We start from the raw sequence: 71,325 nt of genomic DNA on the forward strand, positions 1-71,325 counted from the left end.
TTGGGTAGTTAACTTATACATCAGATTGATCATTTGAAGGTTTGTATTTTTGTTTTTGTTTTTTAGCTTAGTATTGTGGTTTACAATAGCCTTTATCTTAAGGCTAGTTTAGCTTTACTACTATGAAGTGACTCTCTGGGTCTCCACTGAACATCCTTTATGTTCAGTGAGGACTCTCCACCTTGGCTGGTTAGAACTAAAAGTTTCCCCATCCTATGTGAGTTTGTGGAGCTATTCAGCTTATAGTTCTTGGTCAGTCTTTCCCTCACCTCATGGAATTTCATTTTATGTATGTGAAACTTAGAATTCGGCAAAAAATCTAAGGCGATTCCTCTGCAGATCTCTAGCTTTCTCTGTGCAGCTCCTTCTTTCCTGGTACTCTGTCCCTAAAGTTTGCTGCAGCCTTTTTGATCTCCAATCTCTCTTTCTCCTCAACCCTACAAGGTTGCCAGGCTGTGTGTGGGATCCCCCCACTGTATAGTGGACTGGAATTTGTCTTCAGGCAGAAAGCAGGGGGCAATCATAAGGCTCAATTCATTTGTTTCTTTTTTCTCTGGGATTACAGCATTGTCCAATGTCCAAAATTAGTTGCCTCCTATATTTTGTTCAGTTTTCTTGTTGCTATGGCAGAAGGGCAAACACCATCCCGGTTACTGTGTGATGGATGAAAGTAAAAGTCTTATCCAGCTCAATTTTGATTTCACTTCCAACAGTTTCTTCTCAATGTAGGATTCTGATCTAAAAGGCAGGCCCCCAGCTGGGTCAGTTTTAAGAGCTCTTTCTATCCTTACCAGAATCTTCCTGCATTCCCTGTCTATTGGATTGGGGAAAACCCTTCCCAGTGTCACCTGCTATTCTCAACTTACTGAGCCATGCTTTCTAGTGAATACATCTTAGCCATTTGAAGGTTCTGCTTTTCTCAGGCATCTCTGCTGCTTCTTGCACAGATGCTGGCCAGGGCAGCTTTTATTGTTGCTGGTAGTTTTTGGTTTGTCTCCATTTGCTTGTATTTTGGTGCTTTTAGATAAACCTTGTCACTTAGTTTATTTGGGAATGTACATGGATTTTCTGTTTTTTCCACGTAGTTGCTCTGTGTTTTGGTGTGAAGGTTTTGCAATATTCAAAAACTAAGCAGCCAACAACCAAACCTCCACCTTCCCAGAATCTGGTAGAAGTTTTAAGAGCCAGCGTGTAATTTACTATGCTTTCTTTTCCCTGTCTCTGCAATAGTAGAAGCATGTATCAAAATGTAGCCTCTCTTAGCCTGCATCCTTGAGTTATTACAATGAGTAGAGCTCATTTGGTGACCCACAATGGACATGTAGTGTGAGTAAGAAATAAATTTTGTTGTTTTAAGCCATTACGGCTTTGGGATTTTTCCATTAGTTGGTCTCTCTTGAGAGTTAGAAAGTGTTACCTTTCTACTCAAGGCAATTCATTTTATTGACCGCAAGGTAGCCACCATTAAGTTAAGAGAGGGGGTGGGGAGAAGTATGGAGTCAAGGAAGAAAAGAAATAAGGCAAAGAAATAAAGCAATTTGAGAACCATGTCTAGGAAATAACAAATACTTTATTAATTTCTGGGGGAATTGTATTACCAAATTAACCATGCACCTCTCTACCACTCTATTATACAATATAAATGGTACCCCCTGAAGTTGGGTAGTGTGATACTGCTGTACCTAAATCAGCCACTATAGCACATGTCTAACCAGGACCACTCAGAAGCTGAAAGAGGCTGGGACCACTTGTATTTTCTGAAATGAAGAAGTCCCTACATAAAATTACAAAATTTGTAGTTACTTTAAGAGTTCACCTTGCTAAATTAATGCATTTAACCCCATAATGGAATGCATTATGATTGTATCCATACCAAGTCTTATAATGCCATAGTTTTCCATCTTCTTCCATTAGCTTGATACTGAATGGTGTCATGCTTAATTGTTTCTTTTCAATTCCTTGTTTTCTGACCCTGATCGTCAAGGAGGGAGAAGACCAGGGGAAAGAGTGGCCCTAACACACAAAATGTCTTGCAGAACTCACTACCATACGTTCTATAGTGGACATTTAGTTTTTCGGGGTTTTGTTTTCCTATGCCTTTCAGCTTCCAGTCACCTATGTCTGATATCAAATGTGGTATTTAGCACTCTTGTAGTTCAAAAGAACAGAAAAACCAAATCAAACTTGTTTTTCAGATATCTACCATTACTTTCCTCAACTAGCCTAGTATTTGTTTGATGGGCTTATGAACAAAATGGTGGTAACAATACAGGCTAATCCCATGAGCTCAACAACATGGATTTCAGCTTTCTAAAAGAATCAGGAGAAGGATATTCCAGCAGTGGGAATGGAGAATGTGGGGGCACTAAGGCAGAACTAACCTTAATGTGTCTGAGGAATAGAAAGCAGCCCAGTGTGTCTGGCTGATAGTGGTGAGATGGGAGAGGTAAGGGGGCTAATCACGTAGAGCTTTGTTAGCCAGTGTAATGAGAAGCCTCGGGAGGGTTTCAAGTAAGGGAGTAATGTGACATGAGTTCCATTTTCAAAAGATTCACTTCAGTTGCTCTATGGAAGATGTTTTCTAGCTAGATAAGAATGAAAGCAGGTGACCAGTTAAGATCCCTTCCTGTTCACTGCTATTGCAGCAGCCCATATGTAAGATGTTAGGTGGTGGTACTGTATATGGAAAAAAGTGGCTGGGTGGTGGATATGTTTTTGAGGCCAACTTGCTGATGGAGTGAATATGGGAGGAATCAAGAAAGACTCATAAAGTTTTGAGTCGAGCAACTGAGTTGTTGTTTATGCCATTCATTCAGACAGGGACAACTGTGGAAGAGTAAGTTTATGGGAAAATGAGAAATTCTGCTTTGGTTAGGTCAAGTTCGAGATGCCTGATAGGCTGTCAAACAGAGTTGTCAAATAGGCAGTTGGATATGCAATTTTGGAGTTCCCAGAGAAAGCAGGGTGGAAGACACAGATATTTGAGCAACTTGGACTACTCTGATCCCTTATTGTGATACCCGACCTGGTGTGGCGTAGAAAAGAGGAACCAGCTAATCTAACTTTTGGCACATGGATTATAGTTGATACCTTCCAGTTCATACTGAAATGGAGACAAAGATTTATCCTTCCTAGCAAAGACATTTATGCTGGATATGAACTTGCCTTCTCTACCATTGTGGGTCTATCATCGTGGCCTGCTGTGGGATTACCTTATACACAGCCAGGGTATCCCATACAACACTTCTTGCTTGGCACACAGTAGCATTAAATCCTGTGTTAAAGGGCCTAGATTATGGGTCAGCTACAGGGATTGTGGCAAGGAGAGGCCATCATTGTTCACACAGGATTTTCCAGAACTGGAAAGGACCCTTTCTTAGAGACCCAGAAATCTTTCTGGGGAAAGTAACTCCAAAGTGTTGTCCCTGAGGTGTTCCTGGTGCTTTGGAGACTGGGGGTAGTTGACCCTCATTTCTATGTCAATCAGGGCAATACACATTCTATTCAATAGACGTTTACATAACATTTGTGTTTGAATAGGTTTCTGCCATTAAAAAGATGCAAAACTCTGAGGGAAGTCTAACCTCTTAGCTTTCCCTATGGGAAAACAGGCTCAGAGAGGTAAAGTGACAGGGACTTCTGGGTGCCACTTCCCTCTCAGTTGCTTTTCCCCTGCTCCTGGCCTGTTCCAAGCAAGGTTGTGGCAAGTCAAGAGAAGCCAGAGGACAATTAATGTATCTGAGGATCTTGGAGCCTCATCCCTAAGCCATGACAGGCTTTTTTTCTTTAGCTGGGAGCCCCATCACGACCCTCCCAAGCTCTGGTTGTGTGACAGGGAGGGTGGAATCTGAGATACAGAACCATCCTCCCCCCCACCCCCACCACCAAGGAGGAACTTGGGAGTGAGAACAGCAGAGCCATTTGCTAGACAAGATTTTCAACTGTGGGGAACTGGAGGCAATTGAGAACAGTTTTGAAAGTGCAGAATGAAAGGCAGGGTGCTGAGAACCATTTCGGGTAAGAGTGGAGAAGCACGTTGCCAGAGACCGTTTCCCACCTGCTGATGCTCTGCAGGGCGGGGCTCTGCGCCCTCCCTTACTTGGATGGATTTAAAAAATCACTCTCCAGGATCTCCAGCTGTGCTTTTTGTGTGTGTGGCAAGGGGTTGCATACGTGGGGGACCACTTGTCAATTTAAAGAAGTCAGGCTTTTTCTGACAGTTAATTCGCGCATCAATAGAGATACGATTCTCCCACGCTTCACTGTAACCCTTATTGCACAGGTGGGGAATCGGAGGCTCGGAGGGGAATCCAGGCCATAGTTCCCGGGCTGTCCATTAACTCCGGGATCGTAGGGTAGCAAGCAGCGAGAGCGTGGGCTCGAGCAAGCGAAGGAATTCCCAGTGTGCTGACCACAGGGTCCAGGTAAAGTGGTCAGGGGCCCAATCCCGCCACCTCCGTTCGCACGCCTCGCCTCGCGTTCCAGCCAGGTGGTGCACGCGCGTCCTCCCACGGGGGGGCGGGGCCTCTGTGTTGTTGTTTCTCTGGAGCCCCGCCCCTGAGGGGGGCGCGGACCACGCGGCCGAAGGGCCCGCCTCCCCTCCCCCTCCCCGCCCAGCTCGCCCGCCTCTTTGTATCCAACATCCGGGTTTCCCCGCTGGCTCGGCTCCGTGGCCGCGGCTCAGGAGCCATTTTGGACTCGGTTCAGGTCCCCTCCCCCCACCCCTCCCCCGTTCATGGCCCCTCCGGACTCGGCCCCTGCGCCCGGGGCCCGGGCCCAGCCCCGCCGCGTTATGCCTGAGTCGGGCGCGCCCCGGCCCGTGCCCCGCCGACGCCCCCCGGCCCCCGCGTCGCCCCAGAGCCCGGGCCGCAGCCTGCGCCGCCTGCAGCGGCCCTGAGCCCGGCCCCGCCGACCGGCCCTTGGAGCCCGAACACTGCCCGGGGACGAAGGTGCAGGAAGCGCGCAGGGAACAAGACCGAAGGAAGGAGCGGGAAGGAGAGCACAGCCGCCGCCGGGCCCTGCGCGCCCCGGGAGCGCCGTGCGGCCCTGCCCGCGGGCTCCGGGTGTCCGCGGGGCGGCGCCGCGGAACATGACGGCGCCCTGGGCGGCCCTCGCCCTCCTCTGGGGATCGCTGTGCGCCGGTAAGGACGGGGCGCGGCGTAGGGGGCGCGGGGAGGGCGCGCGGGGCCGACCGCGGGCGCCGCGCGGTGTTTACCAACAAAGGGCGGGCCCGCGGCCTCGTCGCCGTGCCACCTGCACCCAGCTCGCACCTCCCGGGGCGGGCATTGGGCGCCCGGCTTGCCGATCTTGAGGGGACGATCTTGTCTGTGCAGTCGTCTGAGGGGTTCTGGTTCGTTGGGCGACCCCGACATGAAGGCCGGGAGCCGGAGACTCAGGGTCGGGGTTCAGGCTACGCGGGCGCGTGGAACCCAGGGAGAGAGTGAAGAAAACCTGAGCGTGTGTAAAGGCGGCCAAGCGGTGGGCAGATCTAATTGGGGGTGGTAGGGATTGTAGGTGCAGCAGTGGCCCGGGTCTGTGCGTCCCTCAGAGGCACTAACTAGAGCAAAGCGAAGGGGGCGGCTTCACATAGCCCAGAGGAGTCCCTGGCACCCCATCCCACCAGTTTGCGTCGCGTCCCCTGCACGGCGGGCTGTTGGTGCTGGCTCCCACCTGCTCCCGCTTTCCCTGCGGTGGGCCCCAGGATGCGGACTGCTGTCGCCTCGCGGGACTGCTTTGTTTTGGGCACCTGGGAGGGGAGGTGGGGTAAAAAGCATAACCAACAGGTCCGCGTTCGCTTGGGCCTTCGGGAGGCAAGTGGCAGGGGTGGGTGACCCTCACTTAGCTCGCCGGCGGCCGCGGTTGTGTGGTTGGGGGTGTTTGGTTGGCGCGCGTGTTCTTGAGGTTATGTGGGTGCGGGTGGATACACGCGGAGTTCCCCCGGGAGAGTGGTTTTCCCTCAAGGCCGAAGCACCGATTTCCCTCTCCGAGTAGTGACAGGGTGCGCGCAGTCCAGGTGGGCGCGCTCGGACGGGCTGCGGGCAGTCTTGGGAAACGTGGGGAGCCGGGCATTGAGGCTCCTGCGAGAAGGTCGGGGCGGCTGTTACCCGGCAGCCCGGCCGCCAGGTCCTGCGCGTCTTTGTTCCCAACCCCCATTACACATGCAGCGCGGGTCCCCCGCCGCCCGCAGTGGCAGCAGCCCAGAGTCTGGGAAACCCGGGAGGGGCGGGGTTGGGTGTGCAGGGGCGGGGCTCGGGTCCCCAGGCTACTGCGGGGGTGGGGATCCAGGATCTCCATCCCATCCCATCCCCACGTTCATTCTGCCCTCTCCTTTGTAAAGTAGTGAGGCTTAGTTTATTCCTAAAGCGAGTGAGTTTTCGAGTGGGGGTGGGAGCGCGTAGCCTGAGTGCGGGGACCAGAAGGCAAAGACCACTTCACTGATATCTCAGGACCCCGTAGGAGGTGGCGTCGCCGCTCTCCTGGAGCCGATTCCTGTGTGGTGGAGGCGAAGTGGTGGTCCTGTTGAACTTTTTGTTCCTTTCTGCCCCGTCTCTTTGAGATGCTTTTTCCCCAATAAGGAGGGCTCTGCAGTGAAAGGGAAGGCATGGGCTTGCTAAAGGGAGGGCGGCCAGCAAGCTGCTTAACAGGCACGCAACAGCCCGCCTGGCTGCCTCCGGGCCCCCTGGGTACCTGATCCTCCGATGTGCTTGGGCCCTTCCAGTTTTTCTTACCTCCTTCATTAGACAGGGCCGGGAGGCACTGGGCCCCTGGAAGGACTATTTCTTTGCTCTTTCCTCTGCTCCCCCCTCCTAGCTTGGGCAGTGCTGAGCAGTGTGTCCTGCTAGGGGGCAGCCAGCGTCAGACTTCAAGGATCTGGGTTCCTGCCCTGGGAGGAAGGTAGAGTAACTAGGTATTTATTGTGGTTACACCAGTCAGTCGTCTGGTGGCCACTACCCTGCCCTGTGTGGAACTATGGGAAAAGAGCTGCCCCAGGTCCAGGTTGGGGCAGAGGTGGCCCTTCTCTTCCCTTGGCAGCAAGGATGCCCTTCTTTCAAGCTTCTGGCTTCCTGTTTAGAATTACCTCCACCCCCTGCAGCACACAGTCCTCTGACAGAAAGAAGATCTAGAATAGTGCTGTCCAACAGAAATACTATGTGAACCATATATATCTTAAACTTGTCTTTCTTTCTTTCTTTCTTTTTTTTTTTTTTTTTTTTTTAAGAGATGGGGTTTCACTATGTTGCCCAGGCTGGTCTCAAACTCCTGGGCTCAAGCGATCCTCCTGCGTCAGCCTCCTGGGTAGCTATGAGTAGCTGGGACTACAGGCATGCACCACTGTGCCCACGTATATAACTTAAAATTTTCCAGTAGTGATGTTAATACAAAGAAAAAGAAACAGCTGTGTCTTAGCTCTGGCTGCCGTAACAAAATTCCGTAAACTGGGTGTCTTAAACAGAAATTTATTTTCTCACAGTTCTGGAGGCTGTAAGTCTGAGACTAGGGTGCTGGCATGGTTGAGTTCTGGTGAGGGCCCTCTTCCTGGCTTGCAGACCTCCTCCTTTTCACTACCTCCTCCTGGACAGGGAGGGAGAGAGGGAGAGGCGGAGAGACTTATCTTTTCTTCTTTTAAGACCACTAATCTCATCCTTATGATCTAATGGCCCCATGATCTACTCTAACCCTAACTACCTCTCAAAGGTCTCCAGATACCTTTACATTGGAAGTTCGGGCTTGAACGTATAAATTGCGGCGGGGGGGTGGTGGGGGGGTGGGACACAAACATTCTATAATGAGGCAGGATGATTATTTAATCTGATATATACAAAATAATCATTTTAGCATGTAATCAATATTAAAGGAATGAGACATTTTACATTCCTTTTTTGTACTGTCTTCAAAATCCAGTGTGTATGTTACTTACACTTATAGAACATCTCAGCTCCAACTTTCTACATTTCAAATGCTCTATAGTCACAGTTGGCTAGTGACTACCATATTGGACAATGCAGACCTAGAAGGAAGGGCCGAATTTATGCTGTAATAATGGCATGGTGCTTGTCACAAGATCAGTAGTCAATTAGTTCTTTAAGTCTTCTGTGGTCTGTGCCTGGCCCACTGTCATTGAGAAATAAGCTATCTGGCTTTTGCATTGCGTGGACATCACAGACACTCTGTGTATCTCGTAAGAGCTCCTGACACCTGTCTCTGTACTTGGAGTTCAGATCAGAGGGCCTGCGGGGGCAGGGTGGAGCTATGTTCTGAGTGGAGTGTCAGGAGCCACTGACTGGGGAGGGGGAGCAGACTCCTGTCTGTCCTGCCAGGAAGTGCAGACCCTGACTACCCTCACAGGCTGACCATTCTTTGACCCAAAGCATTCAGCTCCCACGCAGGGGGCTCAGTGCATAGGCACTCAGAAGTTGGCTTCCTGGAAGAGACCAGGGCTGAAATCTGAACACTGGACAGGACCACAAAAGGCAGTAGTAAGGAAGAGAACATGTCCAGTGGCCAGAACAGGGTAAGTGAGGCAGCAAGGTGGAAACAAGCACAGCGAACCCCTCCCCACCAGGACAAGGTGCCCCTCAGGACTGGTACAGTAGATATGTGCAGGGCAGCAAGGACTTCAAGGAGTCTAATTAGGGGGCGACAGGTTTCTATTATCGGTACAAAACAGTGTGTGCATACAATATATGTGCACACATTGCATGTACATTCCATTTCCTCAGAAGGGCATATGTATGAATGAGTGAGTGAAGTGACCTTCATCCCTCAGGCCCAATGTAGTGGTAGTTGCCAAGGACATGGGCTACAGAGCCATGGGCTGTAGGTGCCCCTCTCTAGGGAAGGAGATCCTTTGCTACCTGTCCTTATACCTGCTGGGCACTCCAGGCTCTGCATTGACTGAACTGCCCTTTGGGAGGCGTGGGCACCCTCCCCAACTCTTAGAGGCCCTTCCAGGACAGATGATGTGAGAAACTTGCCCATCCTTCCAGGCCCCACAGCTGGGCGAAAGCGTAAGCTCCTAGCCCCACAGCCTTCCACTGCTTGGGTGGACCTCTGTGTGTACTACTCTGCAGGTTTTTCTGGGTATCAGGCCTCCCCAGAAGGTCCTGACCTCCTCTGATGCTTCATCTAAGGAGCTCCCTGTACAGGGAGCCCAGTGAAGAGCCTGCATCCTACATAGTGGTCCTTCGTGTCGTAGGCACCTCAGAATCTGATGACAGCTGTGGACCCTTCCCTCAGGAAAATAAATAAGTATATGTGCGCATGTACATTGTGTGCACACACCATTTTGCAGTGATACTAGAAACTTGTTGCCCACTTATTGGACTCCTTGAAGTCCTTGCTGCCCTGCACATATCCACTGTACCAGTCCTGAGGGGCACCTTGTCCTTGTGGGGAGGGGTCCACTGGGCTTGTTCCCACCTTGCTGCCTCCTTACCCTGTTCTGGCCACTGGACATGTCCTCTCCTTTACTGCTGCCTTTTGTGATCCTGCCCAATGTTCAGATTTCAGCCCTGGTCTCTTCCAGGAAACCACCCCCTGAGTGCCTATGCATTGAGCCCCCTGCTTGGGAGCTCAGGGTAGTACAAATGGGAACCAAGGAGCATCACGTCAGGAGTTTAGATCCACTTGGAGATACTGACTTGTCATCATGCACTGGGATCTAGAGGGGTGGAGGGAGGGTCTGGATAATACTTTTGAGAGCAACTCTGGATAGATAGCCCTGAGGCAGGGTCTTGGCTGCATGGGTCTCATTCTGAAACAGGGTTTCTCAACCTTGACACTATTGACATTTTGGATCTGATGATAGTTTGTTGTGTGTTGGGGTAGAATGGGAGAGGGAGATGTGCTGTGCATTGTAGGATGTTTAGCAGCATCCCTGTCCTCTACCCACTAATTCCAGTAGCACTCTCTAATCATGGCAACCAAAAATGTTTCTAGACCTTGCTGAATGTCCCTGGCAGAGGTAGGAGCAAAATTGTCTCAGGTTGAGAACCACTGATCTAGAATGTTCTGATGATTTTAAAGAGGCAGACAGTCATGGGAAGTGGGGGTGATGGCTTCTGAGTGCACATCCATCCCACTTGGAGTCAAAGTCTGAGGTTGGATTCTCTTCAAAGCCTAGGGCATTCCTGCTTTACTAAACCTGCTCAGTGTGTGAGAGTTTGGTTCAAAGTTAGTAGTTCTGGTATGTTGCTTGCCAGGGAGGAGAATCCTGGCGTCCTTGAGTTTTCCCAGAAGTGGTTCAGGTTTCAGGGAGGCGGTGGCTATGGGTGGCTGGGCAGCCTGCCTGTCCGAACCCGCCCACCCGCCTCTGACTGTTGCCTTAAGGCTGGCACTCCAGCCTCTCCCTCCTGCACGCGCAGAATGTCAGGAAGTGCCTGTTGTTGGGGACTCTCCGCCTGCCCAGCACCCCCTCTCCGCTCACCTGGAAGCCTCGCAAGCTGAGGCTGCCCCTGCCTGCCAAGAGAAGCACTGGGGTTGTAGCAAGACGCAGGCATGCCCTTTCCCCCGAGCGGGACTGCCCTGTGGCACTCCGAGGAGCCGCAGCGGCTGTGGGCCTGGAACCCCCAGGCCAGGGACACCAGGGCAGGTGGGCAGCCTCTCCCCAAAGGTATGGGTGCAAGTCTCTATGCTGTCTCAGGGCGTGGTGGTCAGATTGGAATCTGAGGGCAGGGCCAGGCTTCCTCCTGTGGACCTGGGGAGGTGTGGTGGGCAGCACTGCCTGAGACAAGTCAGCTCTGGAGGCCCTGATGGAATAGTTGCTGTCTACGGAGACCTGTCTGTTGGGCTTGGGAGGCTGGCAGCCCCGTGTTGCTACCCCTGTGTTTATTTTCTATTCCTCCCCTGGCCTACTCAGATATATCTCTTTGCCAGCTAGGGCTTTCTGGGAGACTCTTCTCTGATCTTGAACTCAGTGAGACAGCTTGCTGCACTGGGAACTAATTACAAACTGGGTTCTTAGGATAGGAGGAAGCACATTTTTTTTCAAGAGCTGGGATCTCGCTATGTTGCCCAGGCTGGTCTTGAACTCCTGGCCTCAAGTGATCCTTGTGGCTGAGACTACAGGCACAAGTCACCACACCCAGCTGGAGGAAGCATTCTTAAAAGCTTCAGTTTCCAAGTGCTCCACATCACTGGTGTGTGAAGTGCTTGCTGGGGTTGAGACTTCCTAGTTCCATCTCTTGGGGTCTTTCCAAAGGATACTTTATTGCCTTCTCAGATTCTATCACCAATTCTTTGTTCCAAAGCAGACACCTATTCCCTGGTTTCGGGCTTCCTTTTTGGTCTCTCATTCTCCAAGAGACTCACAGGTCCATCCCAGCCCCAGAGGTGCCTGTTCTTGCTGTCCTGGTGGTGCTGCTCCTGGATGCCTAGGTTGTTGGGTAGAGGAAATGCTGCTGTCTTCTTCTGAGTCTTTGTTTATTAAGTTTGTCAGTGATGTCTCTGTCTGAGACAAGGTAAGTACTGGAAATCAGTGGATAAAGCATGCTGGGATTGTTCAGGGGTCAGCTGTGCCTCCTTCTGGCCCAGGATCATTAATGGCTTCCTGCCTTTGGACAGCTCCGTGCTGGTTATTCCAGGCTTGCTGTACATATACATGTGCCTTTTTCAGATCCTTTCTGGGACTGGCAGCTCCAGCTGGGTGTTTTCATTCAGAGACAGGTGATCGTTGGAAGTGGGTGTTGGAAAGGAAGCCTGCCTCACTGGACAGATGTGTGGCCCTCCTGCCAGGGGAAATGTTCTCTGGAGGGGCCTGGCCTGCTGGACAATGGGGCTTCTCCTCCCTGGCCAGTTTGTGGGCTAGAGCTGAGGTGTTTTGTGAGGCAAGCTTATGCTCTTTGCAAACGTTCCTCTGCCGACTATTTCAGTTCCACTCTGACAACCAAGGAGGCTAAAATTAGTTCTGGAGAAGGAAAAGGAAGGCTGGTTGGAAACCCAAGCCCTTGGCTGGAGGATGGAGGTTGCTTCCCCAGTTTATGGCTGAGCATTTCCGAGGATGTGACCAGACCAGCTGTTGTCTGTCCATCTGAGGAGAGGGAGGGGTCCCTGTTTCCTCCAGATCTGAACCAATTAGAACAGGAGGCTGAATTGGAAACTGACTCTCTCCAGTGTTGATGCCAAGATGTTTTTTCCTTCTGGCTTCTGCAGTGTGGTGCATGGTGTTTTCAGGTATGAGGACAGTGCCTTTTGATGAATGTCCAGTGTCATTGACAACCTTCCTCCTCTTTCACCCCCAACTTGATTATTATGTGTCCCTTGATTCAGAAAGCATGCATGAGTTCTCAGAGTCCTAGGTTGGCAGCCATGGTTTAAGATTCTCTTATTTTATGTACTTTTTGGGAATCGCTTTCTCACCAAAGTTTGACATTGGGTTGGAGGGAAGCTCTGTGGTCCAGGGTTCATGAGAGGTCCAGCTTCTCTGTGCATGAAGGACATGGGGAATCAAGGCTCATCTGCTCTGGGGCTTAGAAACTAGAGGTCCTGAAGAGTTAGAGAGGTGAACTCAGGCTTCTCTTCCCACCTGGCTGGACCTTCCTGTGAACCTTCTGCCTGGGGGAGGGTGTTGCAGGGCCATGTGGGAGTAGTGCCAAGCCAGGGCAATGCAGTTCTGTCTCCCCCATCCTGAAAAGCTACCCCCAAACCTCCCTTCACCCAGGGGTCTCCCTGGGGTGTAGTTGGGGGAGTTTAGGTCATTTTGGCCCTAACTTCTTTTCCCATTTAAAATTTTATTTTTAGTTATACAAATGATAACACATTTATTAAATAATTGCAGAAATTTAGATGCTGCAGATAAAACCAGGGTCTCCTTTACTACCTCTGCCCCCTGAGTTCTCCTCCAAAGGGGAGCCTTTTAAAATTGGTGTGTTTTCTCAAACTCCTGGGCTCAGGTTGATCCTCCTGCCTCAGCCTCCTGAGTAGCTGGGACGACAGGCGCACACCACCATGCTGGGCTCATTTTTTTCTATTTTTAGTAGAGACAGGGTCTCCCTTTTGCTCAGGCTGGTCTTGAACTCCTGACCTCAAGCAAACCTCCTGCCTCAGCCTCCCAGAGTGCTAGGATTACAGGCATGAGCCACCATGCCCAGCCCATGGTGTGTATTCTTCCAGACATTTTTACCTGTGCATCTATGGGAGTACTTAAAGAAATAGACTTTTTTCCACCTAAAATGGTATTTTGGCATTTAATTGAAGCATAAAATAAATACCGAGTAACATATAAGTAATTATCCTAAGTGTAAGCTCAGAATTTTCACAAACTGAATACACCTGTGTAATCAGCATCCAGATCAAGAAGCAGAAATTTACCAGCCCCTCACCCCACCAAGCCCTGTCTTACTCCCTTTCCGTCACTACCCCCACACTCTAAGGTTAACAACTGTCCTGATTTACAACAGCATAAATTAGTTTTGCTGGTTTTTGTACTTCATATTGAATGGAATCATGAATGGAATCTTATGGAATGAACTGTTTTGTGTCCATCCTTTGCTCACCATGTTTGTGACTTTCACTTATGTCATTGTATGTCTTAGCTTTTTAAACTGAAAGATCTGTTTTGGCAAACTTTCTAATGCATATCGATCTCCTTTGATCTTTTAAATAGCTGTGTCAAATTCCAAAGTTTAAATATAGACTACATTTTATCTAGTTTCCTTTTATTGATGGATTTTGTGGTTGTATAGCATTTATGCAGATTGTTTCTCAAGGATAAATGACAAGAGTAATTTCTGGGTTGTAAGACATGTATATTTTTACTTTTAATGGATACTGAAAGATGACTCTGCTATCTTTAAATTTTATTTTAATTAATTTAAGTTTTATTTTACTTTACCCAGGTGATGGCAGTAGCTGGGTGAGATGGCAGGTATCTCTCTGCAGCAATCTGTGAACAACCTTCTTATCCTCCCATCCCCAACCCCTGCTGAACTGCAAGATTACTGAGGTTGGAAGTAGCCCCACTTCATGAAGGGTGTCTGGAGAGGGGGAGGGCTCACTTCCACTGGTGCAGTGTGTGAGAACTAGAGAGGCTGCTTTCTGTATCTGAGTCTCCTGGTTACTGTGCTGACAAGGGAGGTAGCACTGGACGAGCCAGCATGCACTGGTCTGGGTTTGAGATGGGCATGCATGTGTGCGTCTGTGTGTGCTCACTTACCATGCTCCATGCTGCCTCCACCCTCCAGAGAGACTAAGACATTTGCTGAAGAGCTCTGGGTAATAGAGCACTATCAGTAAGCCCAGTGCATGTGACAAAACTCTGATTTCACATGTGGTGATAATGGTAATAGGGGGTATGGAGAGAAACTGCTGTAGAATTATTTTAGAGTCTGATGAGAGGCTTCTCATGACAGAAGGTGCTCTGGTGAGTGTCTGTTCCTGAGTGAGTGAGTATATGCCTCGTTCACTTGTACAGACCTCTGCCGTGGTTGGTAGAAGACTTAGGGAACACAGTTTGGGGAGACTTGTTCTCCAAAGCCCTTGCTTCCCAGTCTCTTTCTCCAGCTTGTTGCCTACTCATTCATTACTATCGTACTGGGATTCCTTGTGTAAGCCCGCCTGTTTGGCCCTGCTCATGGATTTAGATTACATTGGATTTGTGGAAGTGTTTCTAGAACAAATGATGTCCCAATCAGCTTTCCCACATTGTATAGGTGATGTGCACTGTTTGTGTTTTAGTTTGCTTAGGCTGCCATAACAGAATGCCATAAACTGAGTGGCTTAAACAACAGAAATTTATTTTCTCACAGTTCTGAAGGCTGGAAGTCTAGGATTAAGGTGCTGGCAGGGTTGTTTTCTGGTGAGACCTCTCCTTGCCTTGCTGATGGCAGCCTTCTTGCTGTGTCCTCTTTGACCTTTTCACTGTGCATGTATAATTCTGGGGTCTCTTCCTCTTCCTGTAAGGATACCAGTTTCCTACTGGATTAGGGGCCTGCCCTTATAACTTCATTTAACCTTAATTACCTCTTTAAAGGCCCTGTCTCTAAATATAGTCACATTGGAGTTCAGGGTTTTAACCTATGAATGAGAGGGGGTGGCTCAATTCAGTCTATAACAGTCTGAAATAGTGATGTTGGTAGAAGGTGAATTCTGATTTTTCTTTTGAGTTACATTTTGAAATGGAAGTTCCTTTTTTCAGGGCTTTGCCCTGGTGTCTCTGATCTTGCTTAGCACTCTCCATGGGCAATCTTATCTACATTGGTGGGCTCAGTTTCTGTGTATGTGTAGATGTGCCATTGCCTTTGGGCAAATTATGGTCCTGAAAATATGTCTAGAAGCTGGATAAAAAGTAGGTATAGAGACTTCCTCTTTTGATAATCAGGACCAAACCTATTTCTGAAGGCAGTTGGAAACACTGGACAAAATGAAGAAAACATCTCTGGCTGAAGACATTGTACAGCTAAGATAGTGAAGACCTACTAGGCCCAGTATCTGCATGAAAACAAAAGCTGAGAGCAATGACTTTGGCATTTGGGTCTGTTTTCAGTCATTCCTTAGGGGCAACTGAGAGGTTCTGCATTGCATTTGATAGCTTCTGGGGCTAGGAAGATAGGAATTAGAGTTCTGAGCAAAGGGTGGGTACAGTGAACCACTTTTGGGTTGGGAGTGAGGAGGACCCAATTGTAGACAACTCCTAAAGTTGGATTAAAATATTCTGGGATTAATAGTATCTTTAGCTGCCTGCCAGAAGCACTAAATTTGTTCTGGAGGATTTATATCATTCTAGGCCTCAAATTATTTCTATAAACAATTTTGCAAATATAGTGACTAGCTGATAATAACTAGCAGAAACATCACAGTTGAAGCAGATCTTGATGAGTTCCAGTTGTGATCATACACATATTTTAAAATAGCAGTGCTCACTGTGGTCAAGGAGATGAAAGAGTGGGAATTTCAGCAGAGAGCTGAAAACTATAGATAACCAAAAAAATTCGTTCAAAAATTGTTTTGTATTAAAAACAAATTATAAGAACTCAATGGTTTTATCGGAAGATTAGGTGAAACTAAAGAGAGAATTAGTGAATTGGATGATGGGTCAGCAAAAAATATACAGATTGTACTGTGGAGAGACAAAAAGGTGGATAATACAGAAGAGAGAGGAAGACACACCTAGAAGATGAAGTGAGAAGCTCTAAAACCCATGAAGTCACAGCCACAGAAGTAAATGAGAGAGATTGAGGCAGAAGAGATAATAGCTGAGAACTTTCAAAAACTAATGAAAGACATCAAGCCACAGATTCAAGACATCCAGTGAGTCTCAAATAAAATAATAAATAAAAAAAATCCACACCTATTCCCATCACAGTCAAAATTCTGGAAACCAAAGACAGAATCTTGAAAGCTGCTAGAGTAAAAAGGCAGTACCATCAAAAGAGCAGTAGTTACATTGACAGCTAACTTCTTAACAAACGGTAAAAGCCAGAAGACAGTGGAATGGGTGATAGCTTTAAGTTCTGAAAGAAATAATTGTCAACTCAAAATTCTTTTCTTAAATTATTTATTTATTATTTTTTGAGACAGAATCTCACTGTGTTGCCCGGGCTGGTCATGAACTCCTGGGCGATCCTCTCACCTCAGCCTCCCAAGTAGGTCGGATTGCAGGTATGTGCCACCGCTCCCAGTTCCTAACCTAACATTCAATATCAAGTGAAACTATCTTTCAAGAATGAAGATGTCATTATGTTAAGGGAAATAAGCCAGACACAGAAAGATATGCTCTCACTCATATGTGGGACCTAAAAAGATCTCATAGAAGCAGGGAGTAAGAATAGTGGTCACCAGAGTCCGGTGGCTAGGGAGGAAGATCAGATGGGGAGAGGTTGGTCAGAGGGTAGAAAGTTACAGTTAGATAGGAAGAATAAATTCTGGTGTTCTGTTGCACAGTAGGATACTGTAGTTAACAATAACGTATATTTCAAAATAGCCAGAAGAGAGGACTTTGCTCTCACAACAAAGAAAGGATAAATATTTGAGGTGATGGATTTGCTAATTACCCTGATTTGATTATTACACAGTGTACACATGTATCAATATTACGTTATATCCCATAAACATGTATAATCGTGTCAGTTAAAAATAAAACAAAACTTAAAAAGGCTTAAAGTAAAGAATGTATTCTTCAGGCAGAAGGAAAATAATCCAGATAGAAGGTTAGAGATGTAGAGAGAAATGAAGAGCAGTGAAAATAATTCAGGCTTCTTTTTGGTATGAGAAGAATATTGAGTTTGAAATACAAAAACAAAATGCATGGCAACAATGCTGTATTGTATGTGGGAGTGGAGTGCAAATGAAGCTAAATTGTTCTAAAGGTTCTTATATTGTCCAGGAAGAGAGTGCAACTGTCAGTCTGTGTTACATTTTGATAAGAAGGCATGCTGTAATCTTTAGGGTAACCACTAAATGATAGAAAGATTATAACTTTCAAGTCAAAAGGGACAAATGGAATAATAGAGAATTCTCCAGTTGAAAAGAAGGCAATAAATGAGAGATAAGGGAACATAGAACAGGTGAGATAAATAGAACTAACATCCCTAGTGAACATATGATATAAAAATCTTTAATAAAATATTCATACCTAGAATTCAGTAATATGTATATCTAATACAGCTATTAATACGTCATGACCGAGTGTTTTTATCCCAGGAATGCATAGCTGATAATAACAATTGAAAATCTAATTCACCATGTTAACAGAGTAAAGGAGAACAAACTATATAATCATCTCAGTTGATGCAGAAAAAGCCTTTAATGTTTAATCTTTAGTTAATCCTCAGAATAAAGCAATTTGGAAATGCAAATGACCAAGAAGAGCCAAGGCAATCTTTAAGGAAAAGAAAAAAAAAGGTTCTCCTACTGGATTTCAGGACTCATTGGAAAGCTGTGGTAGTTAAAATAATAAGCTTCTGGTACAAAGATAACTGAACAGAACAAAATAGAAAGTCCAGAAATATATCTGTGCCTATATAGGTACTTAATTTAAGATAAAGGAGAAACCAACTCAGAAGTTGGGAGATTTATAGTCTTTCCAATAAAAATCAAAACATTACAGTTTTCTTTGAAGTGGTACTTTATAGATACAAGAATTTGTTTCAAAATTGGGAAATAGAACTGATGGGGCTTCACTGAGGGGACGTGACCCATTTTGGTGTCTTGGTATTGAAACATTTCATATTATAGCCACTCAAGCTTACGTTGGCTTGGCACATTACTTCCATCTATTTACTTTCAACCTGTCTTTGTAAATTTTTAATTTTAGATATGGTGTTTTTAGTTTTAGAATTTCTATTTGGACCTTTTTTTATAGATTCTATTTCTTTGGTGAGATAACCTCTTAATGTTTTCGTTAGAATGTACTTCCACAGGAATACTTCTGATAGTTACTCTTTGCTAATTCTAATGTTCAGTTTTCTTAGGGTTGCTCTCCAGTGGTTGTATGTTCTCTTGAATATGGGACACATTTTCCTTTTTTTCGTATTGTCTTGGCTTATATTTGAATAGCGTAAATAATAGCTATGGAAACTCTGGGTTCTCTTATCTTCTCAAAAGCATGGATTTTGTTGGGGGGGGTTGTCATTTATATGTTTTAGCAGGTAATTGTATTGGCTGAATTCATAAACTCTTCCATGTGTGGTGGGCAGCTACTGAAATATTTATTTAGTTCTTTGAGGCTTATTTGGTTGCTTGGAGTCTATTCTGTGCCTCTGTAGTTCAGGGGTCACCCAGAGGCTTGAACAGAGTTATGTGTGGACCGTGGCTACCATCCTGGACTGACTGTAATCTTATGTTTCCTTTGCTCATCATCCTGAAGATACTGATCATCATTTATCTCCTGTGTTGGATCTTTGAGTTTTTGTATCCTGTGTTTTCCTCTTTGTTTCCTCCCTCATTTTGATAGAGCATACCCTCTAGTACATTTAGAGAAAGGGTGAATAGGAAGTACATATTTGTGATGTTGCTTTTTTGCTTTTCTGCCTTGCATTTCATTGATAGTTAAGTATATGTGGACTTGTAAATAGGAAATTTTTTTCCTCTCCAATTGTAAAGCACTATCCCATTGTATTCTAACTTCCAAGTATTGGCTGCTGGAATTTCAAAGGCATTCTGATTCCTAATCCCTTACTGGTAATGTGTCTCTCTGACTAGATATTTGTAGTGGGATCCTTTCTTGTCCCCAGGTTGTGAAATTTTACAGTGATGAGCTTTTGTGGTGGGATCCTGTTTTTATCCACAGTGCTGGTCATTGATTTCTTTCCTTCCATTTTCTCTTTCTTTTCTTTTCTTCTTCTTCTTCTTTTTTTTTTTTTTAGACAGAGTCTCACTCTGTCACCCTGGGTAGAGTGGGTAGAGTGCCTTGGTGTCAGCCTAGTTCACAGCAACGTCAAACTCCTGGACTCAAGTCATCCTCTTGCCTCAGCCTCCGGAGTAGCTGGGACTACAGGCTCATGCCATGATGCCCAGCTAATTTTTCTATTTTTAGTAGAGAGACAGGGTCTTGCTCTTGCTCAGGCTGATCTTGAACTCCTAAGCTCAAGCAATCCTCCCGCCTCGGCTTCCCAGAGTGCTAGGATTACAGGAGTGAGCCACCGCACCCAGCCTCCATTTTCTTTTTCTTGAGCTCTTTATTAATTTAGGTGTTGTACTTTCTGAACTGGACCTCCAAATTCTTTGTCTTTTCTCTTTTCTCTCCTATTTTTCACGTCTTTGTATATTTGCTTTATTTTTATGTGAGATTTCTTTATCTTCTAACCCTTCTGTTGATTTTCATTTCTGCCATCATATATATATTTTTTCATTCATTAATTCTTGAGACCTCTTTTGTTCTCTGGCCTTTTAACAATGTCGTCTTATTCCTTTCTCATGGGTGCATTGTTTTTTATGTCTCTGAGAGTAATAATACAATTTTTGAAAATTTTTTTCTCCCTTCATAGTGTCTATTTTTCCAAATCGTTTTTTTTTTTTTTTGTACCTGTTTTTATCACTTTCTTTCAGTAAGTGGCTTTTCTATAGCTGTTTATATGTAAGGATGGACCTAAAGACTGCTTGAAAGCTCTGAGCCCATGGGTGGAGCTGGTTAACTTTAGGGTGATCTGATTGGGCTGTTTTTGGAATTAGTCAGATTCCCCTGAGAACCATTTTTTGTTTTCTGTCTGGAGGGTGTAGACCTGGATGTCAGCATCCTGGAAGTCACAAGGAAATGAGACCTGGGGGTTTCTGTATTTGGTGCATTGTTCTGTATTCCTTCTGTTTCAGTGTGATACCTGTGCTCTCAAATTTGCCTGTTTCTCTCTGTCAAGAGGCTCTCTGTTTTATCTTCTTTAGAAAATAAAACTTGTAGTCTCTCTTGAGTTGGGGAAGGGCATCCTCCAGCCATAGTAAGTGGTGATGGGATCTGAAGGTCCTTGACTACGCCTTGCCAACCAACCCTTCTGTCTTTGGACTCATCTTTACCCCATTCTACCAGAGACATCTGGTAACACAAACTGCTGAGTTTTGAGTGGTTCTGTGTTGGAAATTATATTGTTTCTCTGCTTTTTCCAGAGTCAACTTAGGAATCTCTCTGGTCCATCAACCCTTGTGTATCTGCTTTCCAGCTTTGAAATTTCATTTCTGTAGATCTTTCCTGTTCTTTTTGTTCTTACAGGTTTATGACTTCAGAAACTTTTCTTTAGTGTGGTTTTAGTGGGTTTACAGGAGGGAGCAAAAGGAAATGTTTGTGTATAATCCTTGGTCTTTACTTGGAAGTTCTCTCTCAGTGTTCTTCAGGAATGATGGGGCCTGGAGGAAGGCATATTGTTCCAGAGAATGGCCCTGGGGCATACCTTGTTCTGTAGGAGGATGGTGCCAGGGATTTGTTTACAAAGTCCAAAGTGGAAGTGACTTTAGGTGACTTGGCTCAGTCCCTTGTTCCTAGGTGGGGCTTCCGAAGGCAGGTGGAGTTCCCCCTGTCACCTTGAAAAATGCTTCTGGACTTCCATTTCTGGCATTTATGGTGAGCAGCTGAAAATCCTCATATAAAACACATAGAAATGCTGGGAAAAGAATAATAAACATTCTTTTAAGATGTATATACATAGGTGCATGTAGAAGAAGTAAAGGAAAAGCAAGAAGAGGTTGGAAACTAGAGCTGTATGACTTCACTAGCTAAAACTGCTGATTCCCTGGGGACTTTGCCTAACTCCATTATTTAGAGACATGGATTTAGTAGCAGTGTGAGGGATAGGAGGCAAGATATAGAATTGAGATGAGGCCCTCACATGGTAAGACTTCCATGGGTGGGTTATACCTTCAGTGAAAACTTGGAGTAGAAGAAACATCCTTTTGCTGACAAATAGACTACGTAATGCAATTATCCGGGACTAAGTTGGTGGGAGGTAGGGGTGAGAGTAGTTTCCCCTGAGAATTTAAAACCATAGGCCTGTACTCATATGAGCTTGGAGTTGAAGTTTATACCATCCTGTTCTCTGGGAAACTCTAATTTGAGGAGGTATTAAAGTGATTACAAATTGGTAGTATCCTGGGGAGTTTGGCAGAAGCAAAAACTGTAAATTATCTTTAAAAGATTGTCCCCTCAAACTTGACCTCACAATATTCCCACAGAAAATGCTCCACTGAACATAAACTCAATATCCAAATTTCTAAAACCCATGAGGAAACAGCCTACCATGAGTAAAATCATTAGAAATAATGTCAGAAACAGACTTTTAAGAAGTTAAATTATGGAATTATAAGAGGGATTTGGAAGTAAGAAAAGAAGAGAAGTATAAAATTGACCAGGAAGGTTTTGTAAAAAATAGAACTACTGGAAATGAAAAAATAGAATAATTAAATTTATAAATTAAGTAGAAGAGCTAAACAGCACATTTGACACAGCTAAAGAGAGAATTAGTGAATTGAAAGTTAGACCTTGAGGCATTATCTGTAATGGTGCTTGGACACAGAATTGTGGTTCTGTCTCTTAACCAAAATGGAAGGTTAAGAGACTAGACAGAATGAGAAGATCTAATATGCTTGTAATAGGAATTTCAGAATCATAGAATAGGGAGATACAATATTTAAATTGATAATAGCCAAGAATTTGTCAGCATTGAGAAAAGACACAAATCAGTAGACGCTAAAAGCATAGTGAACCCCAAGTAGTATAGATTTAAATATATACCTAGACACATACCTGGTAGTAAAACTGCAAAGAGAAGATCTAAGAAAGCAGCCAGAGGGAAAGGACAGAGTATTGGCAAAGTTAAATTAATAGCAGACTCTTCAAAAACAATAGTGGAAGCCAGAAAATAGTGGAATAATATTTTCAAAATGTTGACAGAAAATAGTCTAAAATTTTATGTTCATCTAAATTGTCATTCAGGAAGAAAGGCAAAATAACATTTTCAGAAAAGCAAACAAAGGCTCCTCTACCAACAGATCTTCACTGAAGGAGGATGTATTTCAGTAAGGACGGTGGTCCTTACTGAAATGAAATGTATAACTTCTAGACCAGAAGTAGCTAAAATATGAAATTTAAAAAGATAATCCACATGGAGGTAGCAGTAGAGAGAAAACAAATTTAAACATACTCGGTTAAATCCCATTATATTTATGATTACTGAGTATGTTTTTTAACTCTAGTTCAAAGACAGTGTTAGCTTGAATTGGGGGGAAAATGAGATGGAAAAATAATTTTTTTTTGAAGTTGGAAAAGATAAATAGGGAAAATAGTAACTACAAGAAATGTCATATAGCTATGTCAGCACCAGATAAAATAAACTTTTTGGTAAAGAGCATTATAAATGAAGAGGGTTACTATATAGTAAGAAAAGTTTTGTTACCAAGAATATAGGAGCATTTCTGCAACTCAAAGGCAAAGTAACCCAGTAGAAAAATGGGAAGGAATATGACAGACGGTTCTCAGAAGGAGAGGTTAATAATCACGGAGAGATGGTCAGTTACACGAGTAATCATGGAAATGCAGGTCAAAACCATGTGACATTTCAAACTCTCCAGGTGAGCAGAAGTCAGGGTGGGTGAGGGTGTGGCTCAGTGGGGGCTGTAGTCTGTTGGAATGGAAACATAAATTGGTACATCCACTTTGGAGAACAGTTTGACAGTATTTAGTGAGTTGAAGATGCTCACACCCTCTCACCCAGCATTTCCAGGCTGTGGGTGTATACCCTGGAGAAATGCTCACACATGAGCACAAGAAAATTTGTAAAAAAGGATTCGTAATGCCATTGCTTAGATCAACAAACATAAATAACCTCAAAGAGTCCAGCAGGAGAGTGGATACTTAAGTTATGGTAAGGTTGTATAGTGGACTGAAAATGGTTACACAGCACTGAAAATAAGTGCTATGGGAGAGTCAGCAGTATATAAAGAAAACATTCATTCTGGAGACAGGCTGCTTGGGTTTGAAACCTGGTTTTGACACTTAATAAATGACTTGGGTAAGTTACTTAACCTCTTTGTGCCTCAGCTTTTGTAAAATGAGGGCCTGTACAGGGTTGTCATGAGGATTAAATAAGTTATTATTTGTAAAGTGCTTTGTATCATGCCTGGGATGTAGTGTGAACTGTGTAAGCGTTAAATGTGTATCAGTCTGGATGGCTTACAGATACTTAAATGAGGAAGAAAAAGCAAACGTATCAGAGATTTTCTTTGGCTTCTAGAAATGAATACTCGAGTCATTCTCTTATGTAAAAGAAATTCAGCCTGGGGATGGTGGCTCATGCCTATAATCCTATACTCTGGGAGGCCGAGGTGGGAGGATCGCTTGAGCTCAGGAGTTGGAGACCAGCCTGAACAAGAGCAAGACCCTTTCTGTACTAAAAATAGAAAACTTAGCCAGGTGTGGCGGCGCAGGCCTGTCGTCCCAGCTACTCGGGAGGCTGAGGCAGGAGGATCACTTGAGCCCAGGAGTTTGAGGCTGCAGTGAGCTGTGATGATGCCACTGCACTCTAGCCAGGTGACAGAGCGAGACTGTGTCTCAAAAAAAAAAAAAAATAAAGAAAGAAAGAAAGAGGCCGGGCGCGGTGGCTCACGCCTGTAATCCTAGCACTCTGGGAGGCCGAGGCGGGTGGATTGCTCAAGGTCAGGAGTTCGAGACCAGCCTGAGCGAGACCCCGTCTCTACTAAAAATGGAAAGACATTATATGGACAACTAAAAATCTATATAGAAAAAATTAGCCGGGCATAGTGGCACATGCCTGTAGTCCCAGCTACTCGGGAGGCTGAGGCAGTAGGATCGCTTAAGCCGAGGAGTCTGAGGTTGCTGTGAGCTAAGCTGACGCCACGGCACTCACTCTAGCCTGGGCAACAAAGTGAGACTCTGTCTCAACAAAAAAAAAAAAAAAAAAAAAAAAAAAAAAAAAAGAAAGAAAGAAATTCATAGACAAAAACGTGTGTACATTATGGATTCCCTTCTCCCCCATTGTATGTGCCACTCTGCAGTATTTGTGCACAAGTGTATGTGTGTCAATGTCTGTGTCTTTATGTCTTATGCTCCAGCCTTCCCCCTTTATCTCCCTTCCCCTCTTCAGGTTGCCTCAGTTCCCACACCCTGGCTGTCCTTAATCTGGTTCTGGGGGTCTGGTGGAGATCTGCTGTGTGGAGCTGGGTGGGTATGGAATCGTGAACTTGGATATACCACTGGATGCTAACCTTCAGGTCTCTTGGCCCTCCCTGGCTCTTCTGGAGGGACTTAATAGGGCAGCAGGTACTGAGCAAACTCAGGGCCGGCTTTAGAGGGGTGCTGTCTGTGGGGAGAGGCTTCATTTCTTCTTTGGGCAGACCTGGAGGCTGAACACTGGAGGGAGAACACTGACCCACCAAGGTCGTCCTTACTTGGCTTCCTCTTGGGCATGAAGGCTTTTGAGAGGGAGGGTGTGCTTTGGTGTGCTGGCAGTAGCAGACCCGAGGTAGATGCAGTGGCGAGTGGCACCCTTTCTCACCATCTACATTGCCCATGTAGGTGGGACAGGGCACCTGTGCCCTGTAGGGGGTGACTGCCAAGGGGCCTCCATGAACCAAGAATGCTGTGGCCCTGCTGGGGTCCATAGTTCCTCTGGGAGATGTTGGCTAGACTGGGGACACTGCAAGCGCAGAGCTCAGGGAACCCCAGGGGAATGAAGTCAGGGCCACTCCAACTCCAAACTGTCCCCTCTTCCCCATCTCGCATCACTCTTCCCTCTCCCTGCACTTTGAGCCCCTCACAGGCAGGACCCTGATGGGATTGCCCCCTTTTCTCCCCAGGGCATAGTAGGATATATCCAAGGCCCACTGGACTGAGGTGCTTCAGAAGAGAAAAGAGCCTCCCAGTGCTCGACTTTCCAGTGCTTGTCCTTGAGCATTGAAATTGGTCTGTGTAGGTCCTGCTACCTGGATTGTTGGTTCAGAGTGGAGTCTGCACATAGAGTGTATGTGTGTATGGGGGGAGGTATATATCTGGGAGTGGTATTTTCTCTGCCCTGCCTGGACATAAGGTTTGAGGAGCACTGGGGACTTCATTCTGACAGGGTGTGCCCCTTAGAGCATAGGGACTGCCTCCTGGGTACACTTCCACTTGTATACCTGGTTCCTTTGGAGGCCAGCGGTTGGGTTGGCTGTGGCTCAGGTATGCAGCAAGCCCCTTGTTCTGGTGTCTGGTGGGCATACTCTCCTCAAGAGTTCTGAGGCAGCAAGCGCCTCCATCCTGGAAGCTCGGCTTCCTCTCCTGCCAGGTTGGGTGAGTGGGTTGTGGGTCAGGGGGAGCCTCCTGTGCATGGGTGCCCTGGCTCCCTGGTTATTTGGGTAGGGCCTTGTGGTTGGAATATTGCCAAAAGTTATAAATAGCTGAGTGTGTGAGAGCCAGGGAGGAGAGAGGGGGAGGGGGAGGCCCCTGGGTCTCCAGCTGGCAGCAGAGCCTGGGTGTGGTGTGGGAAGGGCACGGAATGTCACATAGGGCTCTGAGTACAAAGCTCTTGTAGGCCTGGTGTGACTTGATGGGCCGGGGCCCTACAAGGGGCTTGTGTTGTGAGGGATTATCTAGACAGCACGGAGGGGTGTGGCTCTAGTATAATAGCTAACGTGCCAGGCATTGTTCTAACCACTCTTAAAGTGCATTGACTCATTTAATGCACTTTAACAACTACTCTAGAAGGTAGGTACCATTATTATCCCCTTTCATGAGTATTTAGGTCATGTGCCCAGGGTCACACAGCTGCAAAATGTCAGAGCAGGATTTGAAATCTGGCGAATTCAAGGCTGCAGTTTTGCAGGGTTGCCTGTAGGAGGATCTGGTCAGATGAGGGTCAGGTGACATCCTGACCTAGGTCCTATCTGGAGCCTTGAGATTTGCTGCTTGCCCCAGTCACATCCCCCGGGAAGAAGCCTCCTATCACTGCAAGGAGGTGCAGAAGGGGTGGGGTCTGACTGAAGAATGGCCACTCCTGTGGTGAGGACATCTCCCACCTGACCTTCTCCCTGGGGTGTACTCTGGGAAATCACGCTCTTTGCTCATGAAGGCCACTGATGGGGGTGGAGAGGAGGCTGAGGAAGTCCTGGGGCTGTACTCGAATTCAGGCATTTTGCCCTTCCCCGCAGTCTGGACAGGGTTCCTTCTCCTTGCAGCTCTAGCCAACCTTTCAGGCTGCGGTGCACTGGCTGGCTAGTTGTCCTTCTATGGGATTGACTCTGACCCCTCCCTCCTGCCTAGGGTGGGAATAGTTGTAGGGGGAGACTGGCCAGGGGTGGTGCCCGGTCACTGGCCCACAGTCAGCTTGAGAAGCGCGGAGATCATGGGTGGAAGCTTGGTGCTGATTTCTTCTTGTGGGGTTCTGGCAGTGCCACCGCCTCCCTCCATTGTGGGCTTCCTGTGAAGGGGCGATGGCAGGGCTCTCCCAGACAAAACCTCCTTTGACAGCTCCATACTCTTTCTGATCACAGGGCTGTGGGGTTCATGGGGACAGTGGGGGCAGATTTGGGGCTGGGACTGGGGGTTGTTTTCTAGGGGGTGGTGAGGAAGATGGATTTGGTGAAGGTTTGAGGCCATGTTTGGAGGAAGGTAAATGGGCAGTTGGAGGCTGAAGTGTTTGTCCACCTGGATGGCACTTCTGCAGGGGGTAAAAGGGGATTCAGGAGTAGATGGGGAGTGCCCAGGGTTGTAAGGAGCCCAACCCAGCCAGGAGGATGATATATAATTGCAGCTGAGCCACCAGCTAGCCCTCCCAAGGCATATGTTCCCCTTGGAGACTCTGGGAGCCTTAGCCTGTACATGCAGGCCTGATTCCTTACCCTGTTCTCCAGCCTTGCTGGGTAGCAGGTGTGTTGTTGGGTGTGGAAGGGACACTGGAGTCTGGGCACAGAGTTATGGAAGGCCTACCTGCTGTTGTCTCTGGGGGGGCTGTGGTGAGCAGGGGGTGGGCAGAGGAAGGAGCAGCAGGAACCACCTCCCTCCTTTGTAGTTCCTCCAGGTGGTCCCTGAGGTCTGTATCACAACCACCCAAGACAAACAGAAGTGGTGTCCCTTTTCCCATTGGATAGGTCTGGACTGGGCCTGGAAATACGCATTTTTAATGAATACTGTTGGCTGCCTCCCACCCCATGTACAGTGATTCTGATGTGCACTGGGATTTTGAGAGCCCCTTCATTAAGTTCTGCTGCCTTGGGGACGTTGCCTCAGGCAGGAGGCTCAGGCATTATTGGTACTCCCTTTTGTGCATCTGGCCATCAGCCTGCCTAGCCATTCATCCATCCTTCTCTGGCGTTAGGTTTCCTGCCTCTTCACTCTTGCTTGGGCCTAGGGGCAGCTGCAGTAGGAAAAGTGAGATGGGGGCTGATGCTGGCTGGCACACAGTAAGATAAGAGGTGTTGGATAGGTGGCCTGGGTCCCACATCGAGTGCAGAGGGATTGGTGACCCTCACCACCCAGCCTCCTTCCCTCAGGGTGGCCTGACACCCAGGACTGGGAGCAGGAGTTTGGGGTGGCAGCCCCAGGAGCATGCTCAGTGGTTCTCTCTCCTGGGGGGCACAGGTTCCGGGCGCGGGGAGGCTGAGACCCGGGAGTGCATCTACTACAACGCCAACTGGGAGCTGGAGCGTACCAACCAGAGCGGCCTGGAGCGCTGTGAGGGTGAGCAGGACAAGCGACTGCACTGCTACGCCTCCTGGCGCAACAGCTCTGGCACCATCGAGCTCGTCAAGAAGGGCTGCTGGCTGGACGACTTCAACTGCTACGACAGGTACCCTGCGGCTCACCCTATCCTCTTGGGCCCACCTGTGCTCACGTTGCCCACTGGGCCTTATGGGTCTCAGGATGTCTGAGTGGGAGCGAAATAGAGAGAAAGGAGCTCTTGAGGTGATGCCCGGCCTCAAGCCCTTATGTAATCCTGTTTGGCCTGCCTAAGCCTTGAGAAGGGGTCTCAGTGAGTGTTGACTCCTGGCTGTCCCTCTTCAGCTTTGGGTCATACTTCAGGGGAGGTAGGTTCACATTGTCCCTGGATGTTGCCTGTGAGGTGCTCTGTCTGTTGGGAGGGGTTTGGCTGGGTATCCCCTAGGTGAGGGGTATACGGAAAACTTTATACCTCCAGGCAGGAGTGTGTGGCCACTGAGGAGAACCCCCAGGTGTACTTCTGCTGCTGTGAAGGCAACTTCTGCAACGAGCGCTTCACCCACTTGCCAGAGGCCGGGAGCCCAGAAGGTGAGGGAGCCTGGGGGAAGAGGGGCCTGACCTGGCAGACTGGGTCTCTCCTTAGCCTGGAGCTCTTGGCTCCTATGTGGGGTGGGGAGTGGCTGCGGGGCCCTCTCTTCTGGCACTGGCAGTATGGGAGTGGGCGGGCTGTGTGACACAGGGCTCCGTGTGTCCTCCAGTCACGTACGAGCCACCCCCGACAGCCCCAACCCTGCTCACGGTGCTGGCCTACTCGCTGCTGCCCATTGGGGGCCTCTCTCTCATCGTCCTGCTGGCCTTCTGGATGTACCGGCATCGCAAACCCCCATATGGCCATGTGGACATCCATGAGGTGAGACAGTGTTGACTTGGGGCAGGGTAAGGGTAAAGGTGGGGAGGCCAGGGCAGACCTTATTAATAAGCCCTTGCTCTCTCCCAGGACCCTGGGCCTCCGCCCCCATCCCCTCTAGTGGGCCTGAAGCCACTGCAGCTGCTGGAGATCAAGGCTCGGGGGCGCTTTGGCTGTGTCTGGAAGGCCCAGCTCATGAACGACTTTGTGGCTGTCAAGATCTTCCCACTCCAGGTGAGTGTTTGAGGGGCTCCAGGTCATCCACACCCACTCTGGCTTTGAGCTAGAGCCTGTCCTGCCCTAGGGAAACCCAAGCCCACAAGGTGGGATGAGAGAGAAATAAGCCTCTCTGGGAGTGGTTGCTCACGTTGCTCTTGGCGGTGGATTTCATGCAACAGTGAAATTTTATCAGAGTGCTAGGGTAGGGCTCTGCAGAACCTGATTAACTCTGGTTTCCAGGGTTTTGTTTTTGACATTAGATATCAGATTCTGCTCAGAGGCCCTGGACACCAGGCCACCCCAAGCAATTGCCCAGGACACTTAGCAAAGCCAGGCCTAGCTCTACCTCTTATTTGTTGGGTGATGCTGGGCCACTCAGTCCCCATCTCTGGACATCATTGGCCCTGTTTGTAAATTAAGGTGCTGGCCTTAAGTGATCACTGTTGGCCTAGTGCTCCGGGGCCTGGCTCAGTCCCAGTCTTCTCCAGGGTCCCTTACAGATGCTGTGGCTGGGGGTGGGGAATGAGGTGAGGGTGGCCATTGTTCTGTAGAGCAGTGTAGCTACAGCAGGGCTGAGCTGCCGCTCCACCTCAGGACAAGCAGTCATGGCAGAGTGAACGGGAGATCTTCAGCACACCTGGCATGAAACACGAGAACCTGCTACAGTTCATCGCCGCTGAGAAGCGAGGCTCCAACCTCGAAGTGGAGTTGTGGCTCATCACGGCCTTCCATGACAAGGTGAGCCAGAGTCATCAGAGTGGACTCCAGGAGGAGAGGGAATGGTGTCCTTGGTGGCCTTCCATAATAAGGGGACCCCTGCCATAGGTGTGGATATAGGTGCTCTTACAATAAGAACCTCTAATTCTTACGATAAGAGTAGTGACTCCATGGTTACCACCTCTGACCCTGTACCCCTTCCTGGCCTCATCTATCGATTATAGCTTCCCAGTAGAGGAGCCACTAGCCCACTGAGATGTCCCTCCCTGGGGCTGGGGGCTGGGTCCTGGGTCCTGTGCGGTAACCAGAGCCTGTGCCCAAGTTCTGTGCTACCTTCTTTTAGGGCTCCCTCACGGATTACCTCAAGGGGAACATCATCACATGGAACGAACTGTGTCATGTGGCAGAGACGATGTCACGAGGCCTTTCATACCTGCATGAGGATGTGCCCTGGTGCCGTGGCGAGGGCCACAAGCCGTCTATTGCCCACAGGTAACTGGGTTAGCAGGTACCTTTCCTGCACTTGGCCTGGAGCTGCAGAGAGGGTTGGTGGGTAAGAGCAGAGTCTGGGGATGTCTCAACTTCCCAAACACCAAACATGCTTAGTCTGCCTGCAGTGTGTAAGAGGCCTCTGGGCACAAACCCTGGCTTTTCACCTGTGTCCTGGGAATGGTGTGGCCGCCCGAGCTGGTTTTCTGATGCCCTCTAATGGTCACATGAAGTGCTGACTCCATTGCTTTAGTTGAAGAGATGCCTCAGCAGTTCTCAAACTTTTTGGTCAGGACTGCTTTTACTCTTGAAATGATGTTTGTATACGAGGGTTATGTCTGTTGATATTTGCTATATTAAAGCACACATACACACCCTGTTAGCTGACAGAGTGATTATATTGCATGTCATTTAGCTTCTGGAAAACTCCTCTATACTCATGAAAGAATGAGCAAAAAGGAAAATAATGGATCATTATGAAAATAATTTTGACCTTGCACATCCCTTTGAAACGGTGTCAGGGACCTTCTGGGGTCCTTGAACCACATTTTATAAGACATGGCATAAAGTTATCACTATTGTGCTTGCTTAGTGGTAGGCATTGCTCTAAACACTTGAGAAATACCAATTCATTTAACACCAGTTACTGCCCTGTGAGATAGGTACTGTCTTTCACAGCCATGTTTTACAGATGGAGGAACACGAGTACAGAGAAGTTGAGTAACTTAGACTAATTTAGTCTGGTTCTGTGACTGTGAGGGAGGGGAATGAACCTCAAATTCCAGGCCCCGCTCTTCCCTGCCTTCATGGTGAGCTTGAGCCCCTCAGGGGCCTCTGCAGAATCCTGGGCAAGCTAACACTAAATTCCTGTTCTCATTCACATTCCAAATATTACAAATTCTTCCCAGAAAAAAACTCACATCCTATACAGTGTTCCTGTCCCCAACACCTCTGAGAATGTGTGGGCTGGCTTTGATACTGTGGGGACTGGGACAGGGTCTGCCCAGCCATTGGGGCAGGTATTGCTTTGCCGACCCTGGTGGAAGCCTTTCATTTGAAGTGTAGTAAGGGGTTCCCACACCTGTTGTGGGCTACTGAAGCTATGTGCCTGTGCAGCTTCACCTCTGTAGTCTGGTGCAGAGCCTGAACCCTAGATAGGGTGGGATGGCCTGGTCTGCAGGCTGTAGGGCACAGACTCTAGTATGTTGGGAACAAGATGTTCAGGAGCAAGTTAGGCTGGACCATGATATTCAGCTTCATCTTGGCCCACTTGTTTCCACAGGGACTTCAAAAGCAAGAATGTATTGCTGAAGAGCGACCTCACGGCTGTGCTGGCTGACTTTGGCCTGGCCGTTCGGTTTGAGCCAGGGAAACCTCCAGGGGACACCCATGGACAGGTAATAAGCCTCATGGAGGGTGAAGAAGAGAGGGGCTGGCCCAGGGTGCACTCTCTACCCTTCTGGTCAGGGCCACTGGGTGAGTTCACAGCTGTTGGAGAACTCAGAGAACAATGCTCTTGTTTTACCAGTGGGGAAACCAAGGCTTGGAGGGCAGGGTAGCTTCCCCAGGTTAGTCAGCTTAGGAATGTAGAGATTGCCCATTGGAGTTTTGGACTCCCGTCCTTGTAGTCTCAGTCTTTCTCTTTTTCTCTTTCAGTTGTATTAATAATTATTAAACAAGATAAAATAGAAAAAAATGTAGTAAGAATCCAAACCAAGAACTTACAAAAAGTGACTAAAAATTAAACTTAGCAAATCATCCTAAAATAATCACTGTTAATATTTTTAAGCGTTCTCCTTCCCCCTTTGTCTTTGGTCTAAATCTCAGTAAAATATACTTCATCTGTGTAGCACCTTGTGGTATTGCTGTAGTAATTTGGTAACAGTTCCATTTTAGATTACTGTTATTTCGAGTGTGTGATGTTTTATAATTATCATCAAAGTATAATTCATGGTGTAATCTCTCATAACTCTGTCATGAATGTGATCAACCAAGGCTTGCCATCATTGGTATCCTGCTCTGAATTGCTCCCATCTGGTGTGCACAGGCTATAGCTCCCATGTCCTAGGTGTGTGTGCATTTGTGCATGGTCAGTCACTGTAAACCCTGCCTTCCTCTGTCACGTAGGTGGGCACGAGACGGTACATGGCCCCTGAGGTGCTCGAGGGAGCCATCAACTTCCAGAGAGATGCCTTCCTGCGCATTGATATGTATGCCATGGGACTGGTGCTGTGGGAGCTCGTGTCTCGCTGCAAGGCTGCAGATGGTGAGGGGGATGGCAGCCCTGGGCATCCTAGGTGAGGGTGAGGGAGCAGCGGGACCTGGAGGTGATCATACCAGGCTCTCTCTCACCCCTAGGACCTGTGGATGAGTACATGCTGCCTTTTGAGGAAGAGATTGGCCAGCACCCTTCACTGGAGGAGCTGCAGGAGGTGGTTGTGCACAAGAAGATGAGGCCCACCATTAAGGATCACTGGCTGAAGCACCCGGTGAGGGGCCTGGGTGCAGGTGACTCTGCAGGGGAGTGGAGAAGGGAATCCTCCGCATGTGGCAGGAACCTGAGATCAAGGGGGAATGGGACAAAGAGAAAGTCTGCCATGTTCCCCTGGACTATACAGAGGTGTCTCAGGGGCTGTGGGGAGTGAGAGAGGAACCCGCTACATTTTGTGCCCTTGTATGATTTGGGTTCTGCATGAGATTTTGTTTGAATATTACTGCTCTAAGGCAAGCAGCTGTGTCTGCCCTAGGAAGAGCCTGGGCTCCCCCCTGCCCCATGTATGTTGAGGTTCACTGAACCTTTCCTGGGGCTGTGGAGGAAGGTCAGTAGGCTCAAGATGGTGACTGCTAGGAAGGAAGGCATCCTGATTCCTGAAGTTTCTCCCCAGGCTCCTCCTAGTGGAATTGCCCCTATGGTTGGGGCGCGGGCTCTGCCTGATTCTTGGAATATCATCAAGTTTTCTGTCCCCCAAGCTTGTCCTCACTGAGGGCCCCTAACAAAGGTATCTTTCCCCTCTCCCCAACGCTGCTCAGGGCCTGGCCCAGCTCTGTGTGACCATCGAGGAGTGCTGGGACCATGATGCTGAGGCTCGCCTGTCTGCGGGCTGTGTGGAGGAGCGGGTGTCCCTGATCCGGAGGTCGGTCAACGGCACTACCTCGGACTGTCTTGTCTCCCTGGTGACCTCTGTCACCAATGTGGACCTGCCCCCTAAAGAGTCAAGCATCTAAGCCTAGGACATGAGTGTCTCTCCAGACTCAGTGGATCTGAAGAAAAAAGGAAAAAAAAGTTGGGTTTTGTTTTGGAAATCCCATAAAACCAACAAACACATAAAATGCAGCTGCTATTTTACCTTGACTTTTTATTATTATTATAATTATTATAATTATTATTATTATTATTTTTTGGATTGGATCAGTTTTTACCAGCATATTGCTCTACTGTATCGCAAACAGCGGACACGTCAGCAGGCGTTGAGGTGCTGAGCTGTGATTGCAGAACCAGCGCCATGCTGAAGAGCCTCAGCCACCTCCTGTCCTTTGGGATTCATTTTTCCCGCTTCTCTTTGTTTGTCGTCTCAGAATCTGTGACACAAAGAAACCCATCTCCTGTCTTAGGAAACCTAATGCTGCAAACTCTACCTAGAGGAACCTTTGAAGACTGTTACATAAGAACATACCTTCCTCAGAAGAGGAGTTTCCTCTCCCCTCTGCCCTCATCCCCCCCTCCCATTTTATTTTGTTTTAGTGAGCTTAAGAAACAGCAGATGCGTCTTTCACGGATCTAACGGGTGTTGTTCTGACCGAGAAAAAACATGAGGATAAGGATGGTTTGGACTGGAGTTGGAAAGAGAGGACGGTGCTGGGGGTAGGGTTTGGAACAGAGCTACACTGGACTCGGGCACATCCGGAGCAACATCCTTTGTTACGGAGGCTACTTCTCAGGTAACCAGGAATCGAGGGGAAGGACCTTGCGGAGGCCGAGCATTAACGGCAAGAGTGGGGTTTGGAGAAAGTCTGAGAGCAGAGGCAGCCCTGACCCACCTTCTGGCCTGACTCATTTCTTTCCACGGACTTGGGCTTGGGCATAGGATGAAATGTGGTTTTTGCCCTAATTCTAAGAGTAGGTGAGGGTAGAAATCATCACAGTTTAGTGAAGGCATTCTTCATAAGACACAATGCTGTAAATATCTTTAGTGGAGGAAAAGTTGAAATACTTTGTCTCCTCTTGGAGAAGTTCAGGGAAATGCCCACAGGGGGCGCCCTGCACAGATGGGAGAAGAGGATTTCCTGGTAGGGCCCTCGAAGGCCTGCCTTGCTGGGAACCTTGAGAGTCCTGCAGCTCTGGCTCTGCCCCTTGTGGTGACATTACCATCCCCTTTCTGTGGCTCGTGGACACAGCTTTCTCCAGACCCCTTAAAGTGGTGCATATTCTAAAAAACTGTTTTTCTATTATGCCATAACCTTGCTCTAGTCAGTGAATGTTCCTAATGCTGCTGTTTCAACATTTGAATTTTTTTTAACTTATAAAACATGCTAAATTTTTTTTTAAACAAAACACACATGTCCACACATACACATGCTTTGCTATGTGGCTTCCAAGGTTTAAATTTTGAAAAGTAAAAGAATTAAAACTTCACGACCACAGATCACCTCAAACCAGAAATACCTCAGAATTTTCTACTTGTGTAAGTTTTATTATATATTTTGTTAGTTGTGTTGTCTTGTAGTAACTATATTTTAATGTAAGTTGGCTTTTATGACAAGGAAGTTTAAAAGAAATAGAGAAAAAGAAAAACAGTTTGCATCTTCTAGGGAGTGCTACCATTTTTGTTTGATAACACCCCCTTGTAAATAATTGTCATCAACTGTAGGTTGGCTGTTTGGGCCGAGTCTGGGCATTCATCACTCTTGTTTGTGAAAGCATTTCCTTCTAGTTTCTTTAGATAATTTTATTTTAAAACAGTGCATCTCTTAATCTTGAGGGTAGGCAAGTTGGTGGGTGATGGGGAGAGGTTGACTTGGGGGAGAACTGAAGAGGGCTGCCTCCTCTTGGGTTTTTTGGAGTTTCAGATATTTCCCATAATTTGATGGGTCGGTGTTCAGAATGACAAGTAACCCCACTTTAACTTGGTAAAACCATGGCCCTTAGACCCACTTGAGGTAATTTTACTTTGAGATTTAATTTCTTCAGCAAATGAGCAGCAATGTTGGAAGAGATCCGTGGTGCCTTTGTGAATCTGCATGGTGGCTCGGGGCAGTCTGCTGGAGCAGTTTGTCTGGGAGTGAAGGGGTCTCACCCTGGCCAGTCTTGCAGTCTGCCCTGTAAGAGGGCACTGCCCATGCCTCGGGCATCTGTTCCCCTCTCAGCATGCTGTGGACGGCGTCGGGGCCTACTGTGTGGGCTGTCCTTTTCTCTGGGTGTTTGGGCACAGGGTGCTGTGGGAGGATAAGTTTGCTTCCCTCTCAGAGCTCAGTTTTTGCTTCATGGGTCAAAATGTGGGCTGGCCAAGTGGTTATAAGGATAGGTATTTTTGTGTTGGTAAGTTATATTGTCTTTTTTTCTTTCTTTCTTTCTTTATCTGATTTTGTGCTGTGGTATTTTTCTTCCCTTGGAATAATTTTTAACAGCAAAACAGGCCTTACAGCAGTTGCTTTCCTTTTCCATTCATTTTTTTAAGAAGCTTTAAAATATTTATTGAAAAGTGCCATATGTAATTTCTTTAGCTTTCTCCTCAGGCAGTGCAGGCATCTCTACTTTTCGCCCTCAGAAGAAACAAACCACTAACAAATGTAGCAAATTTACTGCAGGAATAATCAGATCACTGGTCCTTTCTAGTGCTGAACACTTAACCCCAGCCGTTCTGGGTGGTTTTTCTTTTGTGTGCTGACTTGATTCTTGTCAGAAGTTTTGGCCGGGCCCAGGGAGGGTTGAGCTGTGTTTCTGGTGTGGGACTTTCAGTCAGGACACAATACAGACAGGGTAGGCCTGCATATCTTTTCTCTGGGCGGCCTCCCTCTTGGCCAACCCTGCACCCAGCTGCTGTAACATCCCTATGGGGTCTTGCCATCGGAATGAAGTATCAGGAGATGGTACTTGTTTGGTGTGGCCAGGGAGAAGGGAGAGTTGGGGTGGGGGTGGGGGTGTGTGCCAGTTCTTTGGGCTTCAGGCTGCCTTTCCTTTCATGCTATGGTGTAAAATGCACCCATCAGTAGAACACTGGTTGCTGATGGCTAGAAGATGGTGGGTGATTTACTTTCAGGGCATGTTTCTGGGAGCCTGGGTGGGCCTTTTGCCCCAGATAAAGTATTCGTTTGCTGTCATGTGTTCTTTGAGGAGTGAGCCACTTAGAGCCTTGGTTTGCATTTATTGGCTCATGGAGCCTCTGCCTGTGCTTTCCTCCACAGGGACTTCATGCGACATCCTCTTCTGGAGAGCTCAGATAATTGCTACCTTTCTTTTGGACCCTAAACTGTCCAATACTGGCCGCATCCTTTTTCCTATCCATGGGAGGGGCTGTCCCATCCAGGGTGGGCAGGGGTCAAGTTGAGGGAGAGAAATAGCCAAGGATCCTTTCTGCTTCTTTCCTGGTGTGCTGTCATCCAAGCAGATTCCTGGCTGTAGGGATGGGCCTTGGGGGAGAACATTGTTTGAAAACCTCCATGAAAACTGTGGGACGTCATCCCTAGCTAGAGAAATCCAGGAATGAACAAGAGAAGGAGGAAGCAAGTGAGACCAAAGGCCATTATGTTGCAATGTCCTGCAGAGAGCTCTCAATGATGGAGCATCAGGGAAGGCTGTGGACATAGAGTCCAGCCATCCTGGCCTGACATGAGCTGGGTTTTCCCCTGGGACCATTGATCTCTAGCAGGAGTCCTTCTTTGAATGAGTTACTCAAGGGCAGGGGCTGCATATGGGCCATTCTTGGGAGAAAGTGACACTGGCTGTGAGGGAAAACGGTGAGCATCATCAGCCTTTGTTGTCCAGCATGACCTTGCTGTCCTGTCAGCTCTGGATAGGGACCCAGGGGGATCAGTCCTGCCTGGGGAGGGCTTAACCACATGTACCAGCTGATTTTGACTCTGCATTCATCCTGTCTGGACTTGGGAGTATTTGTGCAGAACGAGAAGGACTTTGTCCAGCCTTGAACATCTTCAAGGAGGCTGGAGCCTCTTTCTCACGTACTCTCAGCAGAAGGAAGGGTTTCTCATCTCCAGGCCACCAGGATAGTTCTCCCATTGCCCCAAGGGGTCAGGCCAACCCTCTTGACATGGCCTGATGCTTTAAAAAGCAAAGCACTTGATCCTACAGTCCTGCTGTGTTGCCTTTCTCTCCAGTTGGCCACATCTTGTTCCCTCTGTCCTTCTACTCTTCCATGGGTACCTGGGCTATGTGTGGGGCTTTTCCTTGGTGGCAAGCCCAATTGTGTATTGAATGTCCTCCATGTGCTGTGTGTGGTGGTGAGCCCAACTGTGTATTGAATATCCCCCATTGCTGTGTGTGGCTCCAAAAGCCTGTCACATGGTCCCTGCACTCTGAGCCATGAGGGTGGCAGGACTCGATGGTCCTCTTGCAAATAGAATTTTGCCTTTTTCAGTATGCAGTGTAAAGTTCCCAGCATCTATTACTAATACAAGGATTTGCTGATTTTTTAAATAATATAGTAAGCAATAAGTATGTGAATTTTTAGAATGGGTACTAGAAGTTGAATAGCCAGTCATTATTCTCAATAACTTGGCTCACTAGAAAAGTATCTAAATTGGAAAACAGTTTCCAGGAGTTAACCCAGTTTGGTCTTCAGTCTCAGTTATTTCAGCCTGTTGGGTTTTTGATGGCACACCTTGCAGAGATAGCCATGTCTGGTTCAGATTTCAGGGGCATCAGACCACACTTTTTTAAGAAGCACAGTGAATCTGTTCATCTACATCCCATCCTGGGGGAGCAGCTGGAAAGGGAAGAGGGCAAGATGGCTTTTTCTCCTTGTCACTTGGGTGACATGAATTCTTTTTGGTCACTGGCTGTTTGCAAAAGCTAAAACTAATAAAATACTCAGCAACTCATGTGTTCAACCTAGTAATGATGGTTTAAGTCTCAATTGACATAATGTTTTAGATAAACAGGCCCAGTAATTCAGTTGATGAACTGTATATCTTCTCAGTCTAGATTTGTAAATGTTTAATGAATTCAGGGTTATACACGTAGTTGTAAGATTCCGGGTAGTTGATTTGTAACCAGCAATCTACCTATGAATGTATCCCAAACCTTTAGAAGGCTTGGAAAAGCTTTTTGATATAATGATTTCATTTTGTAGGAAAAGGAAATTGAAGTTTAAAACACTCCCTTGGAAATCAGTTGACTCAAGAACTTTTTTAAATAGTGGGTTTAAAAGGCCCATCAACAAATAAAAGTCCAAATTATCTAGTGGGATATTTTGAATGTTTCTGTTTTATGCTCATGTTGGGTCTGTTGTAAATTTTGGTTTGGATAAGAATTTGAATTTGAAGAATTTACCATTATTTAAATTTTTACTGAATTTTTACATTTTCCTGACAGTATCTTCCAGGTATGAATGAAGTGAGACTTTTTGCTTGTTGTACTTCATGTAACCCTGTAGTGCCAAAACCAGTGATACTATATTTGCTCCTATGGCAGCTCATAGAGATAAACAGAAGTGGTTGTTCCTCAAGAATTAAAATGCGTATTCTCTAAATGCCAGTTTGTTGTGATGGGCCCCACATTGCAGTGTCTTTGGATTGTCTGGGGCCTAGGCAATTCTGAGAACTACTGTAGACCACCACAGGACACTAAAGAAATATATACCTGACTGTATGTGTATACTGAATAGATTATACAAACGTGTGGGCTGTTTTGGACATCTAGAGAAAAATGTTAACATTTACTTGCAGAGTTTTTGTTTTTGAGCTCACAGTTAGGACAGATATCACCCATGAGTTAGTTTTTCAGGAAGGGTGAGGATGGATTTTTTTGCGAATGGGTGAGTTCTGTCTTGAGTCCTGGAACTTCTGCTGTTTGTTGGGTATGGGCCCATTCCTTGACTCTCCTAATCATGTTTGCATTGGAATGTTGTTAGCATTGTAAATAAAAGGGTAAATTGTATAATAGATAACAGAACACTTGAAACTTTACTTTAAAAAATCTATAGCCCTACATATATATTTAGTTATATCACCTGATAAATTTCTTCTACACGGTGCAGAGATTGTTTTATACCACAGATTATTTTTATAAAGTTAGTGAGTTTGAATGATTCTGTAGTCAGAGCTAGTGAGCTTTACCTTTCAAGATAAATGTACACTGGAGCATGAGTGGCGTGGAACTCTTGCGTAGCACTTGTATGGATTCTTGTGATACACTGGCAGACTGCTGTCAACTTAGGGGTCTTCTTTGGCCAAAACTCCACTTGTGGCTGTATAGGACAGTAACGCTTCAGCTTTGCTCTTTGTGGGTAGGGAGGAGAGGGGCTGGGAGAGGCGAGAGGCGCCTGCAGTATGTTTTACATTTGTTCTTCTTCCTGAAATTTCTGTTGAACAAAGGGTTCTGAGGTAAAAAGTTAGTTTGTAAGCTCCTGCTATAGGATGTAGTTGTGTGAGGCTGTTTGGGGGAACAGAAACTGTGTGGGGGTGCAGATTGGGGTGGGATGGGATGCAGGTAAGATTCAGGCTATAAAAACTTTGGGGATTTGGTGGTTTGAATAATCTACCAAACTGAATTATCTAGGACCAAATTATCCAGTTTTGGGGATAGAATTATCCAGTTGGATAATTGTTTAGAAATGGGGAAAGGGTGGCACGTGGACATCGTGATCAAATGAAATGGACAGCTGCCAGGCACATTTTGTCCTCTTTGGTCAGGACTGTTTTGGAGACCAGAGTGGTTGGGTTGGCTCGCTGCTTTAATCTATCGAGCCAGCCAGGAGTGCATTGAAGAAGCTCAGAACTCCAGTAACAGCAGGGTATCTTTCAGGTATCTCCAAAGGTATTCCTGCGTTTCTTACAGAGTTCAGCATCACTGCCATAATATAGAAAGCAGTCTTCATTTTAGCCTCTTTATTTTCGGGCAGAGAGTGGATGGTTATTTGGGTGGGACTTTTTGTCGGGATGTAGGAGAAGTGAATAATTAAGCTATTCCTGGTATTCGTAATGGCCAGTTCTGAGGCCCAGCTAACGGCCTGTCCCTCAGACCTGCCTGCTGGGTTCAGGCTACTGCCTCCAGAGACAGAGGTGCACTGGATGGGATAGTTTTGTCAAGAGAATCCCTAATGTGTCATTTTAAACCAGCTGTGCTTTTTATTCATCTTGTTCAGAGTATAGTTTTACACCTTACTCGTTTTATACTTGGAATAAATTTAGTTCCAGCAGATCTAGTAGCACTCCAGGAACCAACCCCATCACTCCTTTCTCTGTTTCCTGTAAAAGAACATTTCTCAGCTCTCTAGCCACGGGTCTTGGAATGTAATTCTGTTGTGCCTTTGTTTTTGTCACCTTCCTCCCCCCAAAAGCAACTGCTGTAAGCTCTTTTCTACTTGTCTTTTCTAGCTCCCAACCCTCTACCTTTTTCCTTTTTCCCATCTCTAATTTCTGGATGCACTTCTGTGATCCAGGTATTTTATGAACCAGTTACCTCAGACCTCATGTTGAACAGTGTCACCATCTGGGTCCTCTTGATACTGCAGACTTTTAACCTACACACGCAGGAACTCTGTCGAGTGTGAGCACTTAACTTGTTTTAAAGCAAAACTCTTCCCAAGGACTGAAAACGGGGCTTCTGGCAAGCTCTTCATGGCACTGTGTCGGGATGGGTCTAGAGTGTCATCTGAATGGTGCTTCCTGTGTTCCTCTTTGAATTCTGCCATTTTCAGTATTCTCATGTGTCTGAATAGGCAAAGTGATTTAATTGGCTGGTCTTGCACGCAAATTAGTTCCAAAGATGAACTCTTTGTAACTTATTTCCAGTCACTAAAGCTCAAATGTAGAACATTCCTTTAAATGGCAGGATAAAAACCCCACCATCCCCCACGGTGCATTTTGGGAAGATGTCTGTAGCATATGTTGCTGTGAAATTAGGCCTTGCGGGATATGGCTGTTTTGTCATTTTGATGTATTTTAAATAAATATATATATATTTTTTAAAGAGTCTTTTTTACCAGTTCAAAAAGTTTAATTAACCAGCAATCACCACATCTGAATTTTTGTCTCTGGAGCATAGATGGCAGACCAAGATTAAAAGTGGTAACTCAGGCACATGAGCATGGGCTGCCTGCCGGGGCCCTCCTGCTGTCCTGCTGACCATGGGACACCAAGTTCAGTGTGTTCCCAGCAGGGGTCCCGACTCAGCCCTCTGGTTTCTGCCCCGTTCAGCGGACTGTTGACTTCAGTCCCCTGCAAGTGCTTTAGCCCGAGTGGGGTTTTCTCAGAGCACTGCCACAAGATACGTGTGTGTTTAGCCAAATAATTTCTCCATTAGGGAAAAATGCAATCATCCAAATTTTACCAACAATGATAAGAGATGAGAGTAGGAAAGATTAGGCAACATCTGAGTTTTAATTTGAAAAGTGTCCATGTCATTGTGAAAGGCCGTCTGGGAGCAAGTGATTATTAGAGATTCTTCAGAAGACCTCATCTGAAAATGTTAAGATTGCCAGTGAGGGAAGGAATTGTTAAAATGCCAGCGGCTTTTGTTGCTCATTTTTTTCTAGAATTCTGTAAAAACGCAAAGAAATTGAGTGGTACTTGAGAATTGAGGGGAGAGAGTTACCACAGATTAGAAACATATTTTTAGATTTCAGTTCCATGCCACAAATCCACACAATGCCATTTTTCAACTGTACAAAGAATCTGCTTGTGAATTTGACATGATCTTAATGGTAGCATCAAAGGCCAAATTTTTCACCTGTTGATATTTTTCCACATTTGTCCTTGAATCTGAAAAACTTTATACAGTACTGTAAATTTAACTTAACATCGAGTTTGATGTCAATTCTTGCGAAAAGAGCTTTCTGCATATAACAGACATACAGTTAAAGAACACAGCAGAGTACAAAATTTGCAGGAACAGTTTTGGAACCAACAAAAAATGTCACCTTTCATTTGCCATCTTATGTATCAGTTTTACCAGCTACTTCTAATTTGTACATTATTTGTAAGGAAAAGAAGGAAAACCCTAAGACTTGTCTAACTTAGTGGAGAATGTGTGTTTTGGGCTTAGGATGGATAGCTAAGACTTATTGAGCTGTGTTATCTAACTTGTATATACAAATTGTAATTAAAAGTTTGGATTCACCTGTTTCTCACAGTTTATGAGTAATTGAAAACTCTGGAAATGTGACTAGTATGATTTAAGGCTGTAGAAGCGAGGAAGCTCTTTCAAGTGCTAAAACTAAAGACTTCTAGTTTTTGGCTCAAATTCAATAAGTACTGTTTGTATACCAGGATATGTGAGATGTAAATGTAGTAGGTCACTTTTCACCCTTGTAGCTATAAAATAAAAATTTTGTAGAACAGAAATAGCTTGTACTACTGAATTAACAAAAGTTATACTAAAGTATCATGTTTTAAAAAATATATATATACAGAGTTAAGCTTGTTGCTGTTACCCTGTCTGGATTTGAAAAGTGTGCTGATTTATATATATATATGTGTGTGTGTGTATATATATATATATGTTATACACACACACACACACATATACATCTAAAATGGCCTAAAGCAGACATCTGTGTAATTACAGTTGCAAAATGAAAAAATTTTGGAAAGAACATTGTATCATAGTTCATTCATTTGCAGTGGATCTTTGTTCCTTTTTACTGTGGTAATTTTAGAAATGAGTGTCAGGTTTGAAATTAGATTGCTAAATTGGGGTTTTGCTGCTTGAACTCTGCACTGGGTCCTCAAATAAACCGATGTGAATGTAGTTTTTCCCCCTGTGTGAAGAAGCAGCCACACCCCAAAAAATAGGAGGAAAAATCTAGAACTATTTCAAGTTTTATCTTTTTGTATATGAAAATAAAATAATAATAAAAATCATGTTGTCTCCCTTAATCACATGGGCAGGGGAATGAAGTTTCTTTCCATGGGAATTAGAAATAAATAAAATGGCATTCCCCAGCTTGTAGCTGACTCAAGTCAGTTCCTGCTTGATATACATGCAGTTGTTAATGGCTGAGTGCCTAGCCTACCGTGGTCCTGTGGGGCTGGAACTAAGCGCAGATCTCTCTCCCTGTCTGCTATCCAGAAGTCCAGGGCTTAGTTGGGGACAGTATGGGTTGCTCCTGAGTGGACTGTCCTGGGATTTGGGGTAAGTTTCTGGAGGGCAGGGGTGTATCTTCCAAATCCCCAAGGCACACCCCCACACACCAGTCCTATTTTTTGCAGTCAACACTGAGCAATGTTTTTGAAAGTGGAGCAGAGAAGCCTTGAAAATAAGCTGTATTCAGAACTACTGCAGAATACAAGCTCTGCCATTCCCAAACTTCACTAAGTATTAGAGTCATTTGCCGAGCTACTCAAGGGTACAGTTATGGGGCCCTACTCCTGATCAGAATCAGCAAACCAGGTCTCAGGCTTTGGAGTCCCTGCCTTATTCTCACTAAATAAAACATGGTTCCTCAATAATAAAATAGTGATGGTCTTCAATACCCAATAAAGAAAACAGGAAAGTCCCAGAAATCATCTTACTGCTTTTTACAGTTACAAAATTTTTTTTTGGCCTATGACTAATATTTACCTAAGTAGAGAAACACCAGCTTTGAATCCTTCTGGTGGGCTTAATGCCTTTTAATTTACCATTTATTACAAAGATTAACCAACCTGCTTGAAATTCCTGGAGAAATTTTTTTATTTTTTATTATTTATTTATTTATTTATTTTTTGAGACAGTGTCTTGCTCTGTTGCCTGGGCTAGAGTGCCGTGGCATCATCCTCACAGCAACCTCAAACTCCCGGGCTCAAGCGATCCTCCTGCCCCCGGCTCCCGAGTAGCTGGGACTACAGGCACGTGCCACCATGCCCAGCTAATTTTTTTCTGTATATATTTTATATAGTTGTCTAGTTAATTTCTTTCTATTTTTAGTAGAGATGGGGTCTCGCTCTTGCTCAGGCTGGTCTCGAACTCCTGACCTCGAGTGATCCTCCCGCCTTGGCCTCCCAGGTGCTAGGATTACAGGTGTGAGCCACCATGCCCGGCCTGGAGAAATTTTTTGGTGGAAGAACCCTTTATTTAGGGACCAGTTGTCCAATATTTGACTGTTTTTGCTCTTTCAGACTTATAAAGCTCACCTTTTATTAGTGAGTACCCCTAATGAAGAACACAGAGAAGGAAGGAAAGACAAAAGGCTGACATTTTTGGTAGAGTATCTTGGAGCTAAAAAAGCTGACCATTTGAACCTTAGGGGTCATCTGGTGAAACTTCTTTCACCAAAGAAATCTGACACAGAAGCTGGTTTATAAAAGCAGGTTTGTGTGAGTTAGCAAGTAGAAAAGGGCTCAGGGGCCATTCAACTTGCCCTCCTGTCACTTCCCTTAAGTCTCAAGCACACCCATGAAAGAGTTCCCCTGATTACAGTTTAAAAACTACTGGTCCAATCCTTTCATTTTACAGGTGAGCAAAATGGCCCAGAGGGAGTTTCCCTACCCCAAGCCAGGCAGCCCTTTTAATTCTTGATCTCTTGGGACTCAGTGTAGGATTCACAATTGTTTGCAAGTAGAGGATCTGGATGAGGAAGATTATCTACCATTAATCTGTCTAGTATTGAGCACAATGTTCAGCATTTAGGAGGCCCTTGAGAAATACTTAAGTGACTATGTATTTGTAAATTCTGGTGGAAGCTGCTGAAGTAGCCTTCAAGCCTACAGATACCAGTGTTGTCTGCTTGCATTTGCCAAAACTCAGTTGCAAGTGACAGAAACCACTGGACAAAAAGAGGGCTTCACTTGGAAGGATCCTGGAGGAAATGGACAGGCAAGCCTTGAGTAAAGCAGGATGTACATGGGCTTCAGAAGGCTTGGAAGCTGGGGTCACAGCATTGCAGGCTTTCTCCACTGTGTCAGCATTTTTCATTGTTGCTCAGTGCAAGACCAGATGCATCTGCTCCTTTGTCTACTTAACAGGAAACAAAGCTGAAGACAGTGCCGGAGTGTCATATGTCACAGCTCTGCTACCTGGATCAAGTACCAGATCCAAAATCCCTAGAGAAGACTGGTTGGTCTCAATCAATCAAGGTCAGAGACCCAGAGGATTATACAACATGACTTCACAAGAGGTATTTTATTTGACGCTGTCAGACAATGTCTACAGTTCTTCAGTTGGTTGTTAGAAATGGCCTCCTGCTGAGTGAATCATCATGGGGGTCAGTTGAAAGATATTCCTACCATTTATTCAAGAAATGGGAAACTTGAAGGTTCTGCAAAGAATTAAGTCCACATGGAATGCTGGAGATTGTGCTGCAAAATCAAGACTCATTTATTTGTGAGTGGTAATCTATCCTTCGTCAGGAGGCAGTCAGTAATCTGGATTTTATATTCTATCGAGATAGCTGGAGGCCTTGGCACATGTCTGTAACCCCAGCTATCTGGGAGGCTGAGGCAGGATTCCTTGAGCCTAGGAGTTGGAGACCAGCCCAGGTAACATAGCTAGACTCCGTCTCTTAAAAACAAAATTTCTAACATTAACATTTATAGAGCACTTAATGTCATGCCTAGGTACTTCCCTGAATGTTTTACATGTGTCATCTCCTTTAATCCTCAACCCTATGGTCTGAGTATTAGTAGTATACCCATTTAAAAGAGGAAATAGAAGCCTAGAAAGCTGAAGTAACACCCCAAGGCTGAGTGGGGATTCAAACTCTGCAGTCTGGCACATGGAGTACTGTATTGGTAAGCCATTCTATAGGAGGTATTAAGCTATTTTTAGAAGTTATGATTTGTATACAATGACATTTTGAAACTAGGTGACACAAAGACATCCAGTGTGGCACAGGTTTTGAAATCAGACCCAAGTTGTAATCTCGGCCCTTAGTGTAATCATGTGCAAGTGTTTACTCACCTATTAAATAGGATTAAAGGCATTTTCTTCTCAGGACTGTATATACACACCACTAAGCCCTCAAGTCATCATACTCCCACTCATCATCACCCCGTCCAGTGGCCCAAGGATGGAGGGCAGGAAGTGCGCCAGGACCTCCAAGTTTACCACCAGGGGGCGCGCGAGGCCCTCAGCTCGGGCGTGCCAGCGCGCGGGGGTCTCGCATCTCCTGAGAGGCTCAGTACCAGGCAACTCCAGGTTGCGCACGCGTATCTTAGTCCCGCGGTTGCGATTGGCTTTCGGGCTTTAGACCCGGTGTGCGCATGCGTTATGGTCAAAGGCTGCTGCCTCGGTTAAGATGGCTGCGAAAAGTCTTGCTTCCCGCCTCAAAGGTTCCCGGCGTTTTCTGAGCGGCTTTGTGGCCGGGGCTGTAGTGGGAGCCGCAGGAGCCGGGCTCACTGCTATGCAGTTCTTCCGGAATCAGAGCGCTGAGGCAGCGTTGGCAGTGCGGGAACCGGACGGTAAGTCTGTGAGCCCATTCTCCCCTCCCTGGCCCAGGTTTTCGGGCCGGGACTCCTACCTGGGGCGTGAATCGCAATCCTTGGCGCGCAGCTTTTACCGTCGGCGGGGCTCGAGCCCAGCCCTTGGTTTCCTGCCTGTCCCTTCTCCCGGCTCGGCCTCCCTTCCCTACCTCTCGTCTCGCCTGCCTCCCTCGTGTCCTTCCTTTCCCTGGGGATCTTCGTTTTCTCCACAGACACCCCCACCCCCGCGTTTCCTCCCAAATTATTTATCATGGTATGTATGTTTTAATGTGTATCCGCCCTAAAATTGTCAGTTCCATAACAGTTGGGACTGTGTATGTTTTGTTCTCTATCATATAACCAGCACAGTACCTGGTATGTAATTGGCATTTGGTAAGTGTGAATGAAGTAATAAATTAACACAGTTTTAGTAGATTAGTTAACTGCCCTTATTTTGTCATTGTGCAGTTGAAGAATACCTGCTGTCCCTTCTTCGAAGAATATAAATCCTCATGTTACCATGGCTACCTTATGTTTGATCCCCCCTCCAAAAAAAATGAACACGTGCTCATTTCTTTAACTTTCCCCCGACATGCTAATTTAACTTGCTCCTTTTGATTTTTGGCATTTAGCGAGACAGTTACTCTGGTGGTTCTGGATTTGACAAGGCATCAAGAGAGAGTTATCTTGAAACTGACTCACTGTTAAGCGTGTGCTTAGTTTCTCCCAATAGGAAAAAACAGTACCTACCAGTCTTGCTACAGCGCACGTCTCACTAAAAAACTAAAACTAAGTCTGTGTTTTTGTCCTCACTCTAAAACCATAATAAATAGGTAAGATCTTTTGCATTCCATCCTGTCAATGACTAATTGCTGGTAATGACATGAGTTTTTCCTTTGAGTGCTGCAAAACAGTACAGTTTTTTGTGGAGTAGAGATTTGGAAATTTAATGTGAAAGATCAATAAGATCACGTTCTTATTTAAAAGTTAATGCAATAACTGCCGCTTATCTTGATATAACTATACAACGGATTATAGGCAAAATCAGTACTTTGCCTACTGCCTATTTTCTTTGTCATATAAATAATTGCAAAACTGAGATCTGCTGGTTGATTAGACTTCTGAGCCAGCCCTTTGTAAATCTCACCCCTCTCCTTTTCCTTATAATCTTTCATTCTTAATAAGAGCCACTAATTATTTGTTGGTTTTTGTCTCCCTCCCCCCCCCCCTTTTTTCATTTTAGGATCTGCAGAAAATGCTCTCTTGGGACAATTTGGATTCCCTTTAACTGGAACAGAGACAAGGTGTTACACTAATCATGCCTTGTCTTATGATCAGGCAAAGCGGGTGCCTAGATGGGTTCTTGAACATATTTCCAAAAGCAAGATAATGGGTAGGTGGTTGGAAAAACAAGTAAAGGTATCAATGAAAGATGTTTACAAATTTAAAACAGGAAGGAGTATTGATAACATTCTTAACCTTTTTCACATAATAGCACATGTGGAAAATGACACTTGTATAGCTCACTGGTTAAGTGAACTCTTGCTGGCATCCAGGGAGCCCCACACTCTTCCCAGCTGTCTCAGGGCTGAGCAGATCCATATCTTGACAGATGAGTTTGGAGGGTTTGTCATAAATGTTGCTGCAGCAAGCACCATTCATTTTTTACCTCAACAAATATATTTTTTAAGTGCCTACTATGTGTCTGGCACTGTGCTAAGCCTTGGAGATATATCAGTGTCCAGAGTAGATGGTCTCTACCCCAGTGGCACTTTCAGTTGGGGGAGTGGGTTAACCTATCAAACAAATGATTATGAATGTATAATTATAACTGATAATAACTTTTCAGAAGGAAGTGACAGTAAGTTAGGATAGTATAATTAAGGAACCATAAAGAGTGTGATGAGAGATTATAACATGAGAACCTGATTTTAATTAGTGAGGCTTCTCTGGGAAAGTAGACCGAAGGGTAGGTGGAAATTACCTAGGCATGGGCATTCTAGGTAGAAAGCACAGTTACATCCTTGAAGGCCCCGATGTGGAGAAGAGTTTTGTTCTTTTAGGGAACTAGAAGAAGACCAGAGTGGCTGGAGTGAGGGAGAATGTGATGTGAAATGAGGCTGGAGAGGTAGGCAGGTGTGTAAATCTGTTCGTATGTCCTTATGTGTTGGTAGTTTAATATAATTAAGATGATCAGATCTTGATACCTAATGTCAAATTGGTTTCTAGGTAGATTCTTCCATTTTACACACTCACCATCACTGTTTGTTCTGTCTCCCACCCCTTACACATGGTGAGCATGTGTATTTTTGAGCTTTACCAGTTTAATAACTGATTTTACTTGTGTTTATTAATTACCAGTGAGGGTTAACATTGTGAATTATTCTTCCTTTGTAAATTACTCTTTACCCATTTTCAGTTGGGATATTCTTTTTTGATTTGTAGGAGGTCTTTTATATATTAAGTATAATATCTTTTGTCATAGGTGTTTTATTACTATTTTGTTATTTGCCTTTTAATTTTCTGTATCGTCCACATATTCTCCTTTGCTTTAAGTTGTATGCTATTTCTATGAATATTAAAATGTTGATGTTAAAATTAGTGTGTGCCATTCTAGAGTACACAACAACTAGCAGAATAGTAGGAGGAATATACTTGCTGTTAGAGGGAAACTGATATAGGTGAAAACTTCATCACAGCAGTTGAAAGTTAATTATAAATTTATATCAAAAGAATCCGATTTAGTCTCAAGCCTAATAAATTTAATGTACAAATGTTCCCAAGATAAAAGGAATTTCAATTTTACTAATTTTGTCCTTCTATTAAGTTATCATTTTCAGAAGCATATAAGAAGAGCAGTGCATTTCATATTGCAAATCCTGTGAGCTGAGTAATTTTGGGGCAGTAAAATAGAGCCAATTAATATTTGAAAATAGGGAGCAATATACCCATGTTTTACTTGATTTTAGTGTAAAGGGTCTTCTGTTTTCAGTAATGATGGACTAAGTTATTCAGACTAACTCTACTGCTGAAAACAGCAGGGAATGTTATTAGCAGTATACAAAAAGCGTATTTTTAAAAAATCACTTAAGAAAAATGAAGAGCCAACAGGATAGTGGAGAATTGCCAGGCCAGTGTTTGAGGAAAAGCCAGAATCCAGAGAGGTAAGAGCAGTCCTGGCAAACCAAAACGACATTTACCTTTGATTTCACTGCCTAATAGGGTGAGAGGAAGATTGAAGGAAAGACCTAGGGCTCACCCAAGGTAGGTTTTCTAATAGGAGACCCTCCCCACATTAACCTGGAACTCCAAAAGGCTACACCCTCAGAAGGGAACTAACCTATGCCTGCCCATTGTAAATGGAAGGTTGTCTTGGCACAGAGCAGGGAAGGGTCAAAAGAAAAATAAAAAGCTCGTCCCAAAGAAGGTGAGGCCACATACTGGCTATGATGCAGGCTTGTAGCCAAATCCATACATCGAGTGTAGATCCTTAATCCCCGAGTTTGGTTTAATAAGGTTCTCCACTGGTAAACTGCTGGTTGCCCGATAGAAGTAAATTTACATCTTTTCTCAAGGAAGGCGTCATCTTCTTAGGCCTTTGGAAATTCCCACAAATGATTTTTCAAGGGCAGTGGGCACCAGGCAATGATAACTAGGCACACAAAGAAATGATTCCAATGGTAATGGCACTTAAAAGTATGCTAATGATAATTCTGTATTAGCAGTTATTTTTTTCTTCATGAAGTGATTCTTTTTTTTTTTTTTTGAGACAGAGTCTTGCTCTGTTGCCCAGGCTAGAGTGCCGTGGTGTCAGCCTCGCTCACAGCAACCTCAAACTCCTGGGCTCAAGCAATTCTTCTGCCTCAACCTCCCGAGTAGCTGGGACTACAGGTGCGAGCCACCATGCCCGGCTAATTTTTTTTTTATATATATATATATATATATATATATTTTTAGTTGTCTGGCTAATTTCTTTCCATTTTTAGTAGAGATGTGGTCTTGCTCTTGCTCAGGCTGGTCTCGAATTCCTGACCTTGAGCAATCCTCCCGCCTTGGCCTCCCAGAGTGCTAGGATCACAGGCATGAATCACCACACCCGACCTTCATGAAGTGATTCTAAAAAGCTTAGTTTTCTTACCTTACTCTAAACCTTGGGATCTGATAGCTTTAAACTTTTCTTGGCTGAGTGAAATCACATTGGAATCATTAGTTTCATTGATCTCCATTTTATACTTCTTTGAGTAGCAGTGTTTCATTTCTCTTCCTAACTTTTGTAGTTTAACCTAATGACAGTGGAAAATGTAGTGTTGAGATTTGCTGATATCCTCTGTGGTAAACCATTATGAAGGTATCAGAAAATAAGTAAAAATTGAAATTTTTTTTTTTTTCTCCCATGTGGTACTCAGATACCCTGTTTTAGGAATTTCTGGGTGGAGCCTATAACTTAAATGTTTGTTTTATCATGGCTTAAGAGGTAGTAAGCAAGAAAACAAAGACACCCCTCTCCCCATCCCCCAGGCTGTGCTTGCCCAGAACAAATTATTTTGTGTCTGTATACATGTCCATTATTTCAGTACACATAAACTTGTCAAAATATAATTGTACAATACGATGCATGGTGGTCTTTTTAACACGAGTTTATTTAGTAGCCAAGGTTTTTATACAGCTTAGCTATTTGGTCATTGTTTTTACTTAAATATTATCCGGAGGAGTTTTTCTTTAACTGGAAAGACCAGAATCAAAATTTTATGAGATAGCTGTACTGTATGAAAGGTATTTTTTCCTAGACTGGTACTTTCTAAATTCAGATGAAGTATCCGAACTATTCAAGGAACTTGAGGCATGCAAGCACTCCGTAGTACTTGCTGCTCGTAGAGAATGCCAGCCAGTAGCAACCAGCTTGACTTAGTTAGAAAAATCTTTTTATCTACTGATGACTGTACATTTTGTGTGTTTTTCTTCAGGTGATGCAGACAGAAAACATTGTAAATTCAAGCCTGATCCTAACATCCCTCCAATCTTCAGTGCCTTCAATGAGGACTATGTCGGAAGCGGGTGGTCACGAGGACACATGGCTCCAGCGGGAAATAACAAATTTTCAAGTGTAGGCATATTTTGGGGGAAGAATGGGAATATGGGGCTGATAGTATGTGTATAGTAGAACTTGGAGATTAAAAATCTAGGAGCCAGGCCAGGCGCAGTGGCTCACGCCTGTAATCCTAGCACTCTGGGAGGCCGAGGCGGGTGGATCGCTCAAGGTCAGGAGTTCGAGACCAGCCTGAGCAAGAGCGAGACCCCCATCTCTACTAAAAATAGAAAGAAATTATCTGGCCAACTAAAAACATATGGAAAAAATTAGCCGGGCATGGTGGTGCATGCCTGTAGTCCCAGCTACTCGGGAGGCTGAGGCAGGAGGATCGCTTAAGCCCAGGAGTCTGAGGTTGCTGTGAGCTAGGCTGACGCCACGGTACTCACTGTAGCCCGGGCAACAGAGCGAGACTCTGTCTCAAAAAAAAAAAATCTAGGAGCTAAACCTCAAAACTTGAGAACTTCCGTACTCTTATTTCTTGTGTTTTTCCTGACTTTAATTCTCTTTGTTCAGATGTCAAGACTTTTAAACAGGTTGAATGATGAAAACTAATTGCTATAAAAAGGGAACTGGAAAGCCACTGGGAGCTGAAGCTACTCATTTTTATTTTGAAAAACTTCAAAATTTGTAGGAAATTTGTTGAAACTTATAGAAAAGTTGAAAAAAATAACACAGCAAATGCATTTTGATACATTTACCTTATATACATATATATTTTAAAATCACCAACAGAAAGTTGCAGACATATAACACTTTATCCCTAAATACATTGTACAGGAGCATGTATCATCTAAGAATTGAGGATATTTTTATATGTGAGTATGATTTGTGTATAAGAGTATCGTTATACCAAAAAGTGTATACAAATGTATTTTTTTATATTTGTGCAATATTACCTGAAATACAATTTATATTTCATATTTTCCAAATTGTCTCAATTGTATCCTTTACAGCTTGTTTTGATCCAGTATCCAATTATGAATCGCACTTTACATTTAATTGTCATATCTCATTAGTCTCCTTTAATCTAGAGTGATTTCCTTGTCAAAAAGGGGGAGGAGTATCTTTTACAACATTGATATTTATTATGTGAACTATTGGTGGCTATCATCATTAAGACAGTGGTTCTCGGCCTTGGATACTCATTCATTATAATCACCTGGGGAAGTTTTCAAAAATCCTAGATTTGTACTCTGGACTTATTAAATCACAAACTCTCAGGGAAGGGACCCAGGCATCAATATTTTTAAAGCTCCCTAGGTAACTCCAATGTGCACCCAAGAGTGAGAGCCACTGCTTGAAGAGAAGGTAATCGTGGCATTGGCAGTTAGTGTAGATCAATGAAAAGAAGTACGAAATAGAGCCTTGTGTGTGAGGGTCAGAGGTGTGAAGTGAATTAACACATAGTGGTCAGATACTCAGAAGGACAAGGAATTTTTCTCTGCCACTTTTGAATTAATATGTTTGTACTGTACTACTTAACTAAAAATTTCTGAGAGTTGACTTTGTTGAGAAACTCTGCCAGTGGCTCAAAATCAGAAATTACCCTTAAGCTTCCACATATTGGAAACTTTTAGTTCTTAAAATTTATATTATAGGCTTGGATTTTATAAATGATGAAGGTAAGCACACCAAACTACTTTGTTATAGTCCTTGTTTTGAATAGTCATCATAAGAGCTTTCTGTCCTAGAATGGCTGTTGCTTTGATTTATGTAAACAAGTAGTCACTAGTTGTCTCTAGAGCTAATATATAAGGAACTGGTTTTCTGTGTCTGCTTTGTAAAATATCTTTCAAAGGAGAAGGCATTTCAGTGCAAGTTATTATTTTTCTTTCTTTTCACAGAAAGCCATGGCTGAAACCTTTTACCTTTCGAATATTGTACCTCAGGATTTTGATAATAATTCTGGATATTGGAACAGGTAAGGGGTGAGAGTTTGTAAAATATGATTCTGTGGAAGGTGAATGATGTGACAGGAGAATGTACTAATGTGTCTATTAGTTGTTTCTGTCTTTGTTTTTCAAAAGCTGACCCTCTGAAAGTAAATTCTTTGGACCAGTTTTCTTTGCTACATTTTGGGAGTACATTCTTCTGTGGAAGAACGGACTTCAAAACACGGCCACTTTTTTGATCATCTTTGCCACCGTTCAAAAGTCAAATTTTGAGAGAAACTACTCAAAATAATATTCTTGCTAAAAATGGAGACAGTAACATCTTTCTTGAGTGTGTTAAGGGGACACTATTTTTTTCCTGGTATTCCAATGTTCCTGAGCTTTTTTTTTTTAAAAAGAAAAAGTGGTGCTGTTTAACTTAACCACTGACCAATTTTTGATAGAACCTAACTATAAAATCATCTAGGCCTTCTGCATTTTTCTGACACTGTTAACAAGTTTTGTCAGGTGGTCTCTTTAAGCATCTAAAACTAGAACTGTCTGAGGTTGTTTCAGGCTATTTTTTTTTTTTCTCCATATAGTACTTTGTGGTTTAAAGTAAGTGAGCGCCCCACACTAAGTAAAGACTGCAGCGGTTATCAGTCATAGACTCAATTGTTTCATCTACATACTTTGGCTTACCCCTACCCGGATTATTAGCAGATTATAGCAGATCACAGATGTTTTATCTGTCAATATTTCATTTTATATTTTTAGAAGATAAGGATTTTTTAAAAATATAATGTAAGTGCTATTCTTGCACCTAAAAACTTTAACTGTAATTCCTTATTACCAATTTTACACTCAGTGTTCACATTTCCCTGATTATCTTTATGTATGTATGTATGTATGTATGTATGTATTTATTTATTTTGGTTGGTAGGTTTGAATCAGGATTCAGACAAGATCCGTACATAGATTTGATTAATATATCTTTTCAGTCCCTTTTAATCTGTAGTTTTCCCTTTCTCTCTTTTTTTCCTTGAAAGTTATTCGTTAAAGATCTGTGATGTTTGTCCTATAGAGTTTCCTTCCCATATTCTGGATTTGCTGGTTGCATACCTGTGGAAGCATTTAACATTTTCTTTTCCCCAAGGGATAAGTTTTTGGGAGGAAAACTTTACCTTGTAATTGGGTATATATGCTATTAAAAAAAAATTGTTTTTACTTTTTAGGTAAGAAACCAAGAGAGATGATATGCATTGTTATCTCATTGAAATCTCTTCCAATTGTAGTATAAGAAAGTGCATGTTAAAACTACATGCCATTTTTTTCTGGTAAATTCACATAAACAGTTTTTAAATGATAAATCCCAATATAAAGATTGTTGTGAAACTGCTTTGTCATGTATTGGAGCTTATAGAGTAAATTGGTCCAACCCTATTAAAAGTATTGGTTTTACATATGATCAAGAATTATTAAAATATTTATTCAGAAATTCTGGCACTTGAAATTTATCCTAAGGAATTACTACAATGTTGTATTATATAAGAAATGTGTAGATAAACCCAATTGTCCTGCAGTAGGAATGGTTAAATAAATAAGATACGTCAACTCATTGGCGTGATATATAATTTTTGGAAAAACATTTATTTCAGAACTATGGCACTGAAAAATGCCCTAAATTAACAAAATTTCAGTTCTAAAATGTATTCTGAGTACACATAGAAAAATGTAGATAATTGTGCTAATGTGTGTGATTTTTAAGTTTTTTTATCCAATAAACTTTGTGAAAATCATTGCTTATATTGCTTATAATGTCTTGTGCCATGTTCTCACTTAAGATAATTTCTCAAATGCAGTATTCTTAGTGTCTTTCCTAGGAACTGATAGGATTTGCTGCTTTTCTGTATGTATGTCTGTGAGAATATCATACATTTTTTGCTTTGCTTTTCAGAATGGAAATGTACTGTCGAGAACTGACAGAGAGGTTTGAAGACGTTTGGGTAGTATCTGGGCCTTTGACCTTACCTCAGACTAGAAATGATGGAAAGAAAACAGTTAGTTACCAGGTAGGGATATTTTTTAACATTCAGGTTTATGTTACTTGTATGAAATCATCTCATTCTGTATTCTACTTTTTAATTTCATTTATTCAACAGTATTTATTTAAACACCTACTGGGGTGATAGGCATGGTGGATATAGTGATGGATGAAGAACTATTGACTTCAAGGAGCTCACAATTTAGAAAGACAGACAGACATGAACAATTAATTTCATTAAAGTGATATGCTGTAATAGAGATACATAGACGAAGTGATGGCACAAAAGGACTGACAGACTCTACTTGGGTGGTTCAGGAAGGCTTAACAGCAAGAGATACTTGAGCTAGATCTTGACAGATAAGTATTAAGAGTAAACTGAGTCAGAAGGGGAGCATGGGAGTTCCAGAAGATGGAGCAGTATGAACATGGGGCATTTGTAGTCAATAGCATGGTTCTGCGATTTATGTATTTATTTATTCATGGAGACTAGAGCTTATGGTACAAAAAAGTATGGGTGACTCAACAGGGTGAAGATTTCTACAAAAACAAGTGGATGAGGGCCAGATAATAGATGACTTTCTATTCCATGATAACGACTTGGGTTCTAATTTTTAGGCACTGAGATGTCATAGATTTGTTTCAAGTGTGGGAAAAATGTGATTTGTTTTGGGTTTTGTAAAGAGGATTCTGGCAGCGGTGTATAGAGGTAGATAAGAAGGGGCACTTTTTAAAGGAAAGATTAGAGGCAGGGAGATGAGTTAGGGCATTACTGCAGTAGTCTTTATGAGAACAGATAAGGGGCTGACCTCAAACAGTTGAAGTGAGGAAAATAGAATAAAGGAAAGAGTAACCATGAATTAACCTTTTGGGTGAGGAAGGGGGAAAAGTTCCAGGATAACAACTGGATTGCAGTGAGTTGAATAAATGGAAGGAAAAGCTTTTCTTTTAGAAGCTTGGCATTTTTAAACGGGGAAGTTTTTTTTTTTACACGCAAGATACTTGAACACTTTTATAAACTGAAGGAGAGGGAGATTAAAGATACAAGAGTATAACTGGTGGTGTAAGAGCTTCGGATATCCAGTGTTGCTGGGGAATTCTTAGGCCAGCCTTCCATATCAGCAGTTTACAGAATAGCATACCTGAAGGGCAAGTGTTCTGCCAAAAAAACATAACATTGAAACTCATCCTGCAGAAATATCCTGAGGATTCTGTCAATATGATGGCTGAAATGATAGATCATACTGTCAGGTCTACGTAGGGTAGGGAACAAGGTGGCATGAAGGGAAGGAGGTGATTAAGTAAGTAAAAAGAGACAGAGTAGAGGAGTTGCTGGTAAAGCCAAAGAGGAGGTATATTTGGAGGGAATATCCTGGCTTAGCTCTGGGAATAAAGTAGATATTTAAAACATGTTGGTTAGGTTAAATGATTACTTAAGAGAATCTATGATAAAATTGAATAAACCTGAGGAACAGATTTAGGGGAAAAAAAAAACCCTTCAGAGTATATTCCCTCTTGACTTCCTTATTATCACCCTGTCTCGATCAGATGTGCAGTGATGTGTAAGCATCCAAGCATTTGTAGGTCCCTATGAATAGCCCACTTTCCTTTTTCTCATACAAAGTTATCTATCCAGCTGCCTCTATTTGTTGGATGGAGATGGTAGAATGGTTGTTTTCAAGGATTCTCACACCCTTGAAGAATTCCAGTTGTTCTTATGGCAGTGAAAGAGGGCTAAAGAATTAGTATTTTAAATTAATTAATTTTAATTTCTCTCCTCTCAGATTAATTTCTCTCTGATCAACTTAGCTAGTTTAATTTAGTATTTTTTTATAGTCTTCAAAGAAAAAAATGGCTTAAAGCTTTCTGTATTCTTTTATTTTTCAAGTATTAATTATTCTTGGGCTTTGTTAAATCCTCTTTGCTCTTACCACTGGAAAAAAGGTTCTTGTAGTTTTGATTGGTAAACCTGAAATGATCAAATTACAGTTCTATGTGTGCTTTGTTTCCATAAAATTGTAAGATTTATACTACTAGCTTATTATATAGTAGAAGAAAAATTTATACAAAGTTTAAAAGGAAAAATCAACCAATAATTAAGAGCATTTCACTACACAGTTTTTTATGTGGATGTTTCTGTTGAGTATATGTTGCCTAAATGCTGTAGTGGAAAATGTATTGTTTTTCTTAAGCTGAATGTAATTTTTAAAAATATATGAAAATATTAATATTATATATCTCCTAGCTCTTCCTGCCGAAAGGGCCTAGAAGCAGTAATAGGCCATTAGCAGTGAGATCAGATCTTGATTTCTCCTGTGAAAAGGACCCAGCACTTAGGGAAATGGTTGATTCCAGGGGTGGTACAGGGAAAGTACATAAAGGAACATCTTGTGCCAGAAAGCAAGCGAGTGCTCAGATGAATGCTGGGGACATGGTCACAAAGATATGAATCAGCTTGAAGGAGCTCCCACTTACCATATCTGGGACTACTGAATATCAAAATAAAATGGATTATAAACCTATTGAATTAAATAGGAATCCATATTCTTAATAAAGAAGTAAATATATGGGATGTAAAGAAAAGCTTCTGCTTACCATAGAATGCCAATTAATAAATTTACAAGATAGAAAGAGTTATAAAAATCTTTCTGCAGCTGTCATGGTGATAAGTGATTCAGGCAAGAATCATCAGTGGATGCTAAAATTAATGATTGAAAGTTTTGTGAATGGGGCATTTATATAGTCTAAAATATCTCCCTATAAATTATTTATTAATCATAAAGTGGGAAATGATAACTTTACAGTAGAGAAACACCCCTTTACCCAAGTGATCAAATTAATATTGCCAGTAATGGGACTTACTGATACACTGTACTTCCTGGTGTGATGTACTGAGAAGGATAAAGTATTACTTCTGTGACATTTCTGCCAAAAAAGCCTAACATTGAATCTCATCCTGCAGAAATGTCACACAAACCCCATGTGAAGGGCATTCTGTTAAACAGCTGATTTGTACTTCACGAAAGTGTTTGTGTCATAAAATACAGAGGCAGAAAATCGACTGTTCCAGATTAATGGATACTAAAGTGTCATGAAAACAAAATGTGTAGTGTGATCTTAGATCAGATCCTAGACCAGAGAAACAAAAGTTGCTAAAAAGGACATTATTGGGAGAATGGGCAGCATTTGAGGTCTATAGATCTGATAATTGTATTTTATCATTGTTAAGTTCCCTAATCTTGATAATTGTTCTGTGATTATGTAAGTGAATATCTTTGCTTTTAGGAAATGCATCCTGAAGTATTAATGTTTAGGGATAAAACGGTGTGTCTGTCCCAAAAAGTTTATGAAAAATAGAGAAAGAGAGATAAAGCTAATGGAGCAAAATGTTAACAATTGGTGAATCTGGGTGAAGGTTATATAGGAAGGAGTTTTCTTTGTGCTGTTGTTGCAAATTCTAAGTTTGTAATTAATTCAGAATTTTAAAAATTTATATATTAAAATATGCATATATATAAAGATATATATTAATATATATATTTTCTGTACCAGAATTCTTATTACACTGAACTATATAAGGATAACCACTGAGCCGGGCACTGAGCGCCTGGGATTCCACCTAGGCGGGAGGATCGATTGAGGCCAGGAGTTTGAGGCTGCAGTGTGCTGATTGCGCCACTGCACTTTAGCTTGGGTGACTAAGCAAACTCCATCTCTAAATAAATAAGTGTGTAAATAAACAAATACATGCATACATACATACTAAAAAGACTTAACTTGGTTCCCCTAATTATAATAGTTTATCAGTGAATAATACACAGACATGTTCTGGTAGCCTTGAGCACAGTTTCAAGAGAACTATCAGCTCTCCTCACCCTACATAGTGCCATAGTGATCAGACGTGTGTGAGGTCAGTTGAGATCAGCTTCCTGGTATACTTTGAGTAATAGTCTTGTTTTGTTTTTTTATTTTAAAGCCTTACTGGTGTTAGGTCCTTTTTTTCAGAATCTGGGCCTCTAATCCCATATCATTACTTTTCTGTGTCTCTATTAATTTATAGGACCTATCCGTGCTTACATTGGCAGATCTTTAATTCAGCAAATCTTCAAGTACCTGTTATGTGGGAGGAAGGTATACAGAATTATAAATGACATGCCCCAACCTTGATTACATTCTTGATTACTTTCTCCCCTCTTTCCTATATTTCACATCCTGACAGACATCTGTCACTCTTAATTTCTTTGAATCAGCAAATTTTATTAATTCTCTTTCTTAATAACATTTTACTTAGACTTTACTGAAGTTCTGAACACCTGCAAGGATTGGAGAAGTCTCCAGTGAGTTTCTCTGCTTCTAGTTCTGTTGTCTACCAGTCTATCTGGAGTCTAGAAATCATGACAGAGAAAGTATACAGTTTGACTTTTCCTCATCCTCAGAACCATCAAAAATGAATAAGATCAAAAGAACAAAAAAGGAAACTCCATTTATACTGAAATTAGGGAATGTTGATAGTCCCATATCAAAGAAGTTCAAATAATACCTGCAAGATAAAGTACAGTTTGGACTAAATTATAAAGGATATTAATTTGACATGTCTCCTGTTATCAAAGCATGGGACAGGGTCCTTGAATTAGTAAGGAAGTTCCAAAAGGGCCCCACTAATAGCAGGCCACCAGAAAAACTTCTGGTGACCTGTCTTCTCTTATCAAAGCATGGGACAGGGTACTTGAATTAGTAAGGAAATTCCAGAAGGGGCCCTACCAGTAGCAGGCCACAGGAGAAACTTGGATTTTTTCCCTTTACCTTGGAATAGTAGGAAGGGCAGGGTGGGTATAGTCATTAAAAGCAGCGTGTATTTTATGTCAGATCTGGCCTTGTATTTTTGCTTTAATAGTTACTTGCACGTGGTCCTGGGAAAATGGTCTGTCTTTTTTAAAGTTCAGTTTCATCTGTACAATTTGGATAATTGTAGTATTTACTTGATTGGGTTGTTAGGATCATTGTTTGCTTGGTAACTAGCACATAGGAAATGTTCAGTAAATGTTAGCCACTATTATTCCTTTGGAGGCTGACTTATGAGTGAAGATCAGGATGTTTTGTGTATTCTTTGGTGTGTGTGCCCATAAACCTGTGATTTCTAAGGTCCTTTTTTTTTTTTTTTCCTCCATAGAACCTCAGAGGTCAGGTGCCTTTTTATTAACTTTAAAGCACAATTTTTGCAGTCTTCTAAACAGAGATAATGGTTTTGAAACTTTTTTATGAATTGCATGTTATGTTAGAAGTTGTGAAATTAGATACCTATATTAAATATGGCTTAGCCTTGATGCTTTTTTTTTTCTCATGGCATTGAAGTTATAATTGCCAGACTATCTTTTAATGAGCCTTGAATTTAAACTTTAAAATTTTTTTATTATGCAATTATATGTGCATGATAATGAAAATGTTAAATCTTAAAACATGAATGTGAAAGTACATGACATTGTAATGAATTGAAATGGTACAAGACAAGCTGAAAAGGTAGTCTCCTGCTTACGCTCCCAATCCCACTGTCCAGTTTTTTAGTTGTTCTGGTGGTTATTTCTATATCTCAGAATAATGAGTGCTAAAATATTTTATTTATGATTTGTCAATTATTAACAGCTGATTCATCTGTATGAAATTTATTTAACTCCTTGCATTGCTACAGTCTCTGCCAATCACACATGTAGTTTTAGTTCTTCTGTTGGTAAACTTTACGTCATATACTTTACATAATGTAATTAAACCTTTACTTCTTGGTCTATCACTTATATATTGTCAAGGTTTATGGCATTTTTACACTTATGTTTGCTAACTATAATTTAGTCTGAGGCTTGCCTATAGCAGAGATTGTAAACTGAGGTCTCCTATGGCACTTCCAGCCCATGGAAGTATTTTATTTGGCTCACATGGTATGTTATTTTCTAATTAGTAGGTAATATTTAATGGGAGATTTCACATAAGTCTAGATTTTAGCATCTCTTTAAAAAAAATTAGGTGACTTGATCGCACTTGGCATACACTCTCATAGGCCTCAGTTCACTAGATGAGAGTATCAGTCCTCTCCTTGGATTGAGCACATATTCTTCAGTTCACCATAGTCCTCACCCAGCCTATTTTACTCATTTACAGTCTAGTCTTTGTTGGTCATTGACTTTATAATCCCAGGTCTATTAAATATATAACCAGCATTTATAGTATTATGAGTGTGTAAGTAGTATGTTTGGACTTGTAAAGAAGTAGATATAATTCTATGTCATTAAGTCTGTGTCCCTTGAGAGATAAATATTATCACAAACAACGGAAAAACTGAGAAGTGGAAGGTAAATGTGGCAGTGTATTATAATTTCTATTTTTTAAAATGTAATATGCTTTTACCTTCTAATTCAGGTAACTTAGATCATATAACCTTACCATACTATTTTTTAAAAAGGTAAATCAGTTTCTTCTTGACAGTCTTAGAGCCTGACTTTGTGTTCTAATTTGGATTACTTGTTTTTTCCTTCCTTCCCTTCCTTCTTTTCTTCCTTTTATTTAACAAATATTTATTAAGCTTCTACTGTGTATCTAGTGCTCTACTGGGTGCTTATGATAGATAGCAATAAACAAGGAAAACAAAATATGCCCTCGTTATTGTGGAGGAAATACACAGCAAAAGAAAATGCCATGTAGGCTCTGGAAAAAAAAAAAATGCCATATAGACAAATAAAGCATGGTAAAGGATTGTAGTGGGGGTGGGAAAGAAAGAGAGGGGGAAGCAAGATTGAGCAGAAACCTAAATGAAAGGAGAGAGCAAGCCATCTGAGGAGTCTTTCAGCTAGAGGGAGCAGCAAGGGCCAAGACACAAGGGGAGACTGAGTTTGGCATGTTCAAGGAGCATTAGTCTGCTCAATGTGACTAGAGCAGAATGAGCTTGAGAAGGAGGTAAGTCATAGAGGGAGGCAGTGGGAAGAAGTCTGAATTGTATTAAGTGAGATGAGCCTCTCTTACAGGGTTTTGATCAGGATAATGGCATAATCTGGTTTACATTTTTCATGTCCACCCTGGGTGCTTGTGAAGAATAGAAGAATAGGTGGAAATAGAAGAACCAGTTAAGAGACTAATGGAGTTGTCTAAGTGAGAAATAATAACTTGAATAGAGTAGTGGTGATAGAAATGGTGAGAAATGGTCTGATTTAGGATGTGCTTTGAAGGTCGAACTGATGGGACTTGCGGATGGGTTGGTTGTAGAATAAAAGGGAAAAAGTCAAGGATAAATAACATGTTTAAGTCTGAGATGATGAAGACCAGAGCGGAGCAGGTTTAGAGGCTAGAAGTTGGGGGTGTGTTTTGACTATGTAAATTTGGCATTATTTGAGATGTTTTGTAGGCAGGATATGAGTTTGAATCTCAGAGAGGTTGGAAGTGGTCAGAACACAGATGGGGTTTAAAGCTATGATGAGATTCTATAAGTGAGTGTAAATAAGAGAAAACAGATTGAAGTCTGAACCCTGGAGCACTTGAACATTTAAAGGTCAAGAAGAGGAAGATCCAGTGTTAAGAGTCAGAGGAGCAACCTTTATGGTAGGAGAAAAACCAGGGGTGAGTGGTGTTCCAGAAGCCAAGTGAAAAAAGCATTTCAAGGAGGGAATGGTCAGTTGAGAACTGACCATTTGCAACCTCAGTAAGCTGTTTTAGTTTTAAGTCAATTGTTCATCTGTCATTCTGTTTCTTTTCCTTATACTCCTAGCTTGGGTCTACTTTATCTTAAGTGTCTCTCCCCCTTTTTCTTAGATTCTTTTTTTTCTTCTTTTTTACATTGCTGGAGTATATCCTCAATTTTTTTCTGCAAGAGTCAATGGACAGTAAATTTTCTGAGTCCTTGCTTGTTTGAAAATGTCCTAAAACTCTGGAGATGCGCTCAGGAATCTGCATGTATGACAAGCTCTCTAGGGCAGCTTTATGTACACCGTCAGATTTAAGAATCATTCCTTTGTTAAAGAGTATTTTTCTCACTTCATCCTGGAGGCAGAACAAAGCTATGCTACTTCTGTTAGTTGCACAATAATTTTGCACATGGATTTTTCAGTCACACACCTTGATTTTTTTTTTTTTTTTATTTCAGCTTATTACAGAGGTACAAATGTTTAGGTTACATATATTGCCTTTGACGCATCCAAGTCAGAGCTTCAAGCATGTCCATCCCCCAGATGGTTACACACCCCATCCATTAGGACACACCTTGGTTTTGATACCCTTTATTCACTAGAATATTACTTAAGCAGTGGTAAAAATGTAAGATTTGGCTCCTTCATCTTTGTTTTATCTTAATGTTGTCACATCCATCTTTCATCTTTCATAATTTCATGACAATTCTTAGTCCACTAATGTACTGCTTGCTCATTCTCAGCACTTTCATGAATATGTTCTTTTTTATACCTCTTTACTGCCATTTCTTTTTTTTTGAGACAGAGCCTTGCTCTGTCTGTCACCCAGCTAGAGTGCCGTGGCATCATCATAGCTCACAGCAACCTCAAACTCCTAGGCTCAAGCTATCCTCCTGCCTCAGCCTCCCTAGTAGCTGGGACTACAGGCACACACCACAATGTCCAGCTAATTTTTCTATTTTTAGTAGAGACGGGGGTCTTGCTCATACTCAGGCTGGTCTCAAACTCTAGAGCTCAAGCAATCATCCTGCTTTGGCCTCCCAGAGTGCTAGGATTACAGGTGTGAGTCACGGTGCCTGGCCTACTGCCATTTCTTATGCATATACTTTTTAAATTGGAAGGAGGGAGGAGCAAAAACCTGTGCTCAGGTTTCCTTCTTTAACTAGGAACCATTTTAATCTCTACTCATTAATTTTTTTGCAAAGCAAGTTAATATTTTTTAATGTTTAATGTTTTAAAATATGTTTAACATATTTTTAAATGTTTTCTTTGGAAATAATTTCAATTTGTAGAAATGTTGTAAGGGTAATACAAAGAACTCCCCTATATCTTTCACCTAGATTCACTTAGTTAATATTTTGCCACATTTGTACTCCCCGCATATATAGGTATACATATAGCTGTTTTTATTATTTTCTGAATCATTTGAGAATTAGTTGTAGATATCTTGTCCCTTTCCTCCTGTTCTGTTACATAACCACAGAATAATTATCAAATTCATGAAATTCAATGCATAAGAATACTATCTGTGTATTTACAGTCCAAATTCAAATTTTACCAGTTGCCCCAATAATATCCTTCATGCAGTCTTTTTTTCTGATCCACGATCATGCATTGCATTAAGTTGTCATGTCTCTATAGTTTCCTTTAATCTGAAATAGTTCCTCATTCAGGCTTTTGTCTTTAATGGCACTGATATTTTTGAAGAGTACAGGCCAATTTTTCAACTTGGGTTTTTCTGTTGTTTGCTCATGAGTAGTTATGTTTTTGACAGAATATCACAGAAATGATCTTGTGTCCTTCTCAGCGTATCACATAAGAAAGTGGATAATGTCAGTTTGTCCTATTATTGATGATATTAACTTTCATTACTTGGTTAAGATTGTGTCCACCAGGTTTCTTCAGCATTTTCTCCTTTGGAATTTATAAGTAATCTGTGAAAATACTTTGAGACTATGAGAGCATTCTTTTCCTCTTCAAACTTTCACCCAATAGTTTTAGTATTTAGAAACATCCATTGATGTTTCTTGCCTAAACTATTACTATGATAGTTGCTAAATTATTTTCTAATTCTTATTCCTTCTACATTTATTCATTGACATTACAGTGTTAGAGCTTTTCCTTCTAATTTGTTATCAGTGTAGACTCATAGTCTTACTTTTATTCAGTGAGTTATCAATTTACTGTGATTATTTATTTTGATGCTCAAATTACCCCAGATTTGGCTAGTGGGAGCCCCTTCAGGTTGTCTTCTATGTCTTTTTGATGCATCCTCATCATTTTTTTAGCATTTCCTACTTTCTGGCCTTGAGGCTATGTTCCAGGGTTATCTTGGCCAAACTCTGTCATCAGCCATTTTTCCAAGGAGCCCTGGTTCCTTTTAGTAGGCATTTGATATTTAGAAACCAAGATGTGGACAAGTTGATTCTTGAGTGCTTGCTCTGCTGCTTGGCTTGTTATGTATGTTCACCACATTTATTTTTAGCCTTTTATAGTGGGTGGAGAGAGCCCCAAAGATCACAGTACACAAATTCTATTACCTTTAGTGGTTCACTGTTGGGAGGCCCTTTATTCTCCAGCTTCTGTGTTCCTCTGTTTGAGAAGGGGATTTATAGACCCTGGTTATTGAGAAAGCAGTTAACTGTGTTTGTGTTATATGTTATGTATGCATATGTAAAGTTGAATATTGACGGGAATCCATATCCCTGGAGAGGCATATAGTCTTTATTTTTCTCAGAAGCATATCAAAGTGACATCTACTTTTATATATTTATGTTTTTCACTAATGTTTCCTCTGTAATAATACAGCTTTTGTTAGATTTGGCATTATTTTTCAGGTCAAACTTGATTTCAGGTAGAATTTTAAACTTAAAAATCTGTAGTGTATCTAGTAGCATGAAAGTGAAATATAGTCCGTTAGTAAATCAAATTGGAAAAATTGTCTGGAAATTCTTGCCATTTTAACAATTTAGTTGGGCCAAAATTTTTATACATATGCGCACACACATATATAAACGTAGGAGAATTTGGTTAAGGAAAACGGACATGGCAGGCAAAGCTAGGCTAGATGAAGAGATGGGAAGAGGTAGGATATGTTCTAAGAAACAGTGAGTTAGAGCATTCACATAGGGAAGACTACAAAAGTAAAAGGAAAGGTTGGGGCCTGGTAGCAGAAGCCTTGAATGACAGGCTAAAAAAATTCAGGCTATTCTCTAGCAAACAGGGCCTCTTAAAAGTAGGCAATTCATAATAAAACAAATGTGGGTAAAATGATGTCCTTTAATGATTGTTGGGAAAGGGGACAGAGCATTGCCCAGCCCTAGAGACCGGTCTGTTCCTTTCAAGGAACATATAATTTGAATCGTGAATTCCTGTTTCCAAAGGAGTGTCTTGTAATTATGTATGGCAATTCAGAATGCTTGCCAAGTGTTTTATTTTCTCAGATCTAGCCATTTAATATTTACTACTTGTTTATAACTAGATTCTGAACCTTATTTTAAGAGAATGTACCCAATAAAAATGAAGTTTATTTAGTTTTCTATCTAGGCAATGAAGCATATATGTGTTTTTACTTTGGAGGAAGTGAAACAAATCAACTGGCCTTTATTGAAGGCTGTGTACGTCAGGTGATATGTAAGTAGCTTTTATATATGCTATCTATTCAGTCTTCACTTCAGCCCTTACAAAAAAGTAGTCATCCTCTTTGTAGACAAGGAAATAGAGGCTTTAAGGGGTCAAATACAAGGCATATAGCTAGTAATGGTCAAAGGGGGGAATCCAAACATGGGTCTGTCTGACAATTGCCAATGATTCATAGCATTGTTCTTTGAAGCTCTCAGAAGTCTACAATAAAGGATTTCTGTGCTCTTCATATACAAAATCTTAAGGCCAGCAGGTAATAAAAGATGGTGTGGATGGAGAGTAGTTGCAAGTGATATTTGCTAGCATGCAAAAATAACAACAGAAAGTGGGCCAAGAGGAGGATTCCTTATAGCCAGGCAGAAATGTCTGTTAGAATATGTAGGAAAGGATCACATCATCGTAGAACTTGAGTGAATGTGAGCCTAAGGGAAGATTAGTAGCAGTGATTTTATCAGAAGTGAGTCATCTGACAGCTCTAATCAGAATCACCCCCTTTATTATAGCAGAGGTCATCCATGTGCTTTCTCTGATGTGCCTGTTTGAAGAAGAGATTGATTGCAGACAATTGAAATATACCTGAAGATTCTGGCTTGGACATTATAAATGACCTGACAAGAAATGTGAGCTTCAGATTTGACAACTCAGTGGTTGTGGTAATGTTAGAAGTATTTTCCAATCTGTGTTCTCTTTCTACAGCAGCACTTTCCAAACTTCCACCAACCAACCCTAGAGTGGGAGGAAATTGAAAACATGCCCCCAGGAGTCTTGAGGCATCACCTGAAGTGATAAGGGAGTGATTTTTTTTTTTTTTTTTTTTTAAGTTTTCTGTTTTATATTTAGGGAAAGCTTTTGTTCATTTCCGTATCTATTCGTTTGAATGAAAAGTAAATTATTTTACTGGTTGTCTCCTTACAACTTCCCCCCGCCACATAAATCTTCAAGTACTGTCGACAGCCTGGGAAGAAGGCACTTGTTTTACTGTGACTTAACAGGCTTCTACCCATTGGCCCAGAGCAGGCACCGCAGCGTGAGAAGTACTGTCTTCCAGGGTTTGAGCTGCCACACAGCATCTGCTGAGGCTTTGCAGATAACACAAGGGGCAACCACATTTTTGTTGACTTTCCTATACCTTGTGACTCCCTCACTTTTCTTCATTCCTTCTCTCTTCTCAGGTATGGATTCCTTATTTATCAGACTACCATCTTTTCTTTCTTTCACTTGATTGGCATGACTTTTTAAGGGCTTAGTCTCTTGATGTGTCCCAGCAGTTTTATTTTTGGAATTTCTTTTTTTGCCTTCCTAGGGGAATGTAACCAAATATATCTATCTGATTCTAACAGGTACATGTTTTTTCCTTATGGTGCTTCTTAATATTTCATTTAAGGCACAATTGCTGTATATGTGACATTATAAACGGCAGGCTTAGTGTGGGTGTTGTTTGCTGTGGGTCTCTTTTGGGGCCAGGGGATGGGATGTTGGTGGCAAATTGTCATTTCTGTTTCTTATTGAAGGAAAAAAGCTCAGGCCAGCATTATAAGAAAGCTAACTTCAGCTTGTGAGTGAGTGCCAGCTTATGTATTGTATTTTCTAGTTATTCCCAGTCAGTTTCCAATTTTTGTTACTATCTTGACAAGAGTTCTGTGCTTTTTAGTAATTTAACAGCAGTGAGGGTTTCCGTTGTAAAGTATTTTTATACCTAAATCTTATATGAAAAAGGGTTGTTGTGATTTACTGATACTAAATACTAGGTTCTTGTTAAGCCTTCAAGACTTTGTTTGTGTCCAACTTGGTTTCTCCTTCTGAAACCCCATTGTTGACTTTCAACTGGTCTAACCCTGCTTGATTCTATGTTTCCCCACTATCCCTCTGCAAAACCATCTTTTGAACCCAGTGCAGTTGTAGTCCCCATCTTTTGAATGATGTCCACTATAGAAATAGCTTTTTACATAGTCTTGCGTATTTAAACATTTTTTTAAACTAACATGTCATTGTATGTATCTTCCTAACAATTTCATGAGAGAGGCAGTGTGGGTATTTCTATTACCTATTTTATAAATGAAGAAATGAGAAACAAGTGGGCATGACTTGCAGCTTAGTGGCAAAGCCAGGACTTGACCAGGTCTCTGGGATTCAATCCACTGAACCATTCTGCCTCAGTACCCTAGTTCTGTTTAGAAACATTTTCTGGAAGTCTTCCAGTTTTCCCAAAAGTGAGAAAAATTTATTACGCAGGTTGAATTGTCTACAAAGAAGATAGCCCGGGAATATTTTAAGATCAATTTTTAAAAAATTATCTTAAATTCAAGGAAGAAACAATGGATTTTCTGAATTTCCAAAAAGGACTGGTCCCTGTTTTAGACAGGTTAGAGATGTTTGCTTCTTGAGAACCAAGTAACTGAATCAGAGTAGAGATAGTGAACAGTTAAATTTTTATTTTTCTCCTTATTTCTAGGGATAGTAGTTTACCCCTTTGAAATATTTTGAGAAGGTCATGGGTAGAAGGATCACATGTTGTGGTTCCTAATAGGAATTTTTATGTCCATGAGGTTGCTCAGAAGTAGTAATGGAAGTCCTTTTTAGCTATTGTGAGAGTTTTTAAAAACCTATAGAAATGGTACATTTCCGTGAAGTAAAGCTGTGGTACTTAAAATGTCACACTTTTCTTTTGGCTGGAATTTAATGAGCCTGAGTAGAAGCTCTTGTTGGCAGCAAATTGGCATGACCAGTTAATTATTTTTGAAAATTGCCATTTGTTTGTAGACAAGGAGTCCATGAGGAGAGAAAATAATCGAGGGAATGGTTAGAATCTGCGAACCGTGCTGCAGTGATGAGAAATGTCCACGAGGTGGCACCAAGAATTTGCTTAAGGGTTGGATCCCCAGCCAGGGCCTGGAACACTTGAAGCCCATTTCAACTTCTCCCCCCTTGTGAACTATGGCCCAGCTGCAGCTGTGCCCTCAGCTCTGGTCCCCAACTTCCGCTGAACCCCTCTAGTGCTGCTATTTGTGTGCTATATTGGCATCTAACCACATTCTGCCTGCAGTGAAAGCTGTGGGTATTGGCTCCCCCTCCAGATGATAAGTTTCTTGAGAGTAGGCACCAGCTACATTTACTTTAAAACTTACTCCTTTCTGTATTTCTGGCGAGCTGCATTGTTGAGTTAACATCTCTTGGTGATCTGTGGGCTAATTGTGGACCTCCATAGGGCTCACTCTCAGTGTGTTTTTTTGCTTTGAAGAGTATGTTTATTTTCCCAGGTGCATGAATGACTTTTTGGGGTAAGGGTGGGGATTTTGTCTTGTAGATCATGTAGTTTCATAGACTATTCTACACTGCACCCTGACCAACCACTTTCAGTAACTTCAGAGACAACTGGTTATAGAAATCATTTCTGTGTTTGGGATTCCTTGCAGTCCTGCAGTTGGTCTTGGCAGTGGGACCTCCATGTGTGACAGACAGCAGATGGCTATGGAGTTCCCAGGCTGTGTGCCATGTAGGTAGGAGCTTGGGAAAAGCAGAAAAGAATCCTCCTTTGTAGCTCTCATCCCTCTGACTTATTTAGGGCCTCAACAAGGAATCCTGCCACAGGCATAGCTGTCTGATTAGGAGAGAAAACCTACTCCACCAGGGAGGGCCTGGGAAGGACAGTAATACCATGAACATATTTTAGTTGGATTATGTCATTTTACTGGGGACCATTAAGTAAATGGATGTTCAGTTTTTCAGAAAACAGATAAGGCTTTTAAGCCAATTGGAAGGAAATCTGAAAAGGTTTCATAATAATGTTATTTCATGAATACAGCCAAACCACACAGGCAACTAAGTTATATTTTCTAGGCCTGACCCTGGCTCTGGTCTCTTTATTTATTGTGTGGATACTTTTCCAAAGTGTCATTTGACAACATAGTCAAAAGTTCTGTGTTTGATAGCAAGCCTGAGTGTATAAAATTCTGAGCAAACATCATTTACATTTACTCAATTTAATTAAAAAAATGAGCCACAATCTAGGCAATGCTGGAGATAGTAATGTTAATGTGGTGTCTGGGTGCTTCTCTAAAGGCTA

At 43.1% G+C, this 71,325-nt stretch overlaps 2 protein-coding genes across 3 annotated transcripts in view; both read left to right on the forward strand.

Annotated features, from left to right (window-relative positions):
• The first annotated feature begins 5,089 nt into the window (after positions 1–5,089).
• ACVR2B (activin A receptor type 2B) lies at positions 5,090–33,623 on the forward strand. The gene is made up of 11 exons (XM_069473443.1): positions 5,090–5,141; positions 27,989–28,196; positions 28,545–28,654; positions 28,825–28,976; positions 29,064–29,207; positions 29,787–29,930; positions 30,253–30,401; positions 31,681–31,795; positions 32,526–32,664; positions 32,757–32,887; positions 33,429–33,623. The coding sequence occupies exons 1-11, from the start codon at positions 5,090–5,092 to the stop codon at positions 33,621–33,623; spliced, it is 1,539 nt and encodes a 512-aa protein (XP_069329544.1).
• Positions 33,624–46,789: 13,166 nt separating this feature from the next.
• The window catches only part of EXOG (exo/endonuclease G), a 25,811-nt gene continuing 1,275 nt past the window's right edge, over positions 46,790–71,325 (forward strand). Inside the window, exons 1-5 of one of the 2 annotated variants that reach the window (XM_069473444.1) lie at positions 46,790–46,952; positions 48,196–48,345; positions 51,917–52,056; positions 53,886–53,962; positions 55,870–55,984. In XM_069473444.1, the coding sequence (XP_069329545.1) occupies positions 46,790–46,952; positions 48,196–48,345; positions 51,917–52,056; positions 53,886–53,962; positions 55,870–55,984 (645 nt within the window). The remainder of the gene's footprint in view (positions 46,953–48,195; positions 48,346–51,916; positions 52,057–53,885; positions 53,963–55,869; positions 55,985–71,325) is intronic. The other variant, XM_069473445.1, reaches the window with a different exon arrangement.

The sequence above is a fragment of the Eulemur rufifrons genome, chromosome 7, assembly GCF_041146395.1.
Source record: "Eulemur rufifrons isolate Redbay chromosome 7, OSU_ERuf_1, whole genome shotgun sequence".
Taxonomy (NCBI): domain Eukaryota; kingdom Metazoa; phylum Chordata; class Mammalia; order Primates; family Lemuridae; genus Eulemur; species Eulemur rufifrons.

Bases quoted from the DNA above. Each gene is read 5' to 3' on its own strand.
- ACVR2B (XM_069473443.1), top strand. From the start codon at position 5,090: ATGACGGCGCCCTGGGCGGCCCTCGCCCTCCTCTGGGGATCGCTGTGC. The intron at 29,931-30,252 runs GTGAGCCAGAGT...ACCTTCTTTTAG, and splicing joins TCACGGCCTTCCATGACAAG to GGCTCCCTCACGGATTACCT. The intron at 32,888-33,428 runs GTGAGGGGCCTG...AACGCTGCTCAG, and splicing joins ATCACTGGCTGAAGCACCCG to GGCCTGGCCCAGCTCTGTGT.